We start from the raw sequence: 72,089 nt of genomic DNA on the forward strand, positions 1-72,089 counted from the left end.
TTTCCACCTTGTTATGGTCAACCCATAATATGCTGGATGGTCATTTTAGTATGTATGAGGATGGTTATTTTAATTCTTATGTGGATAGTTATTTGATTGAAATGGATTTAGTTAGATACAATTAAAATATGGTGGATGTTCAATTCACTGGGTATGCGGATGATTATTTTTATTCTTAAGTGGATGGTTATCCTTGAGTGCCGATGAGAGTCCTTGTTGACTAACTAGCAGCGGTGAGGAGGATTCCGGCGGCGACGATGGGAGCTGATTGGCGACCAAGTGATGGCGTGAAGAACCTAGGAGGCGACGAGGATGTCTGATAAGGGAGAGAGTGACGCTGGTAGAAAAGACTGGTTGGTGAGGCGGTGACGACAGAGGATTTGTGGGAGATGTTGGTGCTTTGGTAAATTAGGGTATAATAAATGATTAAAATTTTTGAATTACTGAATAGAATTTTTTGGTTGGATAATTTAGGTGGAATATTTTTTTTAAAATTTTATTGGACCAAATTTTCAACCTGATATTCACCTTGTTCAGATTTTTCAATGTCTAGCTAGTAGATGCGCTCCAAATATAACGAAAATCAATTAGAGCAAACATGGTTTTTCGAAAGCCTTTTTTCTTTTTGTTTTTGTTCTAACCCAACACTGAGTACTACTTCCATAAAGTCTCACCCAACAGGCAGCCTGTAAAAGCCCATAACATCCGCCCAGCCCAATCCATAGACAGCTTAGAACTCAGAAGTGAGAGGAGCCAGGAAAGGCACACTGATCCCCAAAAGGGAGACAAGCAGCCTACGTGTAGCACAATGGCACGAAATTCAGGATTCTCTCTACATCTTCACAAACTTGATCTGTACCGTAGTGCAGTCCTAAAATAAAATAAAAGGGGCAGAAATCTGCTGGAAATTGGCATCGGATCCGAGACTGAGACAAAAGAGAAGAGAACATCGACTTGACCAACACACGATCGATTTGGGGCATCCGCTTATTGAGGTTGTGTTCCCTACACACCTCCTCGCCGGTGAGTCACTCACTGCCTCCCTTCAAATCTGAACCTTCTTTCTTGCTTCAACCCATTTTCTACTATTCTTTTAATTTTTTGGAGTTTTAATGAATACCTTTTTATTTTAGCTGTTATAATTAGAACCCAGATACTTTATGTGGGGTTTGAAGCGCTAGGATTTTTGTGGGGTTGAGCTTCAAAAAATCCTTTTTTATTATTTTTTGTAAAGTTGAGATGTGTTTGTATGCCCAAAAAAAAAGATTGGAACTTGCTTGATTTGATATGATTGGTTTCTGCTGCTTTTTGAGCTTGTGCATAATTATTTGTTTTTGAAATGTTGGAGGACCTTGCTAATGCTATCATCATGTTGATCTTTGCTTACATTTTAGCTTAGGCATGGCAATTTCCCCCGACGGGACGAGTATCTGCGGGGAATTACCCGTCGGGAGACGGATTTGGGGAGCAAAATCTCCCCGTAGGAAACGGGGATGGAGACCCGTATAACAAACGGGGCGGGGGCAGGGGCGGGGATAGAGGTCCCCGTCCCATGGGGATCCGTATAATCCCGTTATAAGAAAAGACAAAAATGCCCTTCATATATATATTAATTTCTGAATCTCACTATCTCAGTAACCCTGGCCTCCTCCATTCTGCGTTACTTTTCTTCAGTCACATGAAAGGGATGAAACCCTAACCTCTCTACTCTCCAGAAGTCCACCTCTCTTCTTCCAAATCTCACCGCCGGCCACCAAAATCCCTTCACCATCGCACTCTCCCAAAACCCCCCTCACCGTTGTTGCTGTCTTCACGCGTTAGAGACGTTGCAGCAGGGTTACAGGAGTGTCGCGCCATCACCGTCTTCGTCACAGTAGTCGCGTCGCGTTGTCGCCGTTCTGTGAGCAGCAAGAGCGTCGTGCCGTTGCCGTTCAGTGAGTGTCACGCCGTCGCCGTTCAGTGAGCGTTGTTCTTCGTCGTCCCCTATGATTTCCATTTAACTTAAAAATTTGTTAATTTCTGTGATTTCTGTAAGATTTGTGATTCATGTGATTTTCTGTAATTTCTATGATTTCTATGAGATCTGTGATTCATGTGATTTTTTGTGATTTTCTGTAATTTCTGTGATTTACTTTGAAGCATTTGTTAATTTGATTTATGTCATATCTGTGATTTTTTGCATTTTCTGTGATTATATCTCATATCTCAGATCTCTGTGATTTACCTTCGATTTCTGTAAATTCTGTTTTATTTTTAAAATTTTTTTTAAATCCGTGGACATCCGTGGATACCCGAGTCCCCGGCGGATACGGGGTCCCCGTTACCCGTCGCGGAGACGGGGCGGGGACGGGGACTGATAATGGAGGCGGGGGGCGGGGGGCGGGGGGCGGGGGGGCATGTCCCCGCCCCATGGAGACCCGTTGCCATCCCTATTTTAGCTGTAGTTGATTAAGATTGAAACCATTTGTTTGAGGAAGTGTTTTTGTTAATTGATTTGGAGGAGAAATGATGAGAAGCTTAGGTTGATATGATTTGAGCTTAAGTTGCTAAGGACTGAACTTGCAATTTCCTTGTAAATTTCGATTGCTTGCTCGTTTATTTAGTTGTTTGTTTTTCTCTTCAATTACTTCGTGTTATGCATTTCAAAATAAAAAAATATATATATTTCTAGTTGATCATAGTGTAAAACCTGGGTTGGGAAAGGCAATCACAGTAACTAGTCGGATTAGTTAATTTTCGGTCTAAATACAGGTGGCAAAGACCATAAAGTTAAAAAATAAAACTTTCAGCTAACGTTTTCCCATGTTTATATTGCGAAGGGTCTGAACATATTTATGGTTACTATGGCTGCCTGGTCTTAGCTGTTTAGGTATTCAAGATCTCAATTAGTTTGAGTATATGACTATATGCTTGTTTCTTGTGCTGTCCATACAAGTTTTTATATTTTTTATTAATTTATTTTGGTCAACATGTGTATTTTGTTCACCTTGTATACTTTAAGTTAATTGGTAAATCAATGTCTCTTGGTATGGGTGAAATGTTGGCTGCTTACTATTTTATCAACACTTGTTTATTTCTTTTGCCCATATTTTAATGAAGTTAGTTTGTTAATGTTGACTTGAATGTCTGACAATATTGATCCAAATTCCCCTTCTTTGCTATAGATTCTGATGCTTTCTTTGCTCTGAAATCTAAAGAGCTCTCTAAGTTGTAGTCATTATTAGAGTGTGGAACTTATTTGCAAGTGTAGCGCTAATTTAGTTTCTGTTTTCATTTTCACTGGTTTATGTTTTCAAAATTGTGAAAAGAAAAAGAAATAAAAACAGTAAAGTCTTGTTTTCTCTTTTTTATTTCCTGTTTTGACTTCTTTTTCTCTTTTCAAAATTCTGAAAACATACAACTGAAAATGAAAATAGAATAATTAAAGCAGGAATTTTCTACTAAGATGACATATTCTTGAAACTGCAGGTTTTTACACACTAAAGGGCCTCATGTCAAACGTAGAGGATAACAAAGAACAACGACAAATGGATGTCAACGCATCTAATGAGTCGAGTAACATGCCGTCATCCCAGAAGCAGGTGGTATCCATATCAATCTCCTTGCATTCTTAAATCAAAAGTTAAATGTGACCTTCAATGAAATAATCTATTAAGTATCTAAGGAATGTAGGAAATAACACACCTTAAAAGCTAGTTGTTAAGGGGGAAGTACCAGTCTCCTTAAATACAACATCAAGCATTCCATACTATCCAATGCGGGACTTTGGACACCCTATAATACCCAAGTCCCTAAACAATACACCGCCCCTGGAGAACCGACATCCACGGAGGCTTAACTCTATCGACACTGACCCAGTGGTGTCTGGCTTTCAGTATTTGGTATTCGCCTTAATCCATCCTATAGGTAGCCCTTTCCATGTGCCGACAACCAAGGCTTTGATATCGTTGTTAAGTATCTAAAAAAAGTGGGAAACAGGAAACCACATCTTAAAAGTTAGCTGCTAAGGGAGGAACCACTCTCCTTAATAAATACAACATCAAGCATCCATACTACTCAATGTAGACCTTGGGCACCCCATAATACCTAAGTCCTTAACATATTCCCTTTACTATGAGATTGTTTACTGCCAAAAGAATTTGTTATTTTCCGCCTTACTAGTTTATAAACCTTGTAGGAGGAAGCTATAAAGAAAAAATATGGAGGAATGATGCCCAAAAAGCCACCTCTCATATCTAAGGTATGTGACTCGAGGATTCTATGAGTAGATTTATTTGTCACTTCTATTTTTGAATTCAAGATGGTCAATACTTGTGATTTTCTTAATGTTCACTGACATATACTTATGTTAATTTTCACTCCGAATCCAACTTCTCATGGCAGGACCATGAGCGCGCTTACTTTGATTCCGCTGATTGGGCACTTGGAAAGGTACTTCTTGCAGACCCTACTATGTAATAATTGCATATATTTAATTTTTCTTATGCTTGAATGTGCTCTCACATCAAACAGCAAGGTGGCGAGAAGCCTAAGGGACCACTTGAAGCACTTAGACCTAAACTACAGGTATTGAACCAATATTCTCATACCTGAATTTAAGATGGTAATGTTGCTTTGTAAGGTTTAGTAAGATTCATTATTCTAATGCGTGTGAATAGTGTGCTGCCTGATGGTTGTTGAATTTATACGAAGCTTTTGTGTCTAATGGCTAAACTGGGTTGTATCATGCGGATTGATGAAATGAGCTTAGAGAGGTGAATTTCTGTGTGCTCCCATAGAGGCGAGGGAGAAATTGAGTGAGAGAAGCATGTGAGTTTGATGAAGTGATTTTGTTATAATGGTGAATCACACCTTTACACTATACAGTTAGACTATATATATATATAGTAAAGGCCTAACAGCTACTTCTACTGCTAACAATGTAACTAACTAGTCCTAGTCAGCATAGAGAAAATACAATTGAGTCCTTAATAAGGATATTAACTTAACTAACCATACATCAGGCTTGTCAGTAAGAGTGAAGAGTAAAAATACTTACTCCCCAACAGCCCCCCGCAAGCTTGGAGTGTGAAGGTCGCGCAGTCCAAGCTTGAGAAATAGCTTCGAAAAGGGGCCAGGCGCCAACGGTTTCTCGTCAAGATATCAGCAAGCTGCTCTTGACTAGCAATTGGAAGAAGCCTGGTAAGACCGATCTGCATCTTCTCACGAGTAATATGACAATCAACCTCAATGTTCTTTGTCCGTTCATGGAAGACGGGATTTGCTGGCAAATGCAACGCCGATTGACTATCACAATAGAGGTTGATGGACTTGGAAAGCCGGAGCCGTAATTCGTTGAACAGATTAAAGAGCCATGGCGCCTCACAAGTAGCATGTGCTAATGCTTGATACTCTGCTTCAGTGGAGGACTTGGCCACCGTCGATTGTTTCTTACTCTTCCACGAGATGAGGGAGGAACCATGGAAGAAGCAATAGCCGGAAACCAATCTCCGGGAATCAATGCAAGAGGCCCAGTCAGAATTAGAGAATCCGACAACGTGCTGGTCAGAGGTGGAAGAGAAGAAAAGACCTGTAGTTGGACAACCTTTAAGGTACTTAAGAATCCTCATAGCGGCAGAGAAATGCCCGGATCGTGGATGATCAAGGTGCTGACTCAATTTGCCAACAGCAAAGCAAATGTCAGGCCTTGTGTTAGTCAAGTAGAGTAGGCGTCCGATAAGCTTTTGAAAAGGTGTCGAATCCTCAAGGACATCGCCACTGTCCTTGGTGAGCTTGCAAGCATAGTCCATAGGGGTAGAGCTCGGTTTGCACTCAAGCAGCCCATAATCACTCAGCAAATCGGCGACATTTCTTCTGATAAACGACAATGCCCTTGCCAGAACGAGCCACCTCCATCCCGAGAAAGTATTTCAAATCACCTAATTCCTTAATGCTGAAACGATCATCAAGGAGTTGCTTAACGTTGTTAATTTCAGCAAGAGAATCCCCAGTGAGGATGAGATCATCGACGTACACGAGGATGATGCTGATCCCATGGGCAGTGCTTAGTGAACAAAGAATGGTCAAGTCTAGACTGAGCAAAACCAGCCCCACGTAACACAGAAGTGAGTTTCATGTTCCATTGACGGCTAGCCTGCTTCAAGCCATAAAAGGACTTCTTCAAGCGACAAACCAACCCTCGCTTAGCAACATCAAGACCTGGAGGGAGTGTCGTGTAGACTTCTTTATCAAGCTCTCCATGGAAGAAAGCTGTATTAACATCCAATTGCTTGAGAAACCAATTTTTGACAGCTGCCAAAGAAAGAACAACGCGTAGTGTGGTGACTTTCACAATGGGACTGAAGGTATCAATATAATCAACTCCTGGAATTTGGATAAAACCTTTGGCAACAAGCCTGGTCTTGTGCCATTCAATGGTGCCGTCTGGATTAAATTTAACCCGAAAGACCCACTTGCAACCTATTGGAGTTTTTCCTGTCAGCAAAGGAGTTAACTTCCAAGTCTGATTCTGCTCAAGAGGATCCAGCTCAGCTTTAATGGCGCTCCTCCAACATTGTTGAGACACAGCATCCCTAAAAGTCTGTGGTTCGGTATTTTGGGAGATGGCCATAGAGAACCTTTGAAAACTGTGACTTAAATTTTGATATGATACTGTAAATGGATATTTGCAATGAGTACTAGTGCCACTGATGGAATTCACACAATGATAATCCTTAAGATAAGAGGGTGGCCTATGGTCTCTAGTTGATCTCCTAAGAATGGGACGAATGAGCTGGGAAACTGACTCGGACTCGGGACCTACAGGTGGAGGAGGCAATGATGGGGATGTGTCATGCGGAAAGGTAGGTGTGTGAGATGAGGGGAATGGTGAATCATTTGATTCAAGACCTAATGGAGAGGGAACCTCAGGAGTGTCGTCAGTGCCAAAACTAGTGCATTCATGTAAAGAGAAGTCCGGAGGACGAGAATGAACATTAGAGTCTAATGAAGCTGAATCATGCAATGGAATGTCATAAGAGAACGGATCTAAGGAAGGGACATACATCAGTGCAGGGGGCTCGGTGGAAGTTGGTGTGTTGCATGTAAGAAAGGAAAATGATTTTCCTAAAAGATGGCATTACGAGAGATGAAAATTTTTCTAGTTCGTAAATCAATTAACAAGTAACCTTTGGTACCCTCTTGATATCCAAGAAAGCAACATTTATGTGCTCATGAATCCAATTTAGATTGCTGGGCAGTCAAGGTGCTCACATAAACAAGACATCCAAATACCTTGGGAAATATAAGGAAGTTTGTTATGCAAAACTTCAAAGGGAGACTGATCTTTAAGAAGGCTACCTGGATATCTGTTTATGAGGTGCACTGCATGCTTAACAGCATAGTTCCAAAAACAAGCAGAGATGTGTGACTGAAACATGAGGCTTCGGGCCACTTCTAAGATATGTCGATGCTTTCTTTCTACGATTCCAGTTTGTTGTGGTGTTTCCACACAAGAGGTTTGATGAGTAATACCATTTGAAGCATAGAAAGAAAGCAATGTAAATTCTGGTCCATTGTCTGACCGAACGGCCTTAACTGATTTTTCAAACTGAGTTTTCACAAACTGAACAAATGCTTTAACTAAATTAGAAGCCTCTGATTTTCGTTTCATAAGGTAAATCCAGGTAAATCTACTTGTGTCATCAACAACAGTAAAAAATTATTTGTGTCCACTAAGGGAAGGTACACTCAATGGTCCCCAAATATCTATATGAACAAGATCAAAACAAAAATTTGCTGTACTAGAACTAAGAGGAAATGGCAGCCGTTTTTGCTTACCACAGTGAAATGGATCACAAGGATCCTTATGTGATTTGCTATGAAGGGAAATTTTTCTTTCATTACAAGCATTCTAGTTTAGGGTAGATGCCCTAGCCTATTATGCCATGTGCTACTTGAGACTACATTGTTTATTGTCGGAGGTGCACTAATCTGTGGTGCTATATGGAATGCATGATGTGCAGAGTTTTGTAGAATGTAAAGTCCATCAGCAACTCTAGCTACTCCAATCATCTTTGACAAATCCTGTACTTCACAAACAGCATCAGAAATTTTCAATTCACATTTTAAATTTGTAGTGAGTGATGAAACAGAAATAAGTTTGAAGTTGAAGGTAGGTATATATAGTGTATTTGTGAGGTATAGGTCATTAGTGAAAGAGACAGTCCCCATTATGCTGCTGATAGTGTATGATCCATTGGGGAGTCTCACTATTACAGGTGGGATATGGAAATAAGAATCTAAATCTTGAAGTGAATATGACACATGATCTGTTGCACCAGTGTCAATCACACAAGATTTCGATTTTTCTGTTTCATAACCACTGATCTCTGCCAACACGTGTGATTTAAAGTGTAAAATTTGAACCACTCTTTTACTCCTCATTGTTGGAGCTTGTGTGTTAATTTGGTTGGTGCTATGAATATGCTGCACCTCTTGGTGTTGAAGGAGAGCAAGTAAAGCAAGCTTTTGATCCTGAGTGAACTCCAGAACCTGATCATCAACCTTGTGCCTTTGGTCTGCACTGTCTTCATCACGAGTCTCTTCAGTGGCTGCATAATTGCAGCACCATCACTGTACCTTTCCTTGAGGTGTGGTGGCAGACCGTGCTTCTTATAGCACACATCAATTGTGTGTCCTGCCTTCCCACAATATGTACATTGCACTCATCCTCGCCCTTGTCCTCTTCCACCACTGAACCTGCCTCGACCTCGTCCTCTATAGGCATTTTCAGAATTTCTGGCAGGGTTCCCTTCACTAGTTCGTGCACTGCTTTGGCGCTGTGCTTGGGAGGCATTTAAGAGTATCCCTGGTCCACCATCAATACTGACAAGCTGCCTTTCTTGCTGTGTAAGCAGGGAAAAGGTGGAATCAATGTGTGGCAAAGGATCCATTAACATAATTTGCGATCGAACTCCACTGAACTGTTCGCTTAATCCTCTTGAGAACCGTACCACATAGCCTTCTGTGCTGTATTTTTGCATCACTCCAAGTCCACACTTACAAGTCTCACCACAATCACATGAAGGAACTGGTTGAAAACTGTCTAGATCTTCCCAAAGTCCTTTCAGTTTAGTAAAGTAATTCGTCACTGACAACTATCCTTGCCTCACAACATATAGTTCTTCCTCTAATTCAGCGAACCGAAACGATCTCCATGATAGTATCTCCTTTTCAGGTCTCTCCAGAGGTCATAAGCCAAATTATTCCAGATTACACTACGTGAGATGTCACGACTTAAAGACAAGTTTATCCAAGCCACAACGCAAGTGTTACATATCTCCTATTGTTCAAACATTACATCAGATTCGCTAGGTTTCTTGATAGTTCCGTCAACAAATCACAGTTTATTTTTAGCATTTAGGGCTAAAGTCATAGATCTACACCAGTCATTATAATTCGAACCAGTGATGATAACAGGAGTGATAGAGATACCAGGATTTGCGAAAGGATGGAGGAAGTAAGGACTGGCAGGATTTGCGCTCGGATTTGAGGTTCCACGAGCCTTTCGGTGCACAGATTGCAATTCTGCAATTTGATTCATGAATGCAGCAACTGATTCAGCACTATATGTGCTTGGATTCACCTTAACCTCGGAATTTTGGTGTGACGCTTCCATGGCGCCAAATTGCAGATCAAAAAATCCGAAGAAGAATTCAAAATCACACGCACTAGCCACGATCTCAAACTTTCTTGTCGCACACCACCTCGATCCACGTTCACTGCACCATGATGAAATGAGCTTAGAGAGGTGAATTTCTGTGTGCTTCCATAGAGGTGAGGGAGAAATTGAGTGAGAAAAGCATGTGAATGGAAGTGATTTTGTTATAATGGGGAATCACACCTTTACACTATATATATAGTAAAGGCCTAATAGCTACTTCTACTGCTAACAATGTAACTAACTAGTCCTAGTCAGCATAGAGAAAATACAACTGAGTTCTTAATAAGGATATTAACTTAACTAACCATACATCAAGCTATGTCAGTAAGAGTGAAGAGTAAAAATACTCTTATTCCCCAACATGGATAACTAAAATATAAGCAAATAATGGTAATGCGCATTGGATGGTGAAAATTTCATTGTGCGATTCAGTGCTTATTTGTTAACTGCCTCCTCCCCCCCAAAAAAAAAAACCTTTCTTCTAAGGAACATTCCTTTTTCCCTAAAGTTATTGTCGATAAATGCTAACTATACTACCCAAAAGCAACCAACAACTACACATTTTCCTATCAAATACCCTTCCAAATATGTAGAGACATTAGGGAGAAAAACGTAGGGTTGTAACTGTTAGTTGTTGCTTGCTTTTGAGTTATATGATTAGCATTTCCCTTTTTCTCTAGGAAACTTCCGATGATAAGATTTTATAAACATAAATAATTTAATCCAACAGAAACTTAATTTTACAATTGGGAGCAGCTTCTGCGGCATTTCTGCTTTGTTGTTGCTTTGCATTGCAATGGTAGAATCATAGTTGGTAAATTTCAGATGTCTTCATAGCTTCTGCACACTTCACTATCAGCAAAAAAGAAAATCTAAACAAATTAACCTTGATACCATAGTTTTGTTTAGGCATATTAGTTACCACACGTGCTCTTTAGTAATTCAATAAATAAATAAATAAATTGCTGAAAACTTAAAGCCTCAAATCCCCTAATCACCTACTTTTCATATTTGAACAAAGTTAAATCTAATCACACATTTGCCAATTTCAGCCAACACAACAACAAACACGCTACCGGAAATCTCCTTATGCTCCTGAAGGAGAAGGTATGTCTATTATTTCAAAAGCTTACATTGTTCAATGAAACTGGTTGGTTGTCTTCGATTCCCTTTTTTGAGCATCATCGAAACAAACTGACTAAGCCAATTCCGTTGTTTCTGTAGAAGGGGGAAGCGTTCCACCAGAGGATTCTCCATCCAACGAGTAAAAGCAGCAAATCAGTCTTTTCATGATGTGCTGACAATCATTGTTCTGATACCTGTGTAGGTATGACCTTTCGTTGTTTTTCAACAATAAAGGAAAGTTGAATTTGTGTATTCATATATTAGCAAAAGACCAATGATTTGAACTTGCAGCTATATGCTGTAAAAGACTTATTGGGATTATGATTCGTGTTTGCCTCTTCTTTTTCACCCTTATCTTCATTGTTTTTTTTCCCCTCCTGGAAGATAAAAGGCGATAAATTATTAATAGTAAAAATTAAAGAAAAAGAGTGATCCTCTCGTCGTGTCGTTGGCCTTTTTTGTTTTTGGCAAAAATGGTGTACAGATTTTAAATTAAGAACTTATTGTGATATGCACAATTGCATCATGTAATTTATGTAGTTGATGTTGTAATATATGGTGATCATTGGTATAAATGGTAGAATTAGTACGTATTTGGGAATGCTTAAAAATTAAACATTTTAATAATTTTATGGTGAAAATTTATGTTGTCTTCGTACGAAGTTAATATTTACGAACTGTTAAATAATTTGAGAATGCATGTGAGTTGTTGCCTAATTTTATGGACTATCATGCTAGGTGTATATTAAAATCAGTTACTAGCATAAAATACATGTTAGAATATAAAATACATATAGGAAATAAGTTAAATTATATGTATTTGTATATATAGTGGTTAATTTTAGTGTACAAATAATATTTTTATTTTATTTATATAATTGTTTTTTAAAATAATCGATCATATGAGAATTAATAGACTTGGATATCTTAGCTAACAATAATGGTTTTAAGACCATGTATTGGTTTTCGAATGTGTGAAAAAAATATTTTTAAGTGGTATAATTACAAAAATTGATTTGAAATAATAGTTTATATTATTTAATATTTGATACTTGAAGTTAAATTCATAAAATTATTACAATTTAAAAATAATACTTCTGTTTATAAATTTCAAAATAGTGGTTTCACTTATAAGTTTTTTCTGCTTAAAATTATTCATTTTGATTATAATCTGATTTAAAAAATTTATGGATATGATTATTTTCTGGCAAAATAGAATATTAAAATGTGTTCATACTATTGGTCATTCTATTGTTATGTCACCAAATAAAATTGGTGATTTCATGTCTTGCAATTAAAGGTATTACGTTGGGTTAGTTTGGATTTTGGGTAAAATGAGAATTAAACCGATTAAATTTAAATTGTGAGCGGATCTGAACTAATTAAATTCGATTTGAATTCGTTTGGTTAATTGAATACCCAATTAAAAAGAAAATTTATAAAAGAAAACTTTAATAATAATAATAATAATAATAATAATAATAATACATCATCAATTTAAAATTAAATAATTATCATAATTTTAAAGATTTTTGGATTAGGAGATAAAGATGTATATATTTTATTTATTTTTTAATTAATATTAAACTAATCAGATAATTGGGATGGTTCGGGTTCCACAATTCCAGAACTAATACTCATACCAATTAAAATTCCAGAACTAATACTCATACCAATTAAAATTCAATTAAAATTGGGTTGGGTTGAATCGGACCTGACTCGATTGTATCCGATTACCTATTAAATTCAGAACTAATATAATCGAATTGGATTGATTTTAGATGGAAAATCAGGTTATCCATATCCATGAAAATCCTTTGAAACGTACTTCAAATGTTTGTAATAGGAAAAGTTTAAATATTATTTAAAATTTATTAGTTTATATTTTTAGAATGTTTAATTTAATTTGATGTATTTTAATTTTATTTATTTAGTTACTAAATTAGGCTTTATGTTTATGGGTTTAGGGTTTTCTTTGTTTTAATCTAGTAATAGGTTATAAATACTTCATAAACTATTATAGTTGTTATATATTAAGTGATTAAAGGTGTGAAAACTTTTTTTTTGTTCGTAATAAAATTATAATGTGAATAAGTTAGGTTGAAGAGTCCCTTTTTTATTATATCAATAAATTGAATAGAAAGTTGAGTGATTCTCTTTGTATTCAATTTCAATAATCTATCTTTTTGTTAACTATTAATTTCAATAGATTTTTTTTTATTCAATTTTAATTCATGTTTTTTTTATTTTTTGTTTATCACCCTTACTCACAATCATGAGTGTAAATGGACAACGATTTCACTTTTGGAAATGGTGAAGAAAAATGGACAAAATAGCATAATGGGGATTGCTTGCAGCTTCTGGATGACAATTTATAACCATTTTTGGAAACATTCCTAATCATTTAATCAACATATGAATTTTATCCTTTTTGTATAACGATTTAATAGTTAAATTAGTCTCTTAAAGATAGATTGTTCTTTAAATTTATTACTAAAATTTTATCAATTAAATTGGTCTTTCAAAAATTATAAATTAATTATTTTTATTCTTCTGTCACTCTATTAACAATTTTTGTCAATAATTTTTTAGATAATTACATCTCCATCCAACTCCAAACAAAGTGGGCGTATTTTCAAAAAACAGCAACAAAAACAAGGCAACAACTACAAAGAAAACATAAAAATTAGCATTAAACAGCAAATATGGAGCAAAAGAATATAATGATTTTAGCTCCTTCAAAGACACTTCAAGATGAACCTGATTAGATATACAACATCAAATCATGATCATTCTCCTTCCAACTTTTACTCTGCAGAATTATTGGCTTTTTTCATAGATCAGTAAATCATGCATCAAAAGATAAACTTCATATGTCTTCTTATTCACCTTAGACTTCATATTTGCACTCATAAGAACATCAATTACTCCTATATTGTCGATCTTGACACCATTGATTTGTGCATTCTACAACTTCCTCCTTTAACTTCTCTAATACCAACACTCTATTAGTAAAGACAATGTTATTTCTACATCTCCATGTGCACCATATTACAGAAAAAAATAACACCATCCACACTTCCTTCAAATCTTTCCATATCTTTCTATCCATCCACACCTCAAAGCATTCTTTAGTGGTTCCTGGCTAAACCCAAATCACACTCCAATCCACTAAGATTGATCCCCACAACTTCCATATACGATCACATGAAAAAAAATAAGTGATGTACTGTCTCCAACCTATCCTTACATAAGACACAAAAGGATTCCGCTTCTGGTACAATCTTAACTTATATAATCTATCTCTAGTATTCATTCTTTCCAAAATTACAAACCACATCAGCAACTCAACCCGTGGAGGCACAATACTTTTCCACAATTGTTTCGTGAAATTATACATATTGGGTTCCACTCCTATCTCCTTATTCTTATATACCACATCTAAAAAAGATTTAACAGAAAAATTACCTTGCTTGTGATGCTTCCATTTCAAAGTGTCCACCTCTTCTTGTCTAATTCCGATTTTTGACAAAATTACAAGAAGCTTTACAAGGTCTTGTTCTTCCCATTCCCATAAAGCTCTTCTCCATTGTAGGCTCCATCTCCAAATATAACCATCCCAAATGTCACACTCACTGATTGAGCACTCCTTGTTCAGCGTCACCCTGTAAAGACTTGGGAATACCTCTTTCAATCTACCTTCCTGTACCCAAAGGTCGTGCCAGAATTTGGTTTTAGTTTCGTTACCCACTTGCAATTGAAGACCCTCTTGATATATATCCACAAGACTGCTCTCACTCATACGTATGTTGCCAATGTCAGCCCATACACCCCCAGTTCTCTTCAAATTTTGATTTTCAAAAGACATACCACCATCAAGGTTATTGCAAGACCAAACTACTTTTCTTCCAAAGCGGACATTTCTCCTTATTGAACCTCCACCACCACTTAAACATTCCTCCTTATTGAACCTCCACCACAACTTAAACAATAGAGCAGTATTCTTCAAAGATATGTCTCCTACCCCCAAACTTCCTTGTTTTTTTGGTTTTTGTACAACACTCCACTTTACCTTCGGCATACCCTTTCCACCATCTGCCTTAACCCAAAAAAATCTCGACTATAGAGAAACAATCTTGCAGCAACAGCCTTAGAAATTTTGAACATGCTAAGGTAATACATAGGAAGGCTATTTAGGACAGCCTTTATAAGGACTAGTTTACCTACCTTTGTTAAAAACTTTCCTTCCCAACCCTTAAGTCTTTCCTTTACCTTCTTTATAATAGGATCCCATGTCTTCACACGTTTTGGATTCGCCCCTAGAGGAATCCCCAAATACCGGATCGAAAGTATAGCTTTGTTGCACTCCAAGATACCACACGCTTCATCAATTGTCTCCTCTCCACAGTTTATGCCAATGACCACAGATTTGTCATAATTGATCTTTAGACTAGACATAATCTCAAAACCCTGAAAGATCCTCTTATAGTTCGTCATAGACTCAACGTCACAAGGACAAAACAAGATTGTGTCGTCTGCGAACTGTAAGTGTGAGATTTGTATCTTGTCTCTACCTATCTCCAATGGTTTTATTCTCCCAATTTCAGACAACCTTCTAAGCATACTATTCAACACTTGACCAACTAGAACAAATAAAAATGGGGATAATGGATCACCCTGACGTAAGCCCTTATGTAGCTTAAATGGAATGGTTGGTGTTCCGTTCACTAAAATAGACATGGATGCTGTCGTGAGGCTCACACGAATCCACTCTCTCCACTTTTTTCCGAACCCCATATTCTCCAACACTACATCCACAACACTCCATCTGTCCCTGTCATAAGCCTTATGAAAATCAAGTTTAATCAACCAAGCCGAAGTCTTCTTCTTTAACCAATGGACTTGGAAAAGACGATGCACTCGATGTTCGTTGATAACCTAGTAGACGAAATAAGCAGTAGTGTTCTATATAGGGATTTTGGGTGAGCAGGAGGCATCATGGACGTGTATATTTGAAGAAAAAAAAAGGAAAGAACACTTACGACCGTTTACTTTTGTAGGGTTGATTCTTTGGGGGAGATTTCAAGGGTAGTGGCACGAATGAACAGTGTGTCCATTAAGGGTAGAAGGAACGAATTTTTGAATGCAAGGTTTATGCAATATAACTAAGACAAGTGGGATGAAAATAGCATACGGTTGAATGCATGGAGAGCTAAGAAGAATGATGATCGGACCGAAAGAAAGATTAACCACCAGCAGAACGAGTCAAAATACTATGTAGAGAAGAAAAGGCAGATAGAGGAGAAAAACATGTTGGCAACAGTTAGGGACGGGACGAAAAACACTGATGGTTATAGGGAGGACAGGAAGGTTGTGGAAAGGGTAACCTCCAAAAAGCAAGTTGATATATTGAGCAGAAGTATTGTATCATCAAAAATTGACCATATCAAGGTCAGTTCATTGATGAATATGCTGAGGAAGAGACATTGGACCCTATAGATGTCTGATTACGCTTGAAAGCATAAAGTTCAGGGACAATGCTCTTGATGATCCAATGCTTAATGAATTCTTCGATGATCTCAATTCCTATTAGGGCTTCACGTGGAATTTATCTAGAAGAATTTGAGTGGAGATTATTGGACTTTCGGTGCACTTGTGGTCTGAAAGAATATTCTGGAATATTAGAAGGATATAGGACAATCTTGTCACAATGGAAGACTTAACAGAGAACAACTGTTCCTTTTGTGCTGCAAGAATTTTGATAAATTCCTACTAGTGGGAACTAATATATGAGTGAGTCTTGGTGAAGGATTGGAACAAGGAATTCGAAGTTTTTGTGAGGGAGTTTGGATTGAAATCTATAGTATGCAGATCCACCCTAGAAGTACAATATGTGATGGTGAATTTGGGCTTGAGATTAATCCTCGTTCAAGCAAAGTTCTTGGCAGTGATGATGCTTCAAAGGAGTCTTCCATGGAGTCGGTAGTCTAAAAGTCTAGTCTCTTCAAAGAAGAAGGAAGACTACGTGTTGGGTGAGACCCACTTGTCAGTAATTTAATGCAGAGGTGACTGGATGGTGTTAGTAAGGATGCGGGGTATAGTGCTTAGTGGAGATATGATTATCTCCCTGAAGAGATCATTAACGAAAAAAATGGTATGAGATTAAATGATGTAAAGGAGATTTGGGAGGCTAATTCAAATTTAGAGTTGCAGATGGTTGAATATATTGGTTTGGGTTTAGGGAGGCCCAATGTTATAGAGGCCATGATAACTTCAGATTGGGCTGGGAAAATAGTGAACCTAAAGAGAAAACTGTCGAGCGGGTCTTGCCCTTACTCACTCAGGTTTGGGTCATGCACTTCTTACCATATGCACCAGAAGACTATTATTTTAGGGTATAACGATAGCATTGAGTCTGGTGAATCTGGTGAGAAACAGGGGGTGAATGAGAGTGATAATTGTTCCCCGATTGGTTATCCATGAGAGAAAATCTCCAGGTCCTTTGAAGAAGCAGCGACCGTGAAGAAAATTTGTGTGGAGGCGGGCATGGTGTTTGATGAAGTGAGGAAGACATGCCATTGGCTTCTCTTGTTAAATCTGGGCAGTAAAAGGGAGGAAAAATATATGATCTAAGGGCAAGAGGGAGGAAGGCTAAGGCAACTCCGAAGGGACATAGCAGGGGCCGTCAGAGCTCTCAGGAAACATGGGTAAGATCTTTTCTAGAATGAAATTAAATTTTTGGAACATTAATGATGTAGGGAAAATAAAAATTAAAGACTGTGAGAAGATTTTATTAAAAGAATAAATTGATTTTATTGGGTCAGTAGAAACAAAAAAAATTGCAATAAGAGCTTCTAAAATTATGGGCCCAGAACTTGCTTGAGTGGGCATGTGCGAGATGTAGTAGGCAATGCTAGGGGTTTAATCTGTGTGAAAACCGGACTTTGTTGAGAAATTTTATATCCTTAGAGGTACCAGGGTCTAATTATTTTGGAAAAATTGGAGGTTTGGTCTAAATTATCTGAATTAAAATTAAAATTTGGGATTCTGATGATTATTGGTGCTGATTTCAATGATATTCTGAGGCTTGAAGATAAATTAGGGTGCAAAGTGTTATTGCATAGCGGGTGCGAAATTAAGAAATAGGTGGATGACATGGAGTTAGTGGAGTTGGAGCTAAGTGGAAGAAAATACACATGGTATGGGGAAGAAACTGTAGTAGAATTGATAGGTTTTTATAGATAATGAGTGGCAAGAGGCTTATAGTTCTTTGATCTTGAAGGGTCTCCCTCATGCTCTCATATCATTGTGCTCTATTAGTCAATTCCGAAGAACTTGGCATTCTGTTCATTAGATGCTTGGTTGTCTCATGATGGTTTTATGTTAGTGCTCAAGGGTGAATGGAGTAAAATGAAAGGGGTCTAATCTGATGCAAAAATTGAAAGCAGTAAGGAAGCCGTTAAGGTTATGGAACAAGGAATGCTTTAGCAGTATTGAGAGTAACATTGAGACGTTAGAGGAGAAAATTCAAAAGGTTAATGAAGAAATTGAGAAAGGTAACAATGATGAATTCTTATTAACAAGGGCAAAAGCGATTAGAAGCTTGGTTGAAGTATAGTGTGGGAAGAGAAAGACATATTGGAGGCAGCTGTCCCGATCGAAATTTGCTTCACAAATGGATAAAAACACTGTTTTTTCACTCGATCGCTAAAACTAGAAATCGGAGCAAAATAATAAAGGAGATCCACATTAATGGGCAGCGTTCATTAAGCCAACGTAGCGCTCAATAAGAGAACGCCAACGAAGATGTGTACGCGTGAACATGGCGCGCAAGCATGATGGAAGCTGAAGATGGCAATGACGCGTACGCGTCGATAAGCAAAACTGCGAAAGGACGCGCGGGCGCAATAGATGCGTACGCATGGGTGAATGAACGCTGCGCTCACTTTGAGAACGCGACGTTCTCCTGGAGACCCTCCTTACAAGCGAAGAACTATCTTTTGAACTGTCATATTTTGTTCTAGGCTATGTATATATGTTTATAGAATCTCCGCATGTATATTTTGTGTTTTGTCCCTCCTAGAGGTTGACTTGGAGATACAGGTGTTTATTTTGTAGTTTGAGTTTTATTTTGGGTTGTTTATAAATATATATATAATCATATACTCGGGCCAGCCTTAGCTTCGTAGGTCGAGTTTAGAGCTTGCTATTTGTATTTTGGAACTCTGATATGTATATATGTTTTTAGCTTCCTTGGATCTTACCTATCCATTTTATGAATATCCACGCGAGTGTCACACGATTATCTGTTTATCGTTCTTGGTTAGCTTATTCTTCAAGGCTCTTAGATATAATTTCTTTCGACTATATTTATATGTCTTTTCTTTTAGAGGTCGTAATACCTCACCACCTCTGCTTTACGACTTAAGCGTAAGGCTCTATGTGGTAGGGTGTTACAGAACCCACTTCTAAAATATTTAGCTAAGTAATTATTTCAGCAAGACAATAATAGACTCAAGTTTCAATGATGATAATCAGAAAGAAATTCAACTCAATGAACTAGGTCAAAATAGGGTCCAAATTCGCCCCCAGCGAATTCTGCAGATTATGCAGATCGCACATGTCACGCGATCGCGTCATCCATGCGGACGCGTCATTCGCGCTTTTCCTTGCCACGCGTTCGCGTCGTCCACGCCTCCGCGTCGCTCATGCTTTTCCAGTCCGCGCGGTCGCGTGAGCCATGCTGCCGCGTCACTGCGATTTCTCCTCTTTCGCGCGGTCGCATGAGCCATGCGGCCGCGTCACTTCTCGCTTGTTATCCCCTCAATTTCTTGTGTTCCTTCCATTTTTGCTAGCTTCCTTTCCAATCTCCAACTCATTCATGCCCTATAAAGCCTGAAACGCTTAACACACAGATCACGGCATCGAATGGAATAAAGGAAAATTAAAATGCATAATTAAAAGTCTCTAGAAAGCAGTTTTCAATCATGTAATAGTTTCAGGAAGGAAATATAAATGCATGCTAAATTAATGAATAAGTGGGTAAGGATCATGATAAAACCACACAATTAAACACAATATAAACCATAAAATAGTGGTTTATCAAACATCCTCTGTCTAGCCCGCATTTTGACCCTGACGCTCTTTACGACTTTCCCTTATCCTGGTTACACCCTGACGCACCTGGACATCCTTTTCCTGATGGTCCCGGACACCCTATACCAGCTCAACCCTTGAATGAGGCGGCACCTGAGCCTATCTTTCCTGATGAGCCTAAGTAAGTTGGAGAGTACGTACCTGTAATTCCACCAGAGTGGGACTTTCCCCCTGAGCCGATCCCTAACTTTCCACAGCCTGATGAGCCGACACTACCGGACGACGGGGTAGCTCCTATATATGCGAACGGACCTATGCTCGCGAATGATTTTGTACATAGTGACAGTAGTTCTTCTGGTGGTTCTGAGGGTATAGCTGTAGCTGCGGACGAGGAGGAGAAGGAGGATCTTGAGATAGAGATAGAGCAGGATGAGGAGATGGGCGAACCTCATGACGATCTTCTGAACGGCCACGTGTAGATATAGTCTGACAGTAGTGGGAGCATTCTTTTGATGACACTCTAGTCTAACATTATCTGTAGGTAGTTTCTCAATTGTGTTAGTACACCCGAGAGCTAGGAGATGTAGAGTGGTTAGGCTAGCATGGGCGCCAGTTTAGCGGCTTTTTGTATGGGCCAGGCCCTGGGAGTGTCGTGTATATATTAGCTACGTAAGATGACGAGGATGTAAACTGACTTGATCTTTTGTGAACGCTACATGTTTTGTTATAGTGTACATTATGTATATTATTAGCTGTGTTATATGTTTCTTTATGCTTCCTTATTATTTCTATCGGTGTGTGCTTATTTATTTTACTCACTCGCTCGCAACGATATAAGTTAAAAAAAAGTTACTTATTTTAATTTAAAAATAGAGTTTAGTTAATAATATTATTATCGAGTTCGTATCTACCGATATGAGTAAATATCGGTACTTTTTGCTGAGCTTAGCTTTGCTAATGCTTCACCAAATACTTTTCACTCTTAAGTTACTAATATCATTTAGATTAATAACTCATATATTATTAACTTTATATACAAATTATTATTATTATTATTATTATTATTATTATTATTGGGTATAATTGTCGTGAGTATTATATGTATTATAAGTTTATATAGTTTTGCTCCCTAGTATTTTAGATTCATTGTTATTATTATATTCACTATGTTACTATTATTATTACTATTATTATGTTTATTATTATTACATGATTATTATTACTATTGCTAGTATTATTATTACAATTATTAATCATAAAACTTGCATTAAGTTACATATATATTATTACTATTATTATGCATTAGGTTGCATATATATATATATATATAATAAAGAAAGCCAAGGCGGCATATTAATCATACATATATATATGATTAGCGTATGCGAGAGGAAAAAAGGAAAGAAAACGGCGAGAGAAAAGAGCGTGACCGAGAGAGAACATAAACCTCCACTAAACTTTCGGTTTCGATTTTTTACAATCCGTAATTCCAATAAAAAATCTAATCCAGTAAAAGCATTCGTATGCTCCTCCTCTACACGTTGGCACCATTTTTGATCGGTGGAAGTTAACGGTGACGTAGCTCCTCTACCCCTTAAGTTTGGCTAACTGAAGTTTTAGGAGGCATAAACGATTATGGACATTTTCTTCTTCGATAGCTCAGTCAGAAAGCTTCTCTGGAGCTTCGAATATTTTAATTCTGTACGAAAGTATGGTTTTGGTTTCTCGTAGTGAATGTTTAATGTCACGTAAAAACTTAGGCTAGAAGACCTTAAGATAGGAATGAACTGAACGTATAACTGATGGATTGTGTATATGGAGTTGAACATCATGTAGACTGCTTGTAGTTGTCAGGCACGCGGATCTTGGCTAAGCGAGTAACGAAGATAGTGGGTGATTGTCACGGGTCACCCCTTCATTCTGGCTTAACTGAATTAAGTACGAGAGTATATCTTGGAGAAGAAGTAGGCGTGAATTGAAAGAGAAACAATAGTACTTGCATTAATTCATGAAGAACAGCAGAGCTCCGCACCTTAATCTATGAGGTGTAGAAACTCCACTGTAGAAAATACATAAGAGAAAGAGGTCTAGGCATGGCCATCTGGCCAGCCTCCCAAATGTAACATAAAAGTGAAAAGAGGGTTCCAACCATACGAATACAATAGTAAAAGTGCTATTTATACTAAACTAGTTACTAGGGATTACAGAAAATAAGTAACTAAGTGCAGATAGTGCAGAAATCCACTTCCAGGGCCCACTTGGTGTGTGCTTGGGCTGAGCATTGAAGCTTTCATGTGCATAGGCCATTCTTGGAGTTAAACGCCAGCTTGGGTGCCAGTTTGGGCGTTTAACTCCAGTTCTGGTGCCAGTTTGGGCGTTTTACTCCAGAAAAGGGTCTCTGGTGGGTGTTTAGATGCCAGTTTGGGCATCAAATCTCGGATAAAGTATGGACTATTATATATTTCTGGAAAGCCCAAGATGTCTACTTTCCAACGCAATTAAGAGTGCGCCGATTGGGCTTTTGTAGCTCCAGAAAAACCACTTCGAGTGCAGGAGGGTCAGAATCTAACAACATCTGCAGTCCTTTCTCAGCCTCTGAATCAGATTTTTGCTCAGGTCCCTCAATTTCAGCCAGAAAATACTTGAAATTACAGAAAAACACACAAACTCATAGTATAGTCCAGAAATGTGATTTTTGCATAAAAACTAATAAAAATATAATAAAAAGTAACTAAAACATACTAAAAACTATGTAAAAATAATGCCAAAAAAGGTATAAATTATCCGCTCATCACAACACCAAACTTAAATTATTGCTTGTCCCCAAGCAACTAAAAATAAAATAGGATAAAAAGAAGAGAATATACAATGAATTCCAAACTTATCAATGAACTTAGTTCTAATTATCAATGAAGATTAGTTTTAATGAAGATTATCAATGAAGATTAGTTTTAATTAGATGAGCGGGACTAGTAGCTTTTTGCTTCTAAACAGTTTTGGCATCTCACTTTATCCTTTGAAGTTCAGAATGATTGGCATTCATAGAAACTCAGAATTCAGATAGTGTTATTGATTCTCCTAGTTCAATATGTTGATTCTTAGGCAGAGAAAACAACAATGGCGAGAAATTACAGCAAATAACACAGGGTTAGTAGGTCCTAAACTTTTCATTGGAGATTTCAATGACATTTTAAGTCAGGATGAGAATATCGGCTTGCACCCGAAGCCAAGGGAGCAAATGCAGAAATTTAAAACGTTTGTGGATGACAATAATCTCATGGACATGGAGCTTAAAGGAAACAAATACACTTGGTTTAGTAACCCAAGAAATGGTTTTGTTACCAAAGAGAGAATAGATCGAGCCATGGCAAATTGGGAATGGCGAAGGATATATCAACACGCGTCAGTGCAAGCTTTCCCTGCTATAAGTTCTGACCACAGCCCAATTTTACTCAAGCTTGTACAAGAAGAAAGGAGCATAAGATTTTTTATGTATGAAGCTTTTTGGGAAGACCATCAAGATTGTAATGAGGTCATAAAAAGGGGTTGGAACCAGCAGACCCAAGAAACAGAAAATTGGAAAATTTTGAAGGATAAAATGAACAACTGCAAAAAGAAATTAAAGCGTTGGAGCAGAGCCACATTTCCTAGAGCTGACAGAGAGATTGCTCGATTAAAGGAGGAGGTAACCAAGTTACAAAACCAGATTTTTTGTGAAGCCCAACAGATGCAGATCCTAAAGTTAAAAGAGGAGATATCACAACTTTGGAAAAGAGAAGAAAAATTCTGGGGACAAAGAGCACGAGTAAAATGGTTGAAATGAGGCGACAAAAATACTTCTTTTTTTCACGCGACTACAGTCCATAGGAGAGATAAAAACAGGATTGAAAGATTAAAGAATGAAGAAGGGCAATGGGTTAGCGGTGGCAAAGATATTATGAGGCTAGTGGAGGATTATTTTCAGAATCTCTTCACAACAACAGCAAGAGAAAATATTGAGGATTGCATCAGAAAGATTCCAAAAAGAGTATCGCAGAAAATGAATGAAGAATTAATTAAGGAAGTCACAGATAAAGAAATCCAAGAAGCTGTGTTTATGATGGGAAGATTGAAAGCACCAGGACCGGATGGCCTAAGTGGCCTCTTTTACCAAAACCATTGGAAAGAGATAAACATTCAGGTTAGTGCAGTTGTTAAAGATTTTTTTGCAAACCAGAAAATGGCAAAAGGGATGGGAGAGACTACAGTCGTTTTAATTCCAAAAATTAGGCAACCAAAAAACTTAAATCAGTTAAGACCTATTAGTTGCTGTAATTTTATATACAAAATTATATCAAAGATCTTAGTAAATAGGCTTAAGAGCATGTTGGACAAAATAATATCCCCTATCTAGAGTGCCTTTGTGGGAGGAAGATACATTCAGAACAATATTCTCATTGTGCAGGAGGCTTTCCACAGTTTGACTAAAAAGGGAAAGAGGAGTTCTAATTTCTTAGCAATCAAACTTGATATGAATAAAGCATATGATAGGCTTGAATGGGATTTTATTGAGAAAGCCTTGGTAGCTTTTGGGTTTCATACAAAGTGGGTCAAGATGTGCATGGAGTGTGTCATGAGTGCAACGTATAGATTCAAAATTAATGGCGTCTTATCAAAGGAGATTAATCCACAAAGAGGGTTAAGACAAGGTGATCCGCTCTCTCCGTATCTGTTCATTCTAGCATCAGAGGTTTTCTCTATTCTTATGGAGGAGGCACAGAGTGAAGGGAGAATCTCGGGGTTCAAAATTGCCCCAACAGCCCTTGTCATTACCCACCTTCTATTTGCAGATGACTGTATTATATTTAATGAAGCAAAGGAGGAGGAAATTTATCAAACTATTCTTATTTTGAATAAATACACTGAGGCTTCAGGGAAGAGGATCAACTTAGACAAATCAGGAATCACCTTTGGACGACAAGTGTCTATTCAAACCAAAGTGGACATAGAAGACATCATGGGCATAATGGCTTGGGATGATCCGAAAAAATATTTGGGGCTTCCAGCACAATGGGGAAGGTCAAAGAATAAAGCTTTAGCGTGGATTGAAGAAAAAGTTAGAGCTAAAATGGATGGATGGAAGGAGAGACTGTTAAATCAAGCAGGGAAAGAAGTTTTAATTAAGTCGGTCATTCAAGCTATCCCAACTTATGCAATGAATGTGGTGTTGTTCCCAAAGGATTTTTTTAGAAGATTAAGTGCTAGAATTGTAAAGTTTTGGTGGGCATCAGGAGATAAGGATAGGAGCATACATTGGAAAAGTTGGAGTAGAATTAGTAAAAGTAAGGCTGGTGGGGGGCTCGGCTTCCGGGATTTTCAATGTCAAAATATAGCGCATCTGGCCAAACAAGCATGGAGGATTATAGAGAATCCAGAAGCATTATGGGTGCAGATTCTAAAAGCTAAATATTGTGAGAAGAAGGATTTTTGGGAGACTAAAAGTATAAGAGAGGCATCTTGGGCTAGGAAGAGCATTTTAATCGGAAGGGATTTCTTAAAGAGACAAGGAAGATGGAGCATTGGGAAAGGTTCCAGGGTCAAAATTTGGGAAGACAAGTGGATATTAGGGCTAGACAGAATTCAATGTAGAAAGAATACTAACTTTCACTTAGTGAGAGATCTTTTAACAGAAGATGTACGGTGGAATGAACAAAAGATTAGTGAGATATTTCCACACGAGATAAAGAAAAAGATTTTGTAAACTCCAATCAGCCTAACTAATAGTGGAGACATACTTGTATGGCCTTACAGATGGGATGGAATGTACACAATTAAAACGGGTTACTATGCAGCAAAAAAAGAGCTAACAGAGCAAGAGGGGGATGTTCCGTCAACCAGTATAGATTTTAGAGAATTATGAAAAGAGATATGGAGTCTTCAGATCCCACAAAAAATTAAATTATTCCTATGGAGAGCAGTACATAATATTATTCTTGTCAATTATAATTTATGTAAAAAGAGAATTGCTAAGGATCCTAAATGTCAAATTTGCATGGAAGAAGTGGAAACGACTGAGCATGCTCTGCTGCTCTATCCATGGACAAGAACAGTATGGTTCGGGAGACAATCTCACTGTTTTCCAACCAAAGAATCAGTGACAAGCTTTGGGGCATGGCTAATGGAGATATTTAGGAAAATAAAGACACAGGGCAAAGATGACAACGAAATCAGGATGGCCAGGATTGGATTCATGTGCTGGGAGATATGGAAAGCAAGAAATAATGCAACTTTTCAACAGGCAGAAATCAACCCACAAGTAACAATTATAAAAGCAAATATGATGGAATCAGAATTCAAAGCAGCCAACAGAACAGAAGAAACAACTCAAGCCAAAACAACAGTTCAATCAAGACGAAGGGATAGGAAAGCTACCTGGAGACCGCCTAAAGGAGAATGGATAAAAGCAAATGTTGATGCAGCATACCAAAAGCAAACAGGGGAGGGTGCCTTAGCGGTAGTAGTCAGAGATCAGACAGGAAGAATCATCACCGGAACAACAGAGAAGATCAAGGTCTCGTCTAGTCTAGCAGCAGAGGCACATGCAGTTAGAGGAGCACTAATTTTGGCAAAAAATCTTCAAATAGAGCAAGTAATAATAGAATCTGATAGTCTCACCTTAGTCCAAGCTGTGAAATCGAAGGCCAGGATTGGGAGATAGAACCAATTCTTAAAGATATTCAATGCTTCGTTTCAGAAATCCCAAAAAGTGGTTTCACATGGATTCCAAGGGAAGGAAATTTTTTGGCACATCAAGTAGCGAAGAAGTGCTTGAAGGATGAACTAACGGCAGATTGGACATGGAATTTGAAGGGAGATCTAAAACAAATTGCATTTTTAGAGGCTCGGAGCTTGAATAGTTGTATCCGTTGGAGTCGAACCGAGGGCCAACTAATGCAGCAAAAGACAAAAAATCTGGCCGTCGGAGACAGAAGAGGATGGCAGCAGACTGGTCCGGGGTTGGCAGGACAGGTGAATTTTGAAAATGGAAGAAGACCTCACGCAATGCAAGGTTCAGCGGCGCAGGAAGAGAGGGAGCAAATCAATCCGTTCAGGCCGGGCGATGAGCAAGAAGCTTCATTGAAACTCGACGGCAAGATGCCTTCAACAGGGGCGACAATGGAAGAATATGTTGTGGGCATCGCAGCAAGCATTTCAGAAGAACTGATGGCGACAGATACCATCCGACAAAGACCTCCTCAATGTCAGCAAGTTCGGGCATCAAGCAACAACGGTGATTCGGGCTACGACGGCGCTGCGAGCGGAAACAGAAGCGCAGGTGATGGCGGCATGGAAGGCAAGCACCATGACACAGGCGTGGGCGAGGTTACGGCCGACGATAGTGACGCAGGCGACGTCGAGGTGGTAGGCAAAGGCAACGAAGTGGGTGACGGCGGCGTGAATCGCATGCTTCATATACAAATCCTTGGCGGCGAAGTCTGAAGAACGATGGGGAGAGCAGCAGGTCCGCCGGCAAAGATCCAGGCTAAAGTGCCGATGCAGGAGACGGAGGGAAGAACGGCGACGGCGAGGAATGAGTCTTTAGAAACGGGATAAGGTACTGGTAAGGAGCTACAGCTGCAGATTGGGGAAGGAGAGCTCTTCCAACGCCGGGTCGGTTAATAGGACTGGGGATCCGATTTGCTGTGGTTTGGGCTTGTCTATTTGGCCTGGACCTTGACCAAAAAAAAAAAAAAAACACACAAGCAGTGTTTTAAAATAAAATAAGAAAGGAGGGCAGGACGCTTCTCTTCTCTCAATAGGAGAGCTTCTCTTCTCTCATCAGGAGAGTCTTCTGTGAACTTCAGGTTCTTCTCCAGCAGGGAGCCTTTCTTCTCTAAACACATATAGCCATATCCTCATTCATACAGCATTAAACCAAAACTTTCTACAACACCAAGAAACCTGAAGAAGACAACTAGTTTGTTCAGAGTCTCACTATATGAATAACATTGAAGGAAAAGTCATCAAGTTCAACAAACCAGGAGAGCTGGGGTACAAGAGAAACTGCTTAAATGTAGTAGGAAAGGTAATAAGTGAGAAAGAGATAAACTTCAAAACATACAAGAATGCATTATTGGGAATGTGGGGAAACCCACAAGAAGTAGCAGTTACTGATATTGGATCAAAAAAGATGTTATTCAACTTTAAGGACAGGAAGAGAGGGCTGCAGATTATGCAGAATGGCCCTTGGAATGTCAAAGGAAACATGGTCAACCTCAGACTATGGAGGGAGGGGGAATCTGTGTTTGAAGTGGATCATGACTTCATGGAGTTTTGGATTCAAGTGCATGGTATCCCACATGACCTCATGGAAAAGGAGACATGCAATGTTATCGGAGAGATGCTGGGGGTTTTGGCTGAGACTGAAGATCCAAAAGTGGATGGCGTTCTTAGGAGATCATATCTGAGGATAAGGGTTAGCATCAACATCACCAAGGCTCTGCCAACAGGATTCTGGCTCGACAGAGAGGAAATGCCACCACTGTGGGTCTTCTTCAAATATGAAAGGCTACCAGACAGCTACTGCTTCAATTGCGGTATATTAGGACACGAGAAGAAATCGTGCAAAAACCCAATAGCAATGGCTTGCTGGGATCCTTCCAAGAAGAAGTACTCACCAGGATTGGGAGTAACCCAAATTAGACCAGGTCCAACCATGAGAGGAGAAAATTCAAAACAACATGGACGGAAGGAAGCAGAGGAGGAACAAGCGCGTGAGCAAATGGGCCCCGGACGAGAGAGTGGTGATGAACAGAGTTCTAAGGAAAGTAGGATAAGGACTGAGCAGGCACCGCAGCAGAAAATCAGGGAAAAAAGCGTATGGAAAAACCATTTAAGGAGAGATGAAGAAATGGCAGAAGCAGAAGAGCAGGTAGAGGCAGCACCGAAAATCCCCGATTTTTAGGATGACAGGATTACGCTGCTTGACCTAGGAGCAGCGTTTAAATTTAAAAGTATTATCAAGGAGGTAAGAGAAAGGAAGGAATGGGCCAGCAACACAAAGGCCCAGAAAGGACAAAAGGGGAAAGAGGCCCAGAAGTCAAGTAGAAATGGACTAGGAAAGGATATTGGGCCCATATTAGACGGTAATCCTTTGCAAGTAGGGAACATTGAAGGGAGTGGGCTCAATAAAAATCCAAGAGAAAAAATGGAGGTGAACAGCTACAAAATAGAAGACTGGAAGTTGGGCCAGCAAGATAAAAGAGAAAAAGAAACCATAGGACAGGAATAAAAAAGGCTCATGTTAGCAAGGAAGAAGGATGAGCAGGCGTGTAAAGGCAGAATGGAGAGCAAGATTCACCAGAAAGTGGTGAAAAGAGGAATGCAAAATGATGAATTGAACAAACCATCCAAGGAGGCAAAGAACAGAGAGATGAAATTAGTCAGTCAACATGTAAATTTGGGTGAAAATGTCTACTATGTGGAATTAGCAAGTGATAATGATGAAGTTGAAGATAAAGCAGCTGAGGAACAAGCTGATTGGGAAGCAAAGTTAGCCAAGAAATTGGAATTGAAGTTGAGTTTGAAGAGAAAACGAGAGAACGGGCAGGTGCCAATGCTCACATACAAGGACTGGAAGGAGAATCAGGAGGACAAGGAGCTCAAGAAAATGAAGAATGACAAAACAGCTTTGGACACAGGGGAGTTTGAGTTAGATATACATGTGTCTAGGCAAAGTAGGGGAATACAAATGCCTGAGGAGGCAGGCCTTAACATGCCCCAACCTCAGTCATGAGTATTATAAGCTGGAATTGTCGGGGAATAGCGACTGCCCCGACAATGTCTGAGTTATATGAGCTATGTAAAAAAGTAAAGCCGCTAATAGTGTTTTTAATGGAAACTAGGGCTAGTAAAGAAAAAATGGATAGGGTAAGAAGAAAGCTGAATTTTGATTATATGTTTTGCGTGGAACCCCGGGGCTTGTCCGGCGGTCTAAGTTTGTTATGGAAATCTAATACTAACATTAATGTTTATGAGTGGTGTGATAATTACATTAAAGCAAATATTAATATTAACAATGATTTGAATTGGCTGGGTGTTTTTGTGTATGGGAATCCAGTTTTCCAGAAGCGAAGGAAATTATGGCAGGAACTTACGGTAAGCAACATGAGCAAGGAAGTACCTCAAGCTTTTTTAGGAGGCTTTAATGATATTTTAAATCAAGATGAGAAGGTAGGTATTCATCCCCAACCAAAAATTTATCTTGAAACATTTAGAAGGTTCGTAGATGATAATGGCTTAATAGATATTGACCTCAAGGGTAGTAAGTACACTTGGTTTAGTAATCCTAGAAATAATGTTATCACTAGGAAAAGACTAGATAGAGTGTTATTGAATTAGAAATGGTTGCAAATATACCAGAATGTCACCTTAAGAGCTTCTCCGGCTGTTACCTCGGATCATTGTGCTTTAATTTTGGACACACAGCGGCGAGTTCGGATAAAAAAGGATTTCAGGTTTGAGGCCTATTGGGAAGAGCATGAGGAGTGCAGAGAGGTGATCAAAAGGAGCTGGCAATGAGAAGATGGAAATAGAAACTGTTTGAACCAATTCACAATTAAGAGGAACAGATGCAAAAGGGAGTTAATGGAATGAAGCAGTAAAAAATTCAAAAGAGAAGATAAAGAAATAGAAAGGAAGAAAATAGAACTACATCAAATTCAAGAGTCACAGATGAAGGAAGAGGAGCAAAGAAGGAAAAGAGAATTGAAGAAGCAAATATCAGAGCTCTGTAAACAAGAAGAGAAATATTGGGGGCAAAGGTCAAGGCTGAAATGGTTAAGGTGGGGCGACAAAAATACAACCTTCTTTCATGCGACTACTATTCAGAGAAGAATTAAGAATAGAATTAACAAACTGAGAGATGAGACTGGACAGTGGATTCAAGGGGAAGCAAATATTATGAGATTGGTGGAAAGACATTTCACTAAGCTCTTTACTTCTGAAGGAAATAGGAACCTGGAGGAGTGCGTAACAGAAATTCCGAAAAGAGTCATGAGAGAGATGAATGAGGAGTTAATGGCGATCATCACTGATGAAGAAATAAAGGAAGCGGTGTTTAGCATGGGAGGCTTAAAAGCTCCAGGCCCAGATGGATTAAATGGAATATTTTTTCAACAACACGGGGATATTTTGAGTAGAGAAGTGTATGGGGTAGTCAAACAAATTTTTGGGGAAGGCAGATTACCGGAGGACTTGGGAGAAACTACTGTTGTGTTGATACCGAAAACGAGTCAACCGGAAAGCCTGAATCATCTCAGACCCATAAGCTGTTGCAACTTCATGTACAAGATTGTGACGAGGGTCTTGGTGGGGAGATTAAGGAGAGTATTAGATGCTATTATATCTCCAATTCAAAGTGCCTTTGTAAAAGGAAGACTTATACAGGACAATATAGTAATTGTGCAGGAAGCGTTTCATAAGTTAAACCAAAAAGGAAATCATGAAAGCAATGACGTAGCCATTAAATTGGATATGAACAAGGCATATGACAGGCTAGAATGAAATTTTCTACAAAGGGTAATGGAAGAGTTTGGTTTTAGCAAAGATTGGATCGCTTTGGTGATGAGCTGTGTGAAAAGTGCTAGTTATAGGTTCAAAATAAATGGCAAGCTATCAACCAAGATCATTCCGTAGAGAGGTCTCAGACAGGGAGATCCATTATCACCCTATTTATTTATTTTGGCTGCTGAGAGTTTTACTATTCTCATGGATAAGGCGAGGAAGAAAAATCTTATATCTGGAATTAGGCTCGCTCCAACAGCACCGGTCATTACTCATCTTTTATTTGCTGATGATTGTATTATTTTTGCAGGGGCACAAGAAGAGGAAATTTATCAGCTTATTCAAATTATAAACAAATATACAGAGGCATCAGGACAGAGAATTAACACTAACAAGTCCGGGCTGATATTTAGAAGGCAGGTATCAATACAAAGGAGGATGAACATTGAGGAGATCACTGGAATGGCATCATGGGATGATCCGGGAAGATACCTAGGGCTACCACCAAGATGGGGAAGATCCAAGAATAAGGCATTGGAGTGGATACAGGAGAAGATGCTGGATAAGATGCAAGGATGGAAAGAGAAGCTATTAAATCAAGCCGGAAAGGAAGTCTTGATAAAAGCAGTAATATAGGTGATTCTTGTCTACGCCATGAACCTCATTAAATTTCCCAAATCCTTTTGTAAGAATTGAAGCAGCAATAGCCAAATTCTGGTGGAGAAGCAATGGAAAGGAGAGAAGCATTCACTGGAAGAGTTGGGCAAAAATGACAAGGAGCAAATCAAATGGAGGTTTGGGATTCAAGGATTTAGAATGCCAAAACATAGCACACCTGGCTAAACAAGCATAGAGGATGTTAAAAGAGGAGGATGCTATATGGGTTCGGACGCTAAAGGCTATTTATTACCCAAACTGCAGCCTATGGGAGGCGGATGAAGGAAGGAACGCATCATGGATATGGAAGAGCTTGCTGGAGGGAAGGGATTTCCTTAGAAGGAAAGGAAGTTGGAGTATAGGAAATGGAGCGGAGGTAGATATTTGGGAAGACAATTGGGTGGCAGGGTTAGGAAAGTTGGGAAGAGGCGGGGAATGAGGTATTAGAAAACTGAGTGAGCTGATTAGAGAAGGGGAGGGTTGGGATAGGAACAAAATTAAAGAAATATTTCATGGAAGTGTAGCTGAACTAATAATCAAAACTCCTATTAGCCTGATCAATAAAAAGGGTTATTTTATTTGGTAGCACAGAAATTATGGACAGTATACCGTGAGAACCGGTTACCATGTCGCTAAAGAGGAGAAGGATTCGAGGGAAGAAGGAAGAATCTGCAAGGCTTCGACTAGTCAGGATTGAAAGGAGGTTTGGGAGGCTATATGGAGACTACCGGTGCCACAAAAGGTCAGGATGTTTTTATGGAAAGCAGTGCACAGAATTCTGCCAGTAAATGCGATTCTGCATCAGCGGAGAATTACAACGACGCCCTCATACAGCATATGCCAGAAAGAGGATGAAACAATTGAACATGCCCTATTATTGTGTCCGTGGACTAGAGCAGTATGGTTCGGATCAAGCATACAAGTTGTGCCTACGGCCTATAATGTAAGAAGTTTTGGAGAATGGATGATGGAGAAAATCAGAAGAATAAAGACTGAAACAGGGAGTGAACAAGGAAAAATTTTATGCAAGCTCGAATGTGTTTGTTGGTGCATTTGAAAAGCAAGGAACCAGCATATATTCCAGCAAACAGAAATCAACCCACAAAAGGTAATAATCCAATCAGAATATCTGACAGCAGAATTTCACAAGGCAACACAGGGATCTACTACAGCAAACATACCAGAGACAGGCAGGGGCGGAGTGAAAAAGAGGATTACCTGGAGACCGCCGCCAAAGAATAGGCCGAAAGTGAACACAGACACAGCTTTCCACAAGGATACGGGTACGGCAGCTCTAGCAGCGGTAGTAAGGGACTGGCAAGGAAAGGTCATCACTGGGGCAACAGCAACATTCAAGACAATATCACCATTAACAACGGAAGCTCAAGCATACAGAGAAGCACTCATTCTCATTAAGAATCTTCAAATACCCAATTGCATAATTGAAACAGATAGCTTACCTCTAGTTCAAGCAATCAAGGCTAGAACGCCTATAGCGGAAGCAGATGCAGTCATTCGGGATATTTTCCAACTGCTGGACGAGGCTCCAGATGTGGGAGCCACTTGGACTCCAAGGGATGGCAACAAATTAGCTCACCAACTGGCAGCAATGGCAGCGGGGAATAACCTTGGGAGACAGTGGACAATGAACCCACCTAATCAAGTAAGGAATACAATCAGATCAGAAGCAAGTCTCGCATCATGTCAGCATAATCAAGGTATACAGAATCAAGTAATTTAGATTCTAGCCAGCAACATTTTCGTTTCAACCAGCCATCAAGGTTTGCAATTAGAAGAGAGGTTACCTGGAGGGGTGGGAACGAAAACCCGAGACAAGCCATCAGTGAAAAGCAAGGAGAATCTTCGTCCCGATGCAGCGCTCCTACCCACCAACGTTAGCCACAAAGTAGCCTCCGACAGGACACACAAGGATGGAGGAGGAGGCGCGGTCGATCGGGCAGAGTCACAGAAGGTGGTACGCCGGAGATGGGGTAACGATGGTCAACCCAATAATTCAGCACAGGCTTCACGGCAGATCCAGTGGAAGGCTATCGAGGGAGGAGTGGCGCGCGGGTCGGCGATTTAACGGAGGACAGGGGAGGTACATAAGAAACAGACATCCGAGATGAGCCGCAGTAGGGGCCTAATTCAACAGAAAAACCTCAGGATAAGGGAAGCCATAGTCATTGGGGAGAGGAGGAGCTCGAATCAGGAACATGCACCATGGTTGGAAGGAGAAGAACAAAACGGTAGAGAGCTTGTCGTGAAGGAGGGAGAAGACCAGACTGGGTAAGGTTGTGTCCAGGTCGGGCTTGGGTTTAGGTTTCGATGCGGGTCTTTTAGCTTCTGGTGCCTTAGGCCGGGTTGTATGGCTGGTCCAAGACCACGTCCAAAAAAAAATAAAATAAAATAAAATAAAAAAAGAAGGTAAATCACGTGTCTTTTATTTTTATACCCTAGTCTAGGGTTTTGAGTTTTCATTAGCAACGTTTTATTTTCTGTCAGTCTTTTGTTTGTTGAATTTCTTTCGTTGTTTTTTCTTTTAAGCACAATCCCAATACACCATTTTCTTGTGATTTGTGAAAATTATTCGTTGGCAACTTGGCATATTCTTGAGCATAATTTTTCTACAACTAGGCATATCCTTTCTTAATAATTATAATAGTATTTAACAAACATATACATGTTAAATAATTCATCTGATGTTAATTATTTTAAAAAAAAATATATTATCAAATTAACTACTCATCATCCATAGGGACACTTGGTTTCCAACACATGCTTGATGTTTCCCTAATCTTGTATCTACTATGGTCTATGTATGATGATTTTTTTTAATTACTTCACGAAAAAGACGAACTAGAAAAGATCGAAATGATATCCACGTGGTCTTTTTAATTATTATAATTAATAATTAATTTACAGTACACTTCATATTTAAAAATAGATAATTCTAGATACTTCTTTTAGCTTTGAAATGAAGAAATACCTACTCTAGTTTAGATATATCACCAACTCTATCTGCAATTCTACATTATTTAATTAGGTGTGTAAATTCTGATTATTATTTGTAATATAATATTAATTCCTAAAGTAAAAAAAAAAATGAATAATGCATATATATTGTCTCTTTGTCATGTTTGAAGACAAATTCCTTTTAAAATACACATTGTTCCTCCTAATTTAATCTATGTCCTATCTCGAAACAAATCTTACCTTCACCAAAAAATGCCATATTTTTCTCGTATATGTAATATGTGGCCAAACGGGTACGTTCCTTGCATTGTCATCACTTGTATTAATTAAATTAAAAATTTCACTAAGTTTACGGTGCGTAGTAAATTACAATTTCTTATAATAATAATAATAATAATAATAATAATAATAATAATAATAATAATAATAATAATAAGGGATAAGTATTGTTTTGATCTCTAATATTTAGAGTTAAAATCAAAATCGTCCCTTACGTAATTTTTTATTTAGAATCACCTTTAATGTTGTAATTGATTTTAAAATCAATCTTTTAAATAATTTTTTTTAAATGACAAAAATACCCTTTTTCCCACTATTTCATTCTTCTTGTTCTTCTTCTTCTTCCATTAACAAAACTTAAAATTTCAAATTTTTAAATACAGTTAACAAAATTCAATTACAAGAATTAAAAATATCCAAATTCATCTTCAATTACAAAAATAAAAAATTTATAAATTTAATTACCAAGAAATCAAATACAAGAACAAGAACAAAAATTAGGGAGAAATAAAAAATTTAAAAACAAAAAAAAAAACAATAGCAATCCAGAAATCCAGAAATAAGAACAAGAACAAAACCAACAATAAAAATTAGAAAATTAGGGATTATGATGAACAAATTCATTATTCAAATCCAGATTCAACAAATACTAATAATCAGATTCAATAACACTAACAACTAAAACATTATTCAAATCCAGAAATAATAACATCAAATTCAACAACCAAATCAACACACAACAATGATGAAATCACAAAATAACAAATCAAAATCAGATTAGAAGTAGAAGCAGAAGCACACCAAGAAGAAGTAGAAGCAGAAGCAGAAGCTCAAGTAGAAGCGAAAAGCAGAGACAGAAACAAGAAGCATAAGATAAAGTAGAAGACGAAGCAAAAACAGAAGCCGAAGCAAGAAGCAGAAGCGGTGAGGTGCAGTAGCGAGGCAGCGAGGAGTAGCGGTGCAAAAGCATAAGCTTTCTCTCTGGCTCGCGACGGCAGCTCCAAGTTTCGCCGGCACCATCCCCCCACGCGTCCTTTCCCCTTTCCCTTTCTCCCCTCTCCCTCGTGTCTTTTCTTTTTTTTAATTTTATAATTTTTTTATTAGAATAGGGGTAATTTAGTAATAAAATTAAAAAAATTATTAAAAATGACGATTTTAATACGAAATAAAACATTAAGGACGATTCTAAATAAAAAATTACGTTAGGGATGTAATAGTCCAGATCACCCGCTAGCACGATATTGTCCGTTTTGGCACACAAGGCCTCACAGTTTTTCCTTTGACGATAGGGATGATAGCCGAAATTCTCCACACTCACTCGTCAAAATGCGTCATGCTAGGAAGAGGTATCCACACCCTTATAAAGCATGCTTTGTTCCCCTCTTCAACCGATGTGAGACTTTACAAGGGACGGTTTCAATTCTAACCTTAAATATTAGGGACTAAAATAATATTTATCCCTAATAATAATAATATCTACTATTTAAATAAGGGATAAAAACAGAAATAAGCCAAGGGAGGCCAGAAATTACATAAATCCGCCAACTTGAAAATTTCTTCATCAATCAACCAAAGCACTTCTCTATGCAATTCGAACCAGCTTAGTTCGAGTTGTATTTGTATATAATTCGAACCGAATCAGCTCGAATTGTTTAGCAAAATTCAGACTAATTCGAACCAGCTTAGTTCGAACTAAAAACATAGATAATTCGAACTAGATGAGTTCGAATTATATAAGTGGAAGCTTCCCAAAGTAATTCAAACCAGGTTGGTTCGAATTACACAAACCATATTTCGAACCAGGCTGGTTCAAATTAGTGAGCACCAGACCTGTATATATATGGTTGTAAACGTGAGTTGCTCTCATTAAAGGGGGTAAGATGGCTAGTGAGGAGAGTTTTGTGGTGTTGGTTCACCACAGAGGATCGATTAAGATGAAAACTCGTTCCGGTGTGAAGTTCACCGATAAGGATCCTCTTTGTATTATCATGAGACCTACGACGAGCTACGATGACCTTGTTAGGTCTGTACTGCTGAAACTTGGTATGATTATTTCACGATCGGGAGTGATGAGGACTTACAGGTCATGTTTCATTGTCGCCGGCAGTTTCCAGAAGTAAGGATACCAGAACTGTTGGCAAAGTTGGTTGATGTGGTATCCAGCTCAGGGGGTTCGAACCGGAATACCACCACTTTAGCCACGGCAGCCGGTTCTAGCTCCAGACCTGCTGTTGCTTCTTCTTCTGTCCCTGCGTATGAGCCACCCGTCCAACCTGTCGCCTCACCTTCGTTCGCTGTTGATCTCAACAGCAGTGTAGGCGACGAGGTCGGAACAGGGGAATTTCTGTCGACCTCTTTACAGCGTGCTGCACCGCCTGGGGTTAGAGAGGGATTGTTGGGTGATCCAGAGGACAATGATGTCGAGCCGAATATGATTGATGATGACAGTGGCGATGATATTGGAGCGAGTGAGCCTGCCGGGATGGGAGGTGGTTCTAGCTCTGGAACACAGCAGTATCCACCACATTTTTTCTCTTTGGACTTGGATGCCATGAGGCAGGAGGGGGTTTCTGGGCAGCCTGCTTGATTTGGAGTTAGACATGCGGAAGGGACTGCTGGTCTGACAGAGTTCCAGGTTGGTCAGTAATTTTAGGATAAAGATGGGGCCCTGTTAAGTGTGAAGACTTACAGCATCCGCCGAGGGGTACAGTACAAGGTAGTGGAGTCTGACTATCGCCGGTATGTGGGCAAGTGTTCTGAGTTCGGGAATGGGTGCACATGGTTAATTCGGCTGAGTCTCCGACAGCGCAAGGGCATACAAATCCACTTACAAAAACCACATGCAAAACCACTATCATAAACCGCACACAAAATCACATAATAAACCACTTCTAATACCACCAAAATAAACCGCCAACATAAACCATCAACAAAACTGCATACAAAACCATTAACATAAAACCACAAACATAAACCACCAACTAAACCACCAACTAAAACCGCATGCTAAACAACTAACAAAAATCACTAACATAAACCACCAACTAAACCGCATGCAAAACCTCTCAAATAAACCACTTGCAATACCACTAGGATAAACCGTCACTAAAACCGCATGCAAAACCACTAACTTAGATAAACCGCTAGCACAAAGTTTTCTATCAACTAACCTCGTCGTTGATGACCCCGGCTATATGAGCAACTCCGTCCAACCGATATAGCCTTTCCGGATTGTCCCCCATCGGCTGAGTATTCTGTTCGAGTCTTTGTCGGATCAAATCTGGGTCGTTTTTCTGGGATTTGGTGGGGTATGAGAATGGAAACGTGGTTCGAATGAGGCTGATTCGAATTCCTTATATAGCGGAGACCTGTGTAATTCGAACCAGCCCAGTTCGAATTACTATTCGAGGCAAACTTTGACTAATTCGAACCAACTAGGTTCGAATTACTTGGTGAAGCGTCCAAACGTGTAATTCGAATTCTCCTAGTTTGAATTATTCTCAATTCTAGTTCGAACCATATAGGTTCGAATTACATTCATCACGTATTCCATCATTATTCGAGCTACCTTGGTTCGAATTATGTGTTTTTGTAATTCGAACCAAGCTTATTCGAATTATATAGTAATGTACTTTGGCTCATTCGTGAAGCAATTTTCAGTTTGGCTGATTCATGTTATTTCTTCCCACCGGACTTATTTCCGTTTTTTATCCTTAAATAACCTCATTTGACATTTCATTTTTACAACACCACCCTGTTTCCTTATGACACATCATACAGTGACGTCTGCCGTGTTTAACTGTTTATGGATGATATATATGTGTAGGATTCATTCATTGGGAATATGGGAATAATCATGGCTCTTATGTTAGTAATTGTAGATAATACTGTTAAACAATAATGCATGGTTCGTGACTTGGTGGAGCTTGTGTTAGTGACATCTCACACACTCACTCACATATACTAATCTAGCCAATACTGTTAAAAACTTAAAATTCAAATGGCAAATTCTATCGCATCTACGAGTTATTGTTTAAATTTTGTTTAATTTATCTTTTATAATAAATTTTAATTTTTTAAAAATTATTTATTTTTATATTTTTTAAATTAAATATTAATTTTTAATTTTTTAAATAAATTAAACACCATAGAATTCACCAATTTAAATTTGGTGTGGTTTACTTTGAGATAAACATCTTTATCATTATATCTCATCTACTTAATGGGATAATCCAGGGACAATAATGTTGGTTGCTATCCCTCAAATATGACTTTTTTTTTTTTAAGTTTTGAAGTATTAGAATTGTTAGTGAGGATTTGGAAATGGGTTTAATTCTGATAATTTGGCAATATAAAATATTATTTTATTTTTGTAATTAATAAAAAAATAATATTAAAAAATTAATATTATAACCGTCAATTTCAGCCAACATAATAACATGTTGTCAAATAAATATAGTATGACCTTTAATATGACCTTCACTAAAGATGAAGTTTTTAAAATTAAATTTCAAATATTTCTTTTAATTGAATTTCAAAGGTTCTTAAAATTGTAGAATTTTTTTTCTTATGTTAAATGTTGGTTACGATGTTAGGTATATGTAATATTGATTTACAAAACGTTCTCTTGTTAAAATAATAGTATGAAACTTAACTACATTGTTTGATATTTTGATTGATAGACAATGAATAAACCATAAAAATTAATTAAAAATATTATAAAGTATATATATTAGGTGAATGTTACGGTGTGTAAAAAATGGTACTTATTTATTAATAAAATTAAAAATTAATATTTAATTTAAAAATATAAAAATAAATAATTTTTAAAAAATTAAAACTTATTAAAAAAAATTAAGTAAAATTTAGACACCTAACTCATAGGACGATAGAATTGCCCCACATATTATTGGGAGGATCTTTCATTACCAAGAAAGCGCACTGGGACAAAACATCTATTTTGGCGAACTTATCTACAACCATATTTATCGTACAAGACACGTAGAAAAAGAGAAACAGTCCAAAAAGAGTCAATTAAACAACTCCAATCAAAACTTGTATATTATTGAAATGAGTGGATCAATGATATTATTGTATGGTAGTCTCACACTGTATTAAAATTAAATTGTTGATGATGAATTTCTATATACGGTTGTGTGTATGTGCCGTGCATGGCACTCAGAAACTTGCAGGAATGAGTTGTTCGAGATATATATAGGAACTAGGAAGAACCAAGCTGGATGAACATTAATCTATATGATTATGAAGTGAGTCATCCACCGAAGATAATTTAGATACTTGCTCATAAAAATAGTAAGATTGTAATGAATTTGTATATTTCCAGTTTGTTGCAATTTCATATATATATTTTAATTCTCCTGTTTTGTGGCATGAATAATAATAATAATAATAATATAAAAAAGACTTCTGTTTATAATAAGGCTAAAAATTTTAGTCTTACTGATGGCGTCAAAACCAATTTTGGGAGATAATATATATTACTCGACAGTCATGGAATAAAATAACCTTTTACTTCTAAGTTCTAACAGAGATAATTAATGAAGGCTAAGTAAGCCAACATTTATTTTGTGAAAGACAAAAAGGCAATGTCTGAAATCCAAAGTGAGATTTTGACTTGATTTGAATAAGAAAAATGCTGATCTGGCTATAAAGCAATTATGAAAACATGCATGTGCAATTATTATTCTTGTGTGAAGAAGATGAAATAAAAACCAACTTGGCACAACCATTAAAAAGAATTGAAAAATCCTGAGGACAAGACTATATTGAACTGTAGCAAAAAGACAAAACAGAAAACAGCAAAGTAGATAGTAATAATATTAATTTTCATTATCTACAATCACAGAACTCCTTGTCATTAAAAAAGAAATCAATCATGTAATGTTTTACATTATATAATTAGTGGAAACAAAATAATGATGGAAAAATTTGATAGACCAAATCCAGAATCCATGTAACCGAACCATGACATTAAAATTTCTGACATCTGATTTTCACTCTCATATACGTATACCATAGCTACAATTCCAGTAGAGACTCATATATATACATACACATGTAGTTGCATTGTTAACATAATTAGATATTTAGATCTCTTCACAGTCCATTAACAAAAATGTCTTTAACACACCCAAAAAAAAAAAAAAAAAACTAGAAAAAAGAGCAAAACACACAAAGATACATTTCTAACTCTATTTTCTATTTTCCCACTGGAGGAGTCAGTGAATAAACCGTTAAAATTAAAAAAATAAGAAGAGACTATCAGTACTTGAATAATATCTCTTCCACTCTTTTATTTCTTTCCGGTTTTCTCAAAACTTTATACCAATCCATTATTATGAGTTTTAATTGATCTCTCAACTATTCTCTGCCTTGCTTTTGTTGCCTGCAATAACCAAAAAAAAAAAAAATACAATTTTTCAGCGTTAGTTGTCTTTTATTACTACCAACTTCATTCCACACAAAAATGGTGTTAAAAAAAGTGGCTACAAAACATAAAGGTCGTGATTCGAAGATAACTCATATATATATATATATATATTTAAATCTTGCAAATAAATATAAGATAACATTATTTTTTTCTTTATGCCTGTAATTTTTTAAAATTAGAAAAGAATTATCTTAGAATATATTTTTTTTCTGTTTTTGTATGTATTTCATTCTTTAAATAGGTTTTTTCCCCAATATTTCTATAAGGTAGCTACTCCAATAAAGATTTAATGATTATCATCATGTGAAAATACATCATTTTGACCATTGGATGATAGATTGTAGGGCTTGATTTTATTTGAAGTAAAAGTGTTACCTTTATTTAAAGTGTTGCTAAATAAATAAGTTACACTTTTTAAACAAAAATTATCATGAGAAGATGTTTTTGGCATTTTCATGGGAGTAGTTGCCTTTCTATAATGAGAAAATGATCAAATGAAGATTAAAAATTTCTTTTTTCTGATCTAAGTTTCTATTTGCTTGAACAAAATAATACATTGAAATATAAGTCACAGTAACAGCAAAACTAACCTCTTTCTGCCAATCTGTTAATGCTGTTACAACAGCAAGAATGATAACTTGTACACATGAACCTGATATAATTCCCATCCAAAGCCCTTTAGCTTTTAGTTGTTGATGAAATCCCAAGAACAATGCTAAAGGAACCCCAACAAGATAATAGGCTCCAAGATTTACATAAGCTCCTATCTGCTGAAATCCTCCACCTCTTGCAACCCCTGCATGTATATATAGACACACATACAAAACAATTGAAGCTATATATATGGCTGCATATCCGAATCAAAGTTTCTTTTCTGCAAAACAAGATTGAAATAAACTCACCAGAAAGTGTTCCCATTATGCTATCTGCACTAACTGACATGCAAAGAAGGGGAACCATGCTAGCAACATAGTCCACAACTGCCTCATCATTGCTATAAGCATATCCAACTATGTTCCGGAAAAAGATGAAGAAAGTGCTGACAATGAATGCCTCTGCAATGCCTATTATCACAACCACTCGAACCGCCCCTTGAGCCGACTTTGGATTCCCTGCTCCTAATTCATTTGAAACTCTTGTACTGAAAAACAAATTCAAGATCATGCAAATATTTAAATATACCTTGTAATTTAGCAGATTATTAGGTGACATCATAAGAGCAATGCTACATAATCAGAATGAATTCAACAGAATGCTACAAACCTTGCAGAAGCTCCAACAGCATAAGGAATGAAGTAATGCAATGTAGTTATGTTAAGGCTGCAAGCAAGAGTTTCATACAAATTAGAAGATCAAATCTCGAGTTATATTACTTTAGCAACTGAATTCCACATACCAGACCGAAAGAACCGAGGTTTCGAGTTGCGGATTAGGCAAGAGTCCAGCAAGCAACGTAAGCAGCTCAAATGACCACCATTCAAAACTAACACACACACACACAAATGAAAACATTGAAATTGGTTCATGATATGAAGAAAAAACAAAAAAATAGACGAATGACATTTTATCAAACACATGGGATGCAAAACAAAATGGTTAGTCACATGAACAATATTTACCAAAACATGAGTCCAGAGGGGATAGCATATTGGAAGAACTCTGCAATGCTAAGCAAAGCGTTTCTAGAAAACACAATCTTGGTTTTTGAACAAGCCGAAGAATACTGGATATAGAAACCAAGAGCGATAACATTGATCCAATACGAAATTCCAATGGCTAACGCGGCACCAACGTGACCCATCCCAGATTTAAAGACGAGATACCAACAAATAGGAACATGCATACAGAGAGATGCAATTGAAGTGAAGACCATGGGAAAGATCATACTCTGAGTCTGGAAGTAACGGATAAGGGACTGAAGTACCGCGTAGCCGAAGAGCGCAGGAATCAGGTGTATGCAGTAGGCCCTTGCTGCATGAGAAATCGCAGGGTCTTGACTAAACAGCATGAGAATTTTATCAGTGAAAATCCACATCAGAGTTATTGGAACACAAACCAAGATCAGAGTGATGATTGCACAGCAGGTATAGTTCCCTAGCTTCCTGAATTCTTCTGCACCATACGTTTGCCCGCATAGTGTTTCCAATGCACCAGCCATCCCTAACTGCAATCAATTTTTCAGAAAGAAAAGATCATGGTTATGTTAATCAACAAGAACATTATGCACACCAAGTGTTTGATAAAATAGCACAGTAGTTTAATGGAACAGGCTTATGCATCAAATCACTTCCATGTTAGCCCATAGAATATTAGATTTTAATGTTCCAAACAAGAATCAATTAGCTTAACTACAGAAATCTATGGTTTCCCATTTTAATCTGGGTTCTGATAGGTTATGGATAAATTAGCTGTAGAATTAAACCAAGCAATTCAATTAATGATTATTATAATTAATCATGTTAATACCGTGTACTAACCGATCAAAACTAATGCCCTCTCTCTAACAACTAGAAACCACCATTTCTATCCTTCTCGAGTAGGATCATCGCCTCAACATTGTAACGAGCTACAAGACCTTGGAAGAATCTTAAACCATCACCACAAAAGTTAGCTCATACGACGAGAGAGTCCAAGTTCTTGTAAGACAAACTCTCCGGGCAGAAGAGTTTGTCTTACTCTCAATAAAAACACCAATGTAATGAGTTACAAGATTTTGAGAGACCTGTAACAGACATATACTTTTAGGTATTGGTTCTGGGGTAGTGGATCCTCTCCTGTGCTTAATCTAATCATTTATTACTCTCTCTTATTTATTTATAGTCCCACTTAAAAGAATCAAAGACGAGAAATTACACTATATCTTGTCAAGTGTTAAAAAAGCTGGAGAAGATCCATTTCTTCTCGCGAGACTCAGACATATACTTTCTTTTTAGAGAGGGAGTAGAAGCAAAAAGTTTCAAAAGAAAAAAAAAAGAAAGAAGAATGCAAGAGGATGGAGAAGGAAGAAGAGATTACATACAAGGACACTGAAGCCAGTAACTTCGGCAAAAGAGGAAGCAATGGCAACCCCAGAGAAGGAAACAAGAACACCAAGGTGTCCCACCATCATGAGTGAAACCACTTGCAGAAGGTACTGAGACACCGTGACAGCCACCATTGGTGCCGCCATGGAGCTCACCCTCTTCAACTCTTTCAAGAATGCACTCTCTGATGATACTACTCCTCCATTGATACTCTTTTTCACTAGTAGTGGTGCTGCCACCTCTTCTTTATTATTAAAACACACCTCTCTAGTTGAGTTCTCCATCTTCTTCTAATATGCACCAAAAAACACAACACTGTTCATCCAATGAGAAGAGTATGTATATATAGCTATAGGAACCAACAGTGGTTTCTTCTACCTCTCGTTTAACCTTATATAACAGCAAAAAAAAAAAAAATTGTTTGTTCTTGGTTTTATGTATATATTAGTGGTAAATTAATCAGAGGCTCTAGAAAATAGCATATATAATTATATAAATATATCACGCATGCTTCATGAACAAGAAGGAGTGAAAAAAAAAAAAATAGAAGCAGTGGTTTGTGTGACTCGCTCTCACTTATCCTTAGGATTTTATGACATTAAATTTGTCTGTATAGTAAATTAAAATGGATAATTATCTTTGTTAACGGACAAGTATAAGGTTTCTTCACTCTATTGGCTGGTTTGTAATTTGTAAATATATATATATTTCATGTGCATGTTTTTTTTTTTTTTTGGAATATTAGGAGGAGATTCGAATTCGCAACTTTTAAACGAGCATAAAAAAAATTATAGAGTAATAAAGTATTGTTTTTGTGTCTAACGTTTGGGGTAAATTCTATTTGTGTTCCTAATGTTTATATAATCCTATTTGTATCCATAATGTTTGTAAAAGTGATTCAATGTTATCCTGCCGTCAATTACACATCATGAGCGCTTTAGTTTGAGTTTTAAAAATCTCTTCTTGAAGTTATAATACAAATATGTGAGATAGAATTGATGATCCACTCTAAAAAATAGCTCATCAAAGTTGAAACTAATTCCTACAACATTTACATAATTCACTTTTTTAGGGATATAATTAAATCTAAACACAAATAGTGGATATAATATTAAAATCGAACACATCCAATTGAGATCTAATTGAAAATGAATACATTCAAGTGAGAATAATTAAAAAATATAATCTGATTTGTTAGTATAATTAATAGTAAGATAACATTGAATCACTTTTATAAACATTAAAGATACAAATAGGACGATTTAAACGTTAGAGACATAAATATAACTTATCTCAAATATTAGAAACAAAAACGATACTTTATTCAAAATTATATTATTTGAACTATAATTTATTGGCTATACCGTGCGTGTTTGTCTAGTTACAAAATTTGATTTTGATTTTTTTAGATTATGAAGATATACTATGACTACATGAGAGGTAGCACAAGATCACATCAGATTGAAAATAATAATAAAATAACAAAATGAAGACATAAGATAAAACAAATGGGAAATAATTAAAAACATAATGACGGAGATTGATGACAATTTCCTAGCAGGGTTCTAAGGAAAGAGAAGAAACAATTATCAAAGCTGTTCAACCGTGTGCATCGTAAAGTTCTTTCACTTTTTTTTGCCATAAATTAATTATCGTAATCTCATCTGAGTACAAGTTAAAATTTGATACAAATCCTTACCCCAAAATAATAAAATAATAATTAAAAAAAGAGTGATAGAAATCATGCTAATATTATATATATCGGATGTTATAACTTATAACATTGAAAATACTATTTCAAAATTTTCAAAAATTACAAATGTTTATTAGAATGTTTGAATACTAATTTTACGCAACATATTTATTTGGATATAAGATTTTCCTTAATTATTATATTAAAATCTTTAATTAGATACGTGAGAATAATTCTATATATACCCAACTCAGTTTTAATAAAATCTGATTATGCCGATTGACTTGATTCCTCAGTTGCTTCAAATATTGAAGTTTAGTTTTCCTAAATGATGAAATTAAGTTTTGAATGATCTATTTTTAGATGAATTATACTATGCAAATTGTAATTTTATCTTCATCTATTTGTAATTTGATTAATCATAAATGTAGGAATTTTTTTTAGGGAGACATTGAACAATCAAAGAAGATTTATCTGTTAAGTTACAAAAAAATTAGCAAGCTTAAAAGTTCAGAGAATTTTGGTATTCGACACGTAAAAAACTTTAATTATGCATTTATGATGAAGGTTGGATGGGAGCTGATGGGGAAAAAAAAAAGACAATTTTTGAGTTAGGATGTTGCGCTCAAAATATAAGTGTGGAAATAATATCCTTCCCAATGTCAATAGAAAGAGCAATGCATCAAACCTTTGGAAGGAAGTTTGTTCTGCTTGGAGTGATGTCAAACGGAACACAACATGGCGTATAGGCAATGGATCAGAAATAAATTTTTGGGATCACAACTGGGTTCTAAAATTAGGCTGGCTCGACCAATATGCAACGCAGGTAATAAATACTAATGTGTCGAACGTGTCTCAGAATGAATTCCTTTCTATTTCAGGTGGTTGGGATGAAGAGAAATTGAAGAAATGGCTACAAGAAGAAGCTGTTGGTCGTATTCTTGCTATTGCACCTCTCTCGCCGTGGAAAGGAAGCGACCGTATAGCTTGGGAGTTCTCCTCATATGGCACCTTCAGTTTGAAGACAGCCTACAACTCTCTCGAGGAAGATCCATCACTGCCAGACTAAATATTCAAGTTGGTTTAGAATTAGAAAGGGCCGGAAAGGATTCGTGCCTTTCTTTGGCTAGTTGCCAATAATGCTATTTTCACTAACGTCGAAAGAAGAAAGAGACATTTAACTACAAACTCAAGTTGCCTAAGATGTCATTGGAATGAAGAGACCATTTTACACGTTCTTTGTGACTGTCCTTATGCTAATTTGATTTGAAAATCTTTATTTTCTAATGATGATGATAGAAACTTCTTCAGGTTAGATCTTCGTGATTGGCTTATAAGTAACTTGAAGAAGAAAGAGACTTGGCAATGCTTGTTTGGAGTTGCTATTTTCTCAATTTGGTTTTATAGGAACAAATTAGTGTTTGAGGGATTAATAACCCACCCAACCAAAGCTGTGATGGCCATTAAAGTTCGTGCGGCTAAGACTCTCAATGCTACCAGAAGAGAGATTGTGCCGAGAAAACCGAATCCCATTGCTAGTGGCTTGATTAAATGATATCTTCCTCCTGAAAATGTTACTAAAATTAATGTAGATAGTTCCTTCTTCTCCTGGAACAACAATGCAGCCTGTAGTGGAATTTTTAAGTATCATTTGGGTAGATTAATCAAATATTTTTTTTCTAATTTGAGAAGTTGTTCGATCACTCATGTTTAATTGTGGGGCATCATTAAAGGGATATAAATTGCAATTGCCAATAACCTCTATGACGTTATTATTGAAACTGATTCTCAGAAAACTTTTAATTTTGTTAAAGATGGTGTTCCTTCTTTATTTACACTCTTGTGCACCTCTAATAGAAGACATAAAAATTATTGCCAATCGCATCCAGCACATCAACTAGTCTCACACACATCGTGAAGTAAATTCTTCGGCTGATCTCCTAGCAAAAAAAGGACAAGAGCTTCCCTTTAGCTTGCATATCTATGATGTCTCTCCCTTACATATTTATTATGCTTTTAAGTTTGGATTATTTTAGAACTTTTAGGCTTAAAAAGTCTTAGTTGTTTTTTTCTTCTGCCTTTTCTTTGGGGTCTTTGACCCCGTTGTCCCAAAAAAATATCATGTTTTAGAATCTACTATTTTTATAATGGGATGACTTGACTTTATTAATTAAAAAATAGCAAAATTTGGATAAATGTTAGATAGTGCTAATTTAATTTTTAATTTATAATTTATAAATTATAGTAAAAAAAATAATGGTCTCTCTCGATATTGCCAAGGTTGTTTAGAACTTTTCGAATATATAATTTTAACTACCTTAATGAGTATATGGACATAATTCAGATGTGTATGTGCGCATAACTGAATATGGCACTATAAGTTGTCCAGATTCAATTACTCATTTGCAATCAGTTTTATAATAATAATAATAATAATAATAATAATAATAATGTTATATGCGAACTATAAGTTCGATGATTAAATAAAGTCATGGTTTATTATCATTAATATAACAAATCCAAAAAATACAGAAAGAAAGTTTCGGTAGTCACATATCTTGTACTTAATGTATTTAAGTAAGAAATCAAGAACTAATAATAAGTGTGCGTTCCTTTAAAACTTAATTAAAAGGAGTAATGTGAGGCCCTCAAAACTGATAATAAAGTATATGACCAAATAAAACTCCATAATCCTTGAGACACAAAATAAATCCAGAACTTAAATTCCTACATTATTATATATTGTTTACAATAATCTGGCTTTAATTAGTGTAAATTTATACTAAAATCTCACTATTATTATAATACTAGGTGTCGACTTGAATCAAAACGCAACCCTTCCTTTCAATTATAATCGATGAAAATTAAAGTGAATTTATATATATACAAATTAAACAGGAAAAGGCGATTGAAAATTATTATATATATTGGAATATTAAAGTGGTGAATAACATAACATGAGTCATGAGGTGCTGCATGGGTGTGCCAGTAAGGCATTCAATGTATACCTCCCACATGTTTATGGTCATTTCCAAATTCCAACGCAATAATAATAATTCACAAACCAATATATACTTTTAGGATATATCATTCATAAAAATAATTTTAAAAGATACGAATCACAAATGAGTAAATAACGTTTTCAGATTCTATTGTTTGGATGAGTAAGTATTGATGAGTACCCAACAAACAATAGAAATAAATAAAACCAAAAACTTATATATAGAACAAGGATCAGCTAGCAACACAATAAACCAAGAAATAAAGTATTAGATATATTATTATTAATTTATGTATTGTTGTTTACGAATTTAAAATTTTGAAGTAAGTAGTTTTATTATATAATACTAAATTTTTTATGACAAAAATCTAAAATTTGATGTTTATTATTGTTTCAAGAATTTAAAGTATAATAAGGCAGAAGAAAATCTATGATCAAACTAAAAAAACCTTACATTAAAAAGGTGTAACATATATTTTTTAATTTTCATATACCTCTATTAACCGTTTGAATTTTTTAAAAATATTTTTTGACAACACACAAGCAACTCACTCAGGTGTGATTTGATAAAGTTTTAAGTGTTGCGTATTTTTCAAAAGTATAAATACCTTGTTTTATGTTTAGTAAATTAAAAAATTTATGTGTTTGTATTTGTATTTGTATTTTTTAAAAATTATAGGTATTTTTAAAGAGAATTTTTTTAAAATTAACTTGTACTTATCCAAATTAAAAAATTTAATATAACTTTATACATTAATTAATATTCAAATTTAATTCTTATATTAATATTTATTATAATATTTTTAAATTTTAAAAATTATTTTATCAACTATAATTATTATTGCTTATACTTATTAAATTAAAAATTATTTTTAATTTAATTTATCAAACATAATATTATAATTTTTAAAAAATGAAAATTTTATCAAACTAAACCTTACAAAGGTTACAACATACGTTAGAAGCACACAGACAAAAGTCAAAACCGCTTAACATCAACACAAACCTATGAACTTGCTTTTTGCATGTTGGGTATGTATCTAACAAAAAAGGTTTTTGTTTTATATAAAAATACGTTTTGATGAATATATATTGAATACAATGGTTGAATATGTTTTCTGATTAAATTAAACTATCTAGCTCAAAATAATTATGTTAGTTTAGATAGTCTCTTTTTTTTTTTTTTTTGTATTTTCAAAACTATTTAGATGTATATCTTCAAATGTCAACTTGACTATTTAGAATATTTAAATATTTCTTTAATTTAATTTCAATTATTTAAATTATTAAATTTAAGTAAAACATATTTATTAGTTAAGAATTAATTACCCCTTATTTTAAAAGTTCATGAAATATATATATATACTGAATATTCGTATATTTTTCTAACTTTTTTGTATTATTACATGCCTATATTTGTATCGTAACCGTATTCATACAATATACTTAGATAATAACGTACCATCCTTTTGTTCTCGGTATTCACTATTGAGTAATAATGGATTAAATAATGGTAAGGATAGAGAGTTTGTAGATATGTTAAAATGTTAAAATAAAATAAAAAAGTATACATAAAATTAAAGAGCAAGTGTAAAACCATCCTTTGACTTATATTATTAGATGGCTATATATATGCAATCAAATTTGTATTCTATATACATATTATCATTGCTTTAAGCCTTTAAGCAGTGAAATTGAACTTGTGTTCTATTAGAGATATAATAAATTTTTGAACAAATAATTGTATGATATTATATTAGAATTTGATCTTTATTATTATTTCAGCAAAAAAGTTCTACATACGATAAATAATTAATAATATAATTATTTATGTGTATTTCTTTATCAGTTTGAATTATTGAAAAAAATAATTTTGTGATATAATATTAAAAATTGTACGATTTAAAATCTAAAATTCAATTCTTGTTAATTTTTTTTTTTTAAAAAATGGCATAAGGTAAATAAATTTGATTGGTGTCTTGTTTCCATGACCTCTCCCAACCTTTTGTTTTAATTGGTGCTTGAGTGGTCCGAACATTGTTCATAAAAATGCATGGTGACTTCTATGATGCTTTTATTGTGGTGTCTAAATTGTCTAACTTATTTTTTAAAGTAAAAAATAAAATATTTAAAATAAAAAGTAAATCATATAAAATTTATTAAATATTATTTATTTACCCTTTTTAGTAATTTAGGTACAATGTGATAGGCACTATAGTATTCACAATGCATATATGTGTGTGGTCCAATAAGGATCATATTATTGCAAAATGCAGTAGCTAGGTTGTCATTCTTTTCGTCTGCTCTCATGTAATCATGTCTCCCTTAAGTGTTTGTAAATGCTGTCAAAGAAAACAAACAAGGACACCCACTAATTCTCAAGGCAAATAATAATAAACATGCGTGCAAGGTAGCAAAGCTATTCATGGCTCTCACTTCTCACAATAATAAAGTTACAGGACCACATATGATTCCTCTTTGCATCAACTTCATAATTAAAACAAAAACAACATGCATATATAATGGATATTATCGCCTTTATTTTGATAATGTCATTTTAGTTTCATAAATTCATTCAAACATACAAGATAATACAAAAAAAAAGTTTATATGTAAAATGACATCTATTATTAAAATAAGAAAGATAATATCATTATTATACACACACATATATAGGTGGAAACTCAGTTGCAGTCGACTTCACGTGAAGTTGATAGCTGAGAGTCATTAGATGGTTTGACTGATTTGACTAAATTTTCATCTAACGACTCTCAACTATCAGTTTCACGTGAAGTCGACTGCACCTGAAGTACTTTTGAAGTGAAAATGATAAAAAGATTAAAAAAAAAAAAATACATTGTTTTCCTTGTAAAAATTGAACTTCATTAAAACCATGCAACAAACATTTTAATTGTTTATTATATGATGCGATCCTTCAACGTGATAGGGAGGACTGTAGACAAAGTCTATGCACAATATGGTCAACACGAATCATTAAGAAGGTTTAAAGTATGGGATGTATGGGGAACTAATATATATATAGTAGAAGTGAAAGTGAGTTAAAAACTTTTAATCCTGTTTTGCTAATATAATAAGATTGAAGTAGGTTTTCAAATCTTTAAAGTTCAGACTTTTTGTGCTTTTGGTCTACATATGAAATATTAATTAATCTAGTACATTTTTGTTGAATTTCTTTTTGACCTTACCAAAACTGTATTATGACTCTTTGAATATATCTAATATAATATCGTCTCTGGTAGTTTGAAATAGCTTAACATATAAATTGACGGAAATGTTTGGTAACCAAAGAAAATCAACCAAAAATAGTCATAACTTGCCTTATTTAGCATTTATTAATTGTTGCGACAATTAATTAATGCTGAATAAGGCAATTTCTGACTATTTTTTTTGTCTATCTAGCATTATCCTAAACTGGGATAGCAGTTGCCTCTGCTTTAATCAGAATTTTTCTTCCTAAGATTGATAGGAGAGACGGTTTTCATTGTTGCAGCTTTTGATTCACCTTATTCTTTATACAATTGAAGTTAGCTCTTTTGGATTTTTGAATTACTGATGGGAGTGCCAAATATTTATTCTAATTCTCCATATAAGGCATTAGAATAATATTGAAAAGGTGGCCTCGGATAGATTATGGAGTAATCTTGCTAAAGAAAATAGAGAATTTATTCAAATCCACTACTTGTTTGCCTTTTTTTTTTATAGGTATTTAAGATTCTGATGGTATTTTGTCAATCTTCTTCAGTAGCACGTTAAAAAATAGGATAGAATTATCTGCAAAAAAATATTATAGATTTTGAAAAAGTTGTAATTAAGCTTCAATCTAAAAAAAATTCTATTATTATTTTCTTTTGTGAAACAAATAAAAGAGTATTTTTGTGCAAAAAAAAATAAATATAGAAATAGGAGATCGTCTTGTCACAGTCCCTACATAATTTAAAAAAATTATGTGATTGACTATTCATAAAAATAAAATAAGAAATTACGGTGACACATTCTTTGATCCAAAATCTAGTAATTTATTAGACAATTCCAACATTTTTATAATTTCTCATATAAAATGTCACTCAATTCTATGGTACGCTTTATTTATGTTTAGTTTTAGAATTAAATTATGTTGATCATACTTTTTATTTTTAGTAATCATTCGGATCATTATAAATTGTATCATGTACACTAAAATCTTTGAGATAATTTTGTAAAAAACACTACTAAAATTTATAAACCAAATTTAAGTTTATAGAAGTATCATTATCAGTCTTTAAAATGAGACGTATATAAATATGATTAAAAACTTTTAAAATTTTATCTTCCACAAAAAAATTTTTTTACCACTTCCAGCGCATCTATCTTGATTGTTTCCCAAAAGAATTAGAAAAATTTTGTTATGAATCATCACCACAAGCTGAGAAGTGGTTTATAAAGAACATAACTGACTTAACTTCTATCTTAGCTTTTCTCGTATTCCTGCTCATCTTCTATCTCCTTGCACCTCTAAACACTAAACTGTTACCAGATTGGCTTATCCGTTTCAAGTTTCAACAGCTAATTTCTCTTTTAACTTCACAATTATGATTTGGGAGTTTGTATTGGTAAATTATTACCACTCCACTAGCTTATGTCTACATAACTTTAATTTTTAGTTTGAACATGAGGAGCCTTCCATCACTGAATTATGTACGTACTATATTTTAGGGTTATCTTCATTATTTCTAAATCTCTTTTTTAAGTTATATTATAACATCTCTCTTTTGATTAATTTAAATTGGTCAGTAATTAATTCATTCATCTATTTAAATGAATATTAAAAATTTGAATTTTTCATCTTATATATATAATAATTTATTATTCATCAATAATAAACTTTTAAATAAAATAATTCAAATTCATAATAAATTAATCTTTGGCTTATTCATAATCAAACTTTTGATGTATATATAATTGAACCGGAATAATAATAAAGATAAAATTTTTGTATTAATTAATAAGATATATTGAAATGAATTGTTCTTTCAATAATAACTTAATAATTTTATATCTTTGACCACTAATGAAATGGTTGGACAAAAAAAAATGTCATTTGATAACATTTTTTATTAATACCAGAAATGCCTATATATACAAACATGTTCATGACTATCAAGTTGAGCAAAATGGTAATTGACTATAAATTAACTTTATTTAGCTAAGTGTCTGCCAATTATTAAATCGCTAGTATTTAATTATATATGTGAATTATATAGTTATATATAATAAAATTATTGAAAGTATTTGCATATAATAATATATCAAGCTTAAAAGACATACATTTACGAAGTTAACATTTGATTGATCTAAAATATGAAATATTTTACACTTCTCAAAATATAATAAACTCTTAAAAGAACTGTTGAATATATATATATAAAATAATAAGTTCCATATATAATTATATATAATAAGGTGACACAGTTCAAACTGCAAAGGACATCACCATATATGTACATACACATAAATAAAAATTAAGAAATTTGTATATATTTTTGCAATAAATTAAAAAATTAGGTTTTATTATCATGCATCTTAAGAATATTGGTTAAATATATCATAAAAAATATTTTAATATTATTATTGTAAAACAATTTTTTTTATATTTTTAATATATTGAATATATTAAAAATATTTAATTTTTTTTTTTTAGTATGTTTAACTAATACGTACCCTTCAGATGTATGATAACAAAACCCTAAAAAATTAAAGAACTTGCACTATGCGCGCGACCACCCTTTAGAAAAATATGGTTATAAAAACAATGGAAGATGTTAGTTAATTAATAAATGATGCTTGAGCAAACATACAAAACAAGGTTTATTTATTTTGTGTCTTAGTACATGTTAAATCTAATAATTAAAATTTATTTATTAAAAATATAAAAAAATTTGTAATATATTTGTTTTATTTTTATTAAATAAAAATATTTAAATTTTTTATTAATAATAAATTTATCATGTATGCGTAAAATATATATTAACTAAACTTTAAAAACAAATATCTAAATAATTGTCAAATCAGATTATGGATAAACGATAAGATTGAGTCTGCAATTTAGTCATTTTATTTTGAATAATATAAAAAATGTTGAATTAACTACCAAAACCAAAATATGTGAATGATGGTATGGTTTATACATAGTTTTTTAAAGTAGTTAAAATTTAAATATTTTTATTTAATAAATATAAATTAAATATATTAAAAACATAAATTTTTTATTTTTTTAATACAATTTTTTTAATTTTATAATTTTAATATGTGCTTAAGAATACAAGATAGATAAATTTATTAAATTATAACAAGTTGCATATAATTAAAGTATGGATGATATCTAGGCATTGACCAAAAAAGGTGTGCATATATTATGACAATATTGCATGCCTATCTTTGTTTTTCTCCGTGTAATAAGCATAATCATCATATAGATTTGCACCAAAACGTGTGTTGGAACTTGGAAATATACAAAGGACCTTTTGCCTTTGGGAACGTTGCTCATTTTAAATGGTTTAAAGTAACGGATTCATCATTTTCTTTTTCTTTTTTTTTGAATTCCTTGTGGATTATTATTATATTGTGTACCAAAAGGAACGTGGGAACTGAAGCAATTGTTAATTTGCCCTAGTGTTCTAGGGTACATTATATTGGCATTGTGAGGTTGAATCATATTAAACATTAAGTCTATAGTCTATACTGATAAGTGATATTCTTACACAATGGTATTCATGTAATTTTAATATTCCACAAAATATAAAAGTTGATTTTGTTAGAGGACTAATTTTTTTAACTAACAAAACCAGCTAATAGAATAATGAATGAATTAATAAGAAGGATTTGAGTTGTTAATTAGAGATAGAACAAGAAGCTAAAAGTTGATTTCCAATTAGCTTAATTAAGTTTCTTTTGAAAAAATAGTTTAAACAATAAATTATTATATTAAAAGTAATTTTTAAATAAGTTATTTTGTGTTTGAATTTTTAATTTTAAAAGTGTTTATTTTATAGAAATATAATAAAAAGTAGTAGTATTATTTATTATGAAAGAAATTTTTTTTTTTAATTTCTCTATAAACTCCTAAATAGCTTCTTATAAAATTACAATTTGATTTTAAAAATTGCACCAAATATTAATATTATTATTTTTCATAAGTCAAAAACTCGAAAAAATTATTTTTAAAACTTCCGGACCCTTAGTCCGGAATATTATTTAATCTCACAAAATGTTGATCTAATTTTTTTTTTTTTAATTTTTAAGGTTCACGAGGACAGTGACCAAAAAAGAAAACGTTTCACGAGGACAAATAAACAAATGACAGAGCTGAACCAAATTCATTTTTTATTTTATTTTTGGTGGTAGGTGAGACAGATTTTCAGGTTTAGTTGATCCATGAAGCTACAATAAATGAATAAACTAAATAAAATATAAATAAATAAATAATCATTGGGCTGTTGGGTGTATCCTTCTTGGGTCATTTGGATTCAGGGTTTTAGGTCTTCTGGATTTAGATTTTAAGATTGGCCCAACCTATGGAAGCCCAATAGAGAAAAGAGTTATTTCTCATCCCTTCTTTAACAAAGCCGTCCAAAAAGAAAATGCTTTAAACAAAAAGCGCTTCAATTAAAGTGAAGTAAATTAACAAAAGAAATTTACCCAAAAAAAAAATAACAAAAGAAATAATAGCAAAAAAAAAAAGAAATACCATAGTAAGATTTGATGGATTGTAATACCAAATTTTTTTTTATGGATTTTAATAACTCTTGAACTTCCATACTAACAAAAAAAATGATAAAAAAATTGGTGATGAATGATAAACAAAATTGATGTGCTTTGAAATTAAACTTTTCTAATATTCATGATAATTACTAAGGCAGACAAACAACAACATTATGTAAAGTGATTGATCACAAAGAAGGTTTAAACAAACTTCAAATCAAGTTTTTTTTCTTTGACAATAAAATAAAAAACTCTATAGCTATTAGCTACTACTACTGCATATGAAAAGGTACTCAAAAGGTACTTTTTATATAAACTACACTGAAAAAGTATAATATAATATGCTTAATTAATAAATATTTTATAATTCTATGACATAAAAGATATTTTTATAATTTTTTTTATTTTGTCATAATCATTTTTTTATTTATTTAGATATAAATTGTACTAAAAATATTTTTTTCTTTTTTTATTCTCAAAATACCTCATCTTTAAGAACATAAAAAAAATAATGAATAAAATAAAACAAAAATAGTAATAATAAGTATATATAAACTTGCTATAATAGAAATTCAGTTTTCATCATTCAATATTCATTATGATCATGAAACATTTTACATTTATAATTTGTGTCTTTATCATATATTGGTACACCATAAAAAACCACAAGACTATATAATTTGTGTTATTAAAATTTGAAATTTAAAAACTGAAATCATAAAAAACGTAATTTCGGTATAATACAGATAATCTGTAAATCAGTTCTTGTGTTGCAGCCTCCCACTCTCTGAACCAGCATAGGGATCAACAATAACATTGATAACGGCCGGTTTTCGAGCCGAAAAAGATTCTGAGAGAGCATACTTAAGTTCATCAGGTGTCCCAACAAGATAGCCTTTTCCACCAAAAGCTTCAATCAAAGCATGGTATCCTGCTTTCGGAACAAAAGAAGTCGGAGCAGGATCATCTTTGTAAGGTCCATTCATCTCTTCGGAGGTTCTCCGGTCACCACCATATACACCTCCATTGTTAAAAACAATCACTACCACAGGTAACTGGTATCGAACCAATGTCTTGAAAAAAAAAAAGAAAGATTAATCATCACACAATTGCAAGAGAAATTTATATGCAACCAAAAGTGATCATATCAACATAATAAAAAAACTTGCATATGCTATATGATAATAAGAACCATTAATAGAGTAATAACTAAAATTATTTATAAAAATTGATTTGTATATAGTTCTTCAAAAAAAGAAAAAATGATTAATCACCGCACAATTGCAAGAGCAAAGCAATTTATTGTATATAAAAGCAAATACATGCAACCATATATGATCATATCAAAATAATAAAAGAACTTGCATATAGCATATGGTAACAAACTATTGATAGAGAAATAACTAAAATTATTTACACAAACTGATTTCTAAGAACAAGAGATCCAATTTGACTAACAAAAACCCAAAAGCAAGTATATTAAAGGCATGATAAATTTTTCCTATGTTCAGAATAGAACAAGATACATATTTATTTCCTCGTATATATAGACAAAAGAAAAGAATTATAAGACAGTAGGCCAGAATTTTCTCTATACATTTCTGGATTAAATCATGTCCAACAGCATCTATAGCTAACGACTCATTTATAATTTATTTTCCAGAAGAAAAGACTCTTGCAAACAATCCCGACAAATTCAGGACAACAAAATTCGTTTATAATTTACCTTTACCACTACTCAGTACTCACTAGTAACTAATAAAAAAAATCTAGCAGGACTTGGGGGATTTTGGGTTGCGGCATAGTAATTACACCAGCTTCTGTAATCCTATCTATCTATCACAAAACTACTAGCTATGGACAGAAATATAAAAGAGTACATAGAAGACCCAAGTTCAAAACAATGGTAGTAAAAATTTTGGCTAGCTTTTTACTATTTGTAAATAGACCTTAAGTTGATTTCTATAAACATGTATTTGAGACATGCGTGAATCAACAGAATAGTCATCATATTTTCAATTTCAATCACTACTAGTTGTTACTTAATAATAATGTATAGATTAAAATAAGAACCATTCCATTATATGATTATGAAAATATAACTAAAAATAAAAGGCATCAATCCCCGTAGGCATGGGTTTAGCAGTATATACCTCAACTTCAATGGCACTGAATCCAAATCCAGAATCCCCTTCAACTGCAACAACAAGTCGATCGGGACAAGCAACTGCAGCCGCAATGCAATAACCGAGGCCAACCCCCATGGTTCCCCAAGTCCCTGCATCCAACCTAGTCCTAGGCTCTGTCTGAACCAACACAGCCCTACCTACATCCATAGTGTTTGCCCCCTCGGACACCACCACCGGAGCCGGACTTCCGACTCCAAGAATTGCATCTCTTATGATCCTCATTGGTGTCAAGAAATTGAATGGCACAACATCCTTAGCAAGCTGAGCCTCCATCTTCGCCACATTATCCTTAGACTTCTTCCATATAGCTTCCACCCAAGGGTGGTTCCTTGCCAAACAGAAAGGATCATCCTTAATCTCCTTATTCAGAGTCTCCACAATCGTTTTCGCATCACCAACTAAACCTAAATGGGGTTTCCTCAGCTCAATCTCTTCCTCACTAATATCCACCAGAATAAACTTAACATCTTTGGACCATTTTGGTGGCTCCCCAAAATGCAACAACCAATTCAACCTCGCCCCAACAACAAGGGCCACATCGCAACTCCCAATTGCAAGCGACCTAGCCGCGGTGGCAGCTAGATCGTGAGTATCCGGCAACACTCCTTTCCCCATTGGGGTGGGTAGGAACGGAATGCCAGTGGTTTCCACCAGCTTCTTAAGAGCGGCCTCTGCTCGTGCATAAGCTGCTCCTTTTCCTATGACAATGAGCGGTTTTGCAGCATTTTTCAGCAGCGAAGCTGCCTCGGAGACTAAACCGTTATCTCGAATTCGAATTTGATTAAGTTGGTTTCCATTATTAAAAACTTTTTCAGCAGCTTCAGTAATTAAATTCTCAGCTTCAGAGAGAGATACCTTCTGGTGTAAAACATCCGTGGGAAGATCAAGGTAACAGCCACCGGGTCGCCCCAACAAGGCCCAATTGAGAACTTGGGCCACGCAATTGGGTATTTCCGTAATTTTGGTGGCTTTGACGGAGAACTTGGAGAACGGCTTAACTGCTTGGATCTGATCGAGTTCTTGGAAGTCGCCACGGCCAGCGTCAGACTGGTCGCAGGAGCCGGAGATCATGACCATGGGCCAGGTGTTGGCGGCGGAGTTGGAGAGACCGGCGAGTCCGTGTACGCAACCGGGCCCGGAGACGGTGAGGAGTACTCCGGGACGACCTGTGAGGTAGCCGTAAGCAGAGGCGGCATAGCCAGCGGATTGCTCGTTGTGGAAGGCGATGAAGCGGATTCCGAGGGAGACAGAGCGCGTGGCGAGGGAAGTGACTGGGATTCCGACGACGCCGAACATGTGCTGAACGCCGAACTTGGCAAGTGACTTAGCCGCAAGGACATTGCCATCAATAGAGTTCGCCATTAATGAAACTTAAAGGTCAAAGTGGCGGTGGTGGTGGTTGTGGTTGTGGTTGTGGCGGTGATAGTGAAGATGAATATTTATAGTGTTGGAGAACGGTGAGAGAAGGATATTTTGTGGAATGAAAAATTACAAAATAGACCTTGAAAGAAATCAAATTGAAATTGATGTTAAACTTGCAGCTGACAGAATAGAATGCAAAACAATTATTTGGGAATGGGATTCTTGAATCCTTATAGGTTTTATCTGAACTGAACTGAACTGAAGTAAAGTACTAAGTTGAATCCCAAGCTGAATCCCAAACCCTCCACCATTGAACATATTAAGAGAATTTTCAATTTTATTCTGGTTACATAATACCTATAAATCCATAATGTTTAATTATGATTCATTATTATGTATATTACTCAAATCCCAGTTTGAAAATCAATTTAATATTTTTAAATGCAATATATTAAATCGTTAGAATTTTTAATTACTAAAACGGATTATTCATATTTTAATACATTAAGAACACATATGGAGAAGGAAATCAAGTAACCAAAGGCAATTATTATCAGCAATAATTTAGAAGATTTAAGAATATGGAAAAAATTATATAAAAATATTTTTTCTATAAATGATAAAAAAATTTATATTTGATAAACATTTACATATTATATCTAAATTTTTATGAAAATATTTGAATAATGATTTAAAATATATATATATATATATATATATATATATATATATATATATATATAATATCATAACAAAATTTAATTTGAATTTTTTTTAAATTTTGGTCATTAAAAGAAAAAAATTTCAAAAAACTTTCAATTGATGTAAATTCATTAAATTTTAAAAATAAAAGTATTCTATTTTTTTTACTTATAAAAAAATACATCAAAATTTAATTTTTAAAATATTTTTAAGAATATATATCTAATATTTGATTATTTTTATTATATTTTCAAATTTTTAAAAATATTTTTGTCATTTTAATTTTTTAAAAATATTCGGTTAGTGTATAAATTTTTTGAAAATATTTTTTGGATTCACTTGCTTTTTTAAACTAAAATAATTAGTAAAAGATGTGAATAGATTATAATAAAAGAAAAATTGATAATAAAAAAAATAGAAAAGTTTTTAAACAAATAAACGCCATAGTAATATTTTTCAACATATTGTGATTAATATGATTTATATCATGCGTATAATTTTTTTTTTTTTGTCATGGGTAACTTTGACCGTATTGTCTCTCCCCAATTGGAATAAAATAGAATATCCGCTGATTAGTGATGCCATAGAAATATAATGGGAGTACCTGATGCAATGGGAGTACATCTCCTTAGAAATATATCTGATCTTGTGTAGTTTTTTTAATTTAATCTTTGGCCCCTTTATATAAAAACAAAAAAAAACAAAAAAATAAAGAAACAGAAAAGGAGTGCTGTTGTGGATGTGCAATGCACTTTCCCTCAGCTACATCTTTTTGTCATTAAATAGTTACCAAGTACCAACTTTGGATGCAACTAGTTAATAAAAATTGACTTCCCAAGATGTATTTAATCTTATTTGTGTATTAATTAATAATTATTAATATACAATTATCCAGCAATTTTAGTATTTCTATTTCATCATGGTAAGATAGTGGAATAATACGATTTCAATTTAGTGATTATATATTATATTTTATTTTATTTAGTATTAGTAACATATTTATAATATATTTTAGTATAAAGATATCAAATAAAATTATTAATTTTATTTTAAAAGATAAAAATTAAATTTTTTATTATTCAAAAAATTTGTATTATATATCGAATAATGTGTTTATTAGTTTTCACTTTATTATAAAAATTATTTAAATCATAATACTAATAGTATATCATAAAGTTATTATTATTAATAAATTAACCAATGTTTATTATTTATATATTTAAAAATTATTTATTTAGTTTTATAATAAATAATATTTTTAAATTTAAATAATTTATTAATTAATTTATAGTTATTATACCATAAATTCAATAATTTATTGAAAAAATATTAATATAATAAATAAAAAATAATTTGAAAAGAATATTATTTAACAAATAAAAATAAATAAACTTTTAACTCATTTAAATTTAGAGACGATTAGGTTTTAGTGTTTTTCGTTTAGAGTTGACAAAAAAAAACACTTATAAAGATGAGGTTGTGTTACCAAAATAGAGAATAGTATCTAAAATAGATGATTTATTATTGAAGAGTCATATTGTCATTCTGACAAATAAATAGTATTGTCATTCGAAAAATGAGCAAGACGGAGTTGGTAGTTCCCTCTATGATAGATGGTTCACTCTATGGTAGATGTTTGTTCTATTGGGCTCGTCAAAAAAATGATGAAAAGTTGAAAAATAAAACTGTGTTGAAGATTTTACAAAAAAAAAAAAAAAAAAACTGTGTTGAAGAAGTTAGTGCCTATGTAAATGACGAAGCACTATAGTGCAACAAAATTCGTGTAATAACGAAGCACCAAGGTAACAACATATGCGTAAAAAGATACAAATAAATTATTTGTGCCTGAAAATTGATATGATAGCAGAAAATAAAGGTTCTGATGATATATATTGTAACAAAGTTTTTTTTATTTTATTTTGATATGAATCATAAATTGGCAATGTGAAGTTTGAATTAGAATAAATGTGAACTTGATTGAACTCACCACAAATGAGTTATTAATAAAGATTAATCCAAAAAAGTGAATATATATAATTGATTTAATAAGTGTTATTTGTGTGGGAGAAAATAATTTGGTGTCCCACGCACTATGCACTCACCTTTCAAATAAAAAGAAAAAGAAATTTACAAAAAATCGCTGGTGGTGACTTTACGTGATGAAGTTCATGTTGCATGAACAACTATCCATTTTGGAAATTTCAAAGAATAAAATTCATTATTATATAGATACATGCATACACACATATATGGATAAATTCCGATTAGTGGTTTTTTTATTTAAATAAAAATATATTATTTATCAAATTGTGTGATGATTAAAAGAATTACCTTATTGTTTCTATATTTCACATATTTGTTTGTTAAGTATGATGAAATATAAATTAATAATTATTTTGCAGACTTGACTGCAAAATATACGTACAAATTTGGAGGATTATATATTAATTATTTTTTAAAAGATAAAAAATTTCGGTGATAATTTCTTTCGATATCAATGAATTATAGAACTTTTTTTTTTCTATGAATTTTAAAGTAAGTTTTGTTTAAATTTTTTATGTTTGTAAAAGTTTAATTTGTATTAAACTATTTTTTTACCTTAACCCATGACAACAATAAAGAAATCTCGTGACCCATAAATTCAACCCAATAGAATACATAAATTCAGTTATAATTTTAGTTTTTATAGTCTTATCTTATCTTTATGTTACCTTCTTATTTTATCTTTGCTGGGATAAATTAATTTCAATAACCCCGATCATCCATATTGAATTACCAAAAATATATCAAGCGTACCTTTACTAGTAGAAATTAAAAATTAGACGGAAATATTGGTACTTTCAATCTTCCTCAACCAAAGCCTTCTTTATTCCTAGGTGACTGAACTGCGACTCTTTTGATGGGAAAAGAACAACAAAGACGACTTTGGTATATTGGGACCGAACCCTGAAGGCCTATTTATATTTGAGCATGGCACCCATTAAATCCTAAAACCCAAATAAAATAGTATCTAAAGTACAAAAGATAATATATCTAAAATCCAAAAGATAATTATCAAAAGAACAAAAGATAATATCCAATTTTATTCTCATTTAATTTCAAATAAAAAATAATAATAACTTATTCAATTTAGCATTTATAATAATAAATGAGATCACCATTATATAAGTTATTTAATTTGAAATAGTATAATTTGTGATTATAATTAATATATGATTGCCCATAAACAAATTAAAAAATTAAAATAATTTTCAAACAATCTTTACTTTTATCTTTCGTAGACAATACTGTATATATAAATTTAATTTTACTTTTATAATTCAATCAATCAAAGAAATATATAACAAAACATTCTTTTAGTTCTTTATTTATAAGAACTAAAACAAAAAAAAAATTATATTTCTATTATAATTATATTTTAATCTGACGACATATTTTTTATTTTCATTTATATTTTAAAAATAGATTAGCTTTAAAAAATTAAAATGGCAATAATGCAATATGTTAATTTATTTATATTTTGTTAGCATATGTGTAACATACGTGTATGTATTTTGTTGTATAAATTAATATCGCTCGTAAGCTAGCAAAATATCCAAATGATGTACAAATTAAATACATAAATATATCAAATTTTGAAAACCAAAAATATAAATATGAATTTTTTATTTTAATAAAAAAACATCGATCTACTTTCAAATAGAAATTCTTAGGTCTAGAAAAATTGCATTACGTGGTACCATTTCATGTTTAGAATTGCGATGTGGCTTTCTCACTCTCTTTTTTCTCTCCCTTTTCTTTCTATTTATATTAAGGAGCTGGAGTAAGACTCTAAATTGGGCATATCTCTGATTGGCTCCTTTTTTTTTTTTTGTGGCTTAATTTTTTGGAAAATTCTACGGTGCTGACAGTCAAAATAAGCATAGCATGCTGAACTTGTGTGTTTAAACTTTAAAGAGGAGAGTCACACGTGGGAGTTTTATTTTTTTATAGGAACATTGCAACAAATCCCGTTTTGTTCTATTCCCTTTATTACAAAGCTGATTTTAATGTCAGTAACTATTTTTTTTTTTTGGGACTAGTCTTGGAGTAACTCTTGAGCAATAATTATTTTTGGTATTGGCCTAAGAATTATTTTGAATGACTAATAGAGATTGAATAACAATGATTGATGATTTATTGACTCCTTTTTTAAGTTTAGTTGAAATTGTCTTTTTTTTTTTTTTATGATTAGAAAGTAGGAATGTTTACTGATTTTAATAGTTTTTATTTATTTTAACTATGGTGAACAAGTATAGAAGTTTATAGAAGTTTTTATTTATTTTAAATTTTTAGAAAATAGTAATTAATGTGTGCACATAAATATTTATATTTATTTTGAGAGAATTTATTTTTCTGTTCAATTTAAATTAAAACTTTTATTGACTGAAAAAAATTTAATTTAAATTAAAAAAATAAACTAATATATTTTTACATTATATTACACATTTATTTAAATTTAAATTAATATAATAAAAATTAATATAATTTTATTACGATTTAGATTGTATGGATTTATACAACTCATCTAAATTTTAAGTTTTAAAATTAAAAATTATTAAATATTTATTATTTTCAACAAAATATATTAATTTTTAATTACCTTTTAAATAGACTAAAAATATACTACAAACACTCCCCTTTTTTTTGTTTATTAGTTTGATCTCCTTTACAACAGGAACAAAATAGGTATATGGCAAAATAATAATAATAATAATAATAATAATAATAATAATAATAATAATAATAATAATAATAATAATAATAATAATAATAATAATAATAATAACATGTATCTTGTTTAGGATAAGAAAATGTGATTTTGAGATACATACATATATAATTTTTTTTTCATTATAAATGAGATAAATAATATTACATAAAGTAATAAATATTTTTTAAATTGTATATTTGATAAATAAAATATTTAATTTATTTATTTTAAAAAATCCAAAACATTAATATAAGATATCATAATATAGTCCAAAACTTAATTAAGTATTACTAACAAGCATAGCTATATTTTTGTTTTTGGCAATCGTAAGTATAATTGCCTATTTACTAATCACAGTGAGTGAAAGGAAATTTCCAGCCTCTATTAGTCATTTACAAATAAATTTTCAGCCCAATACCAAAAGCAGATATTGCCCAACAGCCCAAGAATTACACAAAACATTAATTATTAATAATTAACTTTATAATAAAGGAAATGGAATTAAACGGCGTTTATCGCAGATTTTTATAAAGAAATTAAAACCCCAATGTGTCACTCTCTTCTTTAAACACGCATGTTCAGCATGCTATACTTATTTTAACTGTCAGCACCATAGAGCTTCTCTAATTTTTTTGGTGACTGATTGGCTCCTTTTTTCTTTCTATGAATAATAATTTTATGATATGATACTTCATGTTTTAAAGAGAAAATTTTACTCTCATTTTTTTTGTGGTGTTAAAATGACACTTCTCTTCCTTCTATTTTATAAATATACATTCTCCTCTTTTCTAATTTTTAAAAACCTCCTCTTTAATTCATTTTAAATTTTTTTGTGTTAACTAATGTTAATTTTATCCATTTTTTTAAGAAAAAATAAATTATTTTTTAAAAAATATCCATTAACAAAAATTTTATTTTTTATCATTAAACTTTGCTTGCTAAAATACTCTTTAATAAATTATTTTTTATTTTAAATTATATTTTTACCAAAATATTTTCAAAAAAATTAATAATTAAATTATTTTTTTCTAAGATACCTATCCTTCAATAATTTTTTAATTATTAAATTATGATTTTACTAAAATTTTTTTAACAATTATTTTTATATTTATTATTAATTTTTTGATATCAATATATTATTTTAATATTAAATAAAAAAATCTTACCACTGTTAATATGTATAACAATTAATATATATTGATATTGAAAAATAATCTTATTAAAATTTTTTATTTAATGTTAAAATAATATATATAGATATCAAAAAATTAATAGTAAAATAAAAAAATTGTTAACGAAAATTTTGGTAAAATTATAATTTAATAATTAAAAAATTATTGAAGGGTATTTAAGAAAAAAATAATATAATTATTAAATTTTTTAAAAAATATAATTTAATCAATAAAAGAATAATTTATTAAATGATATTTTGGCAAACAAAATTTAATGATAAAAAATAAAATTTTTGCTAATAGTTATTTTTTTAAAAAATAATTTTTTTTCTTAAAAAATGAATAAAATTAATATTAGTTAACACAAAAAATTTAAAATGGATTAAAAAAGAGGTTTTTTAAAAGTTAAAAAAGAGAAGAATATACATTTATAAAATAAAGGAAAAGGAAGTGTCATTTTAGTATTTCACAGAAAAAAGAGAGTGAAATTTTTTCTATTTTAAAATTTGTTTTTGTTATTCATATTATTTCTAAAAGTTTGTGTATAATATTCTTTATTTTCTATGTTCAAAAGGGGTTTTGTATGTAGTAGATACATAATTATTTATGTGTTTTTCTTTAACAGATAGGTTTGTTTATAAAAAATAATTTTATGCTCATAAAAAATATTTTTTTATATTTCTTAATTATTATTATTATTCATTTATGTACTGCAAATTCACATAACTAATAAAATCAAATAATGGTACACCTAATTAATCTTAATCTCATATATTATAATAATTCTCAATGTCAATTATCTTATCTCAATACAATAATAACTCGAACTAATCAAAGAATCAAAAGAACATACGTAACCTAAAATAAAATTACGTGTATCAAAAGTTTACTATTTCCTTGGTTTTCTTATATATAGAATTCCAATTATCTTATTATTGCACTCAAGCATATATTTATGGAATCACGCCCAATTTTTCAAAAAGACTCGTCAACGAAATCAAGAATAAATTCTAGAACAAAAGACTTCCTTAACAATCCACCTATTATATCTGGTTAGGAACTTGCTTGGTAGCTGCAAAGTGTGAGTCATGAATTGCTCAAACGAAACTTATTGAGTATTATGTCTGTTCATACATGGTTTTATTTTTTTATTTTTTTTCTTAAATACTTTTGTATGATATCTCTTCTCATATGCAGTCTTATAATTTTTATCGGAATCTAATATGGAATTTGTGAATATTATTTGATTTGTAATCCTATCAATTTAATTCACATGTAAGTAGAGTTACATCCCAAAATAGTCCCCGAGATAGTGAGATTGGCGTCGTGCACTAAAATTGTTCCTAAAATTTCAATTGCACCAATTACGTCCTTGAAATTGAGAAAAGTGCACCATATTAGTCCCTGACTCATTTTTCATTAACGACGTGATGACATGGCTTGATGACGTGTATTGTAAGTGACACGTGTCACTCCATAATTTGGTCACGTGTAATGATATGATGATGTGGTGACCAGTGACACGTGGCATGCTGATGTGGATGGTTGTGCCACGTGTCACCATGTTATTTGGCTACGTGCCGTTTGTGCCACGTGTCACAACAGTATTCGTCCACGTGTCGTCATTGTAGATGCACCAAATTAGTCCCTCACTTTGCATTAAGTGACTCATTTTAGTCCCTGAAATTAAATGTCGTACACCAAACTAGTTCCTTCACCATTTTTTTCTTATTTTTTTTTATAAATTTAAAATTTTCACAATGGATGACACGTAGACGAATACTGTTGCGACACGTGGCCAAATAACATTGTGACACGTGGCACAACTATCCACATCAGTATGTCACGTGTCATTGGTCACCACATCACCATATCATTACACGTGGCCAAATCATGGAGTGACACGTGTCACTTACAGTCTACGTCATCAAGCCATGTCATTATGTCGTTAATAAAAAATGGGTCAGGGACTAATATAATGCACTTTTGTCAATCTCAGAGACGTAATTAGTGCAATTAAAATCTTAGAGATGATTTTAATTAGTACACGATGCCAATCTCATGAATTATTTTGGAGTTTAACTCTATGTAAGTAGGATTGGATATTAGATTTTAATTTTATAGATATATTTGTGTATCTGATTTGCAAAATTCACATGTCCGAATAAATAATCAAAATATATATATATATTAAAAATTTGGTTAATATTTTAGGCTAAGGATTTCCTTACTTTTACTTTGACGTGGGAATAACATTAACAAATATATAAATTATTAGATATTGTTTTTTTTTTTTATGAAAAATTTTGCGAAAACAAAAAGTGTACTTTGGATGTTTGCCCATTCTAAAAATTTAAAATAAGCATTGTTGAATATAATAGATACGTATATAATCCAAAGAATGAGTAAATAGCAAAGTTTAAAGATACCTTGAGTTTATGATTTGGCACAAAGTTCAAACATATCCTGAGTTTATAATTTGACACTTTTTTAAATAGTCCAAAAAATACACTTCATTTGAGGATCAATATGTTATGTGTTTTGGTTCAATCCGACAATATCGTTCCTCATGATCTCCCTGAAACAATAGTCAACATGTACAATAATAATACAAGTCTGCCTTCTACATAATAAATACCAACAAAATAACATTCAGGCAAAGACATATGCAAAAAAAAAAAAGGAGAGGCATGAGGAATCACATCTTGAATGTCAAGTCCATAGTTCTCTATGGATGCCTTTGGCACAACAAGAAGTGCATTAGTAAAAGTGGATTTACCTCCTTTAAAGTTGTATTGTTATTTTAGAGAAAAAAATATATCATTAATCACTATTGAATTAAGATAGTTGGGCTCATAGATAATAAATATTATAAATTCAAAAGTGATTAAAGCATTACTTTACTATTTTACTAATGTTCCTGTGTGGATACCTGGAGGGGAGCTCGGCTTCTGGGAGTCAGCGTCGAGTTGTTATCTTCGGTGCCGATCTTTGAGCCTTGAGAAAGTCCTAGCTTTACGCTTGGGGAGATGTCCAATCATGCAGAGTGTGAACAAGAAACAAGAGGAGAGTGTACCTGCAAAGGCACTCCGAAACTTAAGTTAGTATTGAGAATTCAATGTATTCCTTTAAAGAGAAGATACCATACCTTTATATGTGGAGTATAATTGGTCGGTTACATATTTGTTGATCTTCCGAATTGAAAGGCAGTTACTAGGTCACTAATGAATGATGACGTTTGGTCGGGTGTTATCTTTCTTGACTTGTGTAACGACCGAGGTGTTACGGAATTTGCCGAGTTATGGTCATAATGCCGACTTATAAGGTCGGATTCGTAACAGACGTATCATAGCCCCCAAACTTACCCTGAGAATAGATTTTAATGAAGCAGGTTAAGTTTTGAATGAGGCATAACTTGGTAAATGGGATGGCTATGGAGCCCCCAGTTCAACTTACTTCCTTAAAAAATATTTTGAAATTATTATTGGTAATATTAGTTAGTTTTAAAGAAAGAGAGAGAAGTGGTAATGGTAATAAATTGTGTGTCATTTCCAAAGCCTCTCTGAACCGTTGATGTGACTGATTAATGTGTTAGTGGAGTGTAACCGACAGTAGTTACTTTTTGGTAATTGTAGTGGAATGAAAAGAGTCTCCTTCTCTAGTGAGTGAAAAATTGATTTTTCAAGTTGCTAGAGAGGGAATGAGCAAACGAGGTACATTCTAACTTCTCTTCCTTTGTTTTTGCTATTCTGTGTTGTTTTTTTTCTTCTTCTATTAACTGGTAATGGGGTTTGAAAAAGAGAAGAAAAAGAAGATTGATTGGTCTTATGACTGGGTTAATGAGGATGTGAGGAAGCATCCATCGTTGTTCCTAGATGAAGGTGCAGTGAAAGAAATAGATACGAGCAAGATTGTTAGGGTTGGGTCTGGTGTTCGTTTGGAGCTACTCCCTTGTTCTTCTAGTGAAAAGGTGTTTCATAGGGGGGGGGATTTGAGTTCTTTTATATGTATAGTAGTGTGTTGGAGGAGTTGAGGGTGAAGTTGCCTTTTAAAGATTTTCAGTGTCATGTATTGAGACAGCTGAACTGCGCCCCGTCTCAATTCCATCCTAATGGCTGGGCGTTTCTTCGTGGGTTTGAAATTTTGATAGAGTATCTGGAAGAGACACCTACGTTGGAGTTGTTTTTCTCTCTGTTTCAGGCAAAAGGTGTTTGGAAAGGGGGTTGGGTGAACCGGAATAGTTCACCAAGGTTTGCCATATTTAAACTGTATAAATCGTCTTTTAAGAATTTTAAGGAGATGTTTCTGAAGATTAGGAGTGTGGAGGGGAATTTTCCCTTTTATGTGGACGATCTGTTGGGGGAGAAATTTCCCATGTGGTGGTGCTTTGAGCCTCAGAGTATTTTGGGACCGGAAATAATTTGTCCGAGGAATCAATGTATTATTGAGTATCTGGTGGAAGAGATAAACCGAAAGGAATTGTTATCAGTTTTTGATCTGTTACCATGGGATGACAATAGGCAAGCAGTGGTAGATTATTTAGGTGAGCTGATTTGTAAATGATGTGGTGTAGATGAAACTGGTTTTAATTTTGTAACTGTTTTG

At 33.9% G+C, this 72,089-nt stretch overlaps 6 protein-coding genes across 9 annotated transcripts; 3 read left to right on the forward strand and 3 right to left on the reverse strand.

Moving 5' to 3' along the window:
• Nucleotides 1-1,633: 1,633 nt before the first annotated feature.
• LOC107644559 (uncharacterized) lies at nt 1,634-11,403 on the forward strand. 3 transcript variants are annotated; one of them, XM_088487884.1, is made up of 7 exons: nt 1,634-1,959; nt 3,469-3,581; nt 4,178-4,240; nt 4,384-4,431; nt 4,513-4,566; nt 10,756-10,810; nt 10,928-11,403. In XM_088487884.1, exons 2-7 carry the CDS (start codon nt 3,492-3,494, stop codon nt 10,969-10,971), a joined length of 354 nt encoding a protein of 117 aa, XP_088344010.1. In that variant the 5' UTR covers nt 1,634-1,959; nt 3,469-3,491; the 3' UTR covers nt 10,972-11,403. The 3 variants fall into 3 exon arrangements, with proteins under 3 accessions (XP_088344010.1, XP_088344009.1, XP_088344011.1); XM_088487883.1 differs by having other exon boundaries at nt 1,637-1,934; XM_088487885.1 differs by having other exon boundaries at nt 1,643-1,965.
• A 2,060-nt stretch (nt 11,404-13,463) lies between these two features.
• Nucleotides 13,464-15,625, reverse strand: LOC148566268 (uncharacterized). Its single transcript, XM_088487482.1, has 3 exons — nt 15,056-15,625; nt 14,164-14,927; nt 13,464-13,494 (listed from the first exon to the last, which is right to left on the reverse strand). The coding sequence occupies exons 1-3, from the start codon at nt 15,623-15,625 to the stop codon at nt 13,464-13,466; spliced, it is 1,365 nt and encodes a 454-aa protein (XP_088343608.1).
• A 99-nt stretch (nt 15,626-15,724) lies between these two features.
• Nucleotides 15,725-25,664, forward strand: LOC148566269 (uncharacterized). Its single transcript, XM_088487483.1, has 5 exons — nt 15,725-15,810; nt 16,018-16,279; nt 23,031-23,609; nt 23,889-24,104; nt 24,369-25,664. Exons 1-5 carry the CDS (start codon nt 15,725-15,727, stop codon nt 25,662-25,664), a joined length of 2,439 nt encoding a protein of 812 aa, XP_088343609.1.
• A 6,008-nt stretch (nt 25,665-31,672) lies between these two features.
• LOC148566270 (uncharacterized) lies at nt 31,673-32,104 on the forward strand. Its single transcript, XM_088487484.1, has one exon. It carries the CDS (start codon nt 31,673-31,675, stop codon nt 32,102-32,104), a length of 432 nt encoding a protein of 143 aa, XP_088343610.1.
• Nucleotides 32,105-41,462: 9,358 nt separating this feature from the next.
• On the reverse strand, nt 41,463-45,437 carry LOC107644560 (protein DETOXIFICATION 14). 2 transcript variants are annotated; one of them, XM_088486188.1, is made up of 7 exons: nt 44,851-45,437; nt 43,451-43,995; nt 43,228-43,314; nt 43,095-43,151; nt 42,734-42,972; nt 42,422-42,627; nt 41,463-41,786 (listed from the first exon to the last, which is right to left on the reverse strand). In XM_088486188.1, exons 1-7 carry the CDS (start codon nt 45,136-45,138, stop codon nt 41,721-41,723), a joined length of 1,488 nt encoding a protein of 495 aa, XP_088342314.1. In that variant the 5' UTR covers nt 45,139-45,437; the 3' UTR covers nt 41,463-41,720. The 2 variants fall into 2 exon arrangements, with proteins under 2 accessions (XP_088342314.1, XP_088342315.1); XM_088486189.1 differs by lacking the exon at nt 44,851-45,437 and adding an exon at nt 44,309-44,424.
• Nucleotides 45,438-57,882: 12,445 nt separating this feature from the next.
• On the reverse strand, nt 57,883-61,198 carry LOC107644561 (Thiamine pyrophosphate dependent pyruvate decarboxylase family protein). Its single transcript, XM_016348448.3, has 2 exons — nt 59,460-61,198; nt 57,883-58,379 (listed from the first exon to the last, which is right to left on the reverse strand). Exons 1-2 carry the CDS (start codon nt 60,855-60,857, stop codon nt 58,065-58,067), a joined length of 1,713 nt encoding a protein of 570 aa, XP_016203934.1. The 5' UTR covers nt 60,858-61,198; the 3' UTR covers nt 57,883-58,064.
• Nucleotides 61,199-72,089: the final 10,891 nt, after the last annotated feature.

The sequence above is a fragment of the Arachis ipaensis genome, chromosome B5 (assembly GCF_059453495.1).
Source record: "Arachis ipaensis isolate K30076 ecotype BB chromosome B5, ASM5945349v1, whole genome shotgun sequence".
Taxonomy (NCBI): Eukaryota; Viridiplantae; Streptophyta; class Magnoliopsida; order Fabales; family Fabaceae; genus Arachis; species Arachis ipaensis.

Excerpts from the sequence above, each read along its gene's own strand:
- LOC148566269 (XM_088487483.1), top strand. The coding sequence starts at position 15,725 with ATGGACTTGGAAAAGACGATGCACTCGATGTTCGTTGATAACCTAGTA. Across the intron at positions 15,811-16,017 it reads GTTCTATATAGGGATTTTGG|CATACGGTTGAATGCATGGA; the intron begins GTGAGCAGGAGG and ends GGATGAAAATAG. Across the intron at positions 24,105-24,368 it reads GGAAAGAGATAAACATTCAG|GAGGCTTTCCACAGTTTGAC; the intron begins GTTAGTGCAGTT and ends CTCATTGTGCAG.
- LOC107644561 (XM_016348448.3), bottom strand. The coding sequence starts at position 60,857 with ATGGCGAACTCTATTGATGGCAATGTCCTTGCGGCTAAGTCACTTGCC. Across the intron at positions 58,380-59,459 it reads TCAGTGCCATTGAAGTTGAG|ACATTGGTTCGATACCAGTT; the intron begins GTATATACTGCT and ends TTTTTTTTCAAG.
- LOC107644560 (XM_088486188.1), bottom strand. The coding sequence starts at position 45,138 with ATGGAGAACTCAACTAGAGAGGTGTGTTTTAATAATAAAGAAGAGGTG. Across the intron at positions 43,152-43,227 it reads ACCTCGGTTCTTTCGGTCTG|CCTTAACATAACTACATTGC; the intron begins GTATGTGGAATT and ends TCTTGCTTGCAG. Across the intron at positions 41,787-42,421 it reads TAACAGATTGGCAGAAAGAG|GCAACAAAAGCAAGGCAGAG; the intron begins GTTAGTTTTGCT and ends TGGTTATTGCAG.
- LOC148566270 (XM_088487484.1), top strand. The coding sequence starts at position 31,673 with ATGGATAAGGCGAGGAAGAAAAATCTTATATCTGGAATTAGGCTCGCT.
- LOC148566268 (XM_088487482.1), bottom strand. The coding sequence starts at position 15,625 with ATGGGGTTCGGAAAAAAGTGGAGAGAGTGGATTCGTGTGAGCCTCACG. Across the intron at positions 14,928-15,055 it reads AAGGAAAGTTTTTAACAAAG|GCAGATGGTGGAAAGGGTAT; the intron begins GTAGGTAAACTA and ends TTTTGGGTTAAG. Across the intron at positions 13,495-14,163 it reads CGGGTTGAGTTGCTGATGTG|TTGTTGCCTTGTTTTTGTTG; the intron begins GTTTGTAATTTT and ends TTTTCTTTGTAG.
- LOC107644559 (XM_088487884.1), top strand. The coding sequence starts at position 3,492 with ATGTCAAACGTAGAGGATAACAAAGAACAACGACAAATGGATGTCAAC. Across the intron at positions 4,241-4,383 it reads AGCCACCTCTCATATCTAAG|GACCATGAGCGCGCTTACTT; the intron begins GTATGTGACTCG and ends TTCTCATGGCAG. Across the intron at positions 4,567-10,755 it reads CACTTAGACCTAAACTACAG|CCAACACAACAACAAACACG; the intron begins GTATTGAACCAA and ends TGCCAATTTCAG.